This window comes from Lolium rigidum, chromosome 6, assembly GCF_022539505.1.
Source record: "Lolium rigidum isolate FL_2022 chromosome 6, APGP_CSIRO_Lrig_0.1, whole genome shotgun sequence".
Taxonomy (NCBI): domain Eukaryota; kingdom Viridiplantae; phylum Streptophyta; class Magnoliopsida; order Poales; family Poaceae; genus Lolium; species Lolium rigidum.
Window position 1 is genome coordinate 133,730,462 of NC_061513.1, and position 72,089 is coordinate 133,802,550.

Genomic DNA, 72,089 nt, shown 5'->3' on the forward strand with positions numbered 1-72,089 from the left:
CCGAGAAAGTACTGTTTGCCACCCACTATCTATCAGGACCTGCACGAGCCTGGTGGACAAGCGCCCGCGCAATGAATGCGGGACAGATGATGACTTGGGAAGACTTCAAGATGAAGTTTAGCAAGTACCATGTACCCCAAGGACTGATCAAGATGATGAGAGACGAGTTCCGCGAACTCAAGCAAGGCAGAATGCCCGTGGTAGAATACCGCGACAGATTCCTCACTCTGTCAAGGTACGCCCCGGACGAGACCGACACCAATGAGAAGAGGAAAGAGAGATTTCTGAATGGATTACATGACGAGATGCGGACTGTACTGGTCAACATTCCCTTTGCTGACCTAGAAGCCCTGGTGGACTCCGCCATCCAGATGGAGGGCAAGCTTCACCAAGCCAACGAGAACCGCAAACGCCGAATGATGAACCAGCATGGGTCCAGCAATACCCAGAAGTACCGCAACAACTCATCTGGAGGATATACTCCAAAATACAACAAGCCCCCTGCTCAGAATTACCGCCCAAACTACACCAACAACCACGGAGGACCCCCGAAGCCCGGAGGCAACAACAACAACAACAATCACACCAGCAACAACGACCCCAACAACAACAACAACGTGAACAACAACAACAACAACAACAACAACAACAACAACAACAACAACAACAACAACAACAACACTGGCCCTAGGACTGGAAGCAACACCATCCCCGTTGCCAACAAGGACAAGGCCACCATCACTTGTTATGAGTGTGGAGTGGTGGGGCATTACTCCAATGAGTGCCCCAAGAGACTCGCCAAGATTGCCGCCAACACCGCTGCACCCGCTCAGAACCAACGCCGCTTTGCTGTAAGAAAGAACCACAACAACAACGGCCGCTTCTACAACATGACTGCCACAGAAGCTCAAGAAGCACCTCAGAACATGCCAAGTATGTCTTCCTGTTAAATCATATCGCCCAATCTCTCTTAGGAACCTAACTTTTCTTAAAATCTCGGGACGAGATTTTTTTAAGGGGGAAGGGTTTGTAACACCCCAATTTTCAAAACAAAGAGAAAATGAATTTCCTTTTTCCAAAAATGAGAACCAACAAAAACTTTTCTTAAATAGAGTGCTATGCTTAGTGCTCATACCTAGTATTTGTGTTTTGCCATGATGAGTGTTATTATGCTTATGTGATAAAACCTAAAACCCTAAAGTGATAAAGTGAAGATCACAAACCAAATAAAATTAAAAGAGAAAGAAATCAAATAAGAAAAACCCTAAACCCTAACCTTCTCAAAAATCATTTGGATCTATTTTGAGAAACCAAAATAGAAGAAAAAGACATATGTGGGCCTATAGCCCTAATATGTAAATCTTGAACCCTACCTCTTTTACTTTGCTAAATGTTGGTGAACCATTTGCAGAACTTAATAAACCCTAAACCTAATCCCTCTTATCATCAATCTTTGAAAAACAAAATAAAAGGAAAAGATCTTAATTAAGAAAAAGGCATATGCAAGCCTATGGCTACTTTTTGAAAATGAGGAGCTTTGCTTTGTCTACCTTGAGTAGATGAATTGAAATACCTCAACACACTCAACACAGCACTTACCAACCAATTCAAGTAAGAAACAAAATAAAATCAAACATATGCATAGAGGCATATGTGGCACTTAGCCAAATTATCAAATCTGACCTAGGCACCCCCATTGCCTCAAAATGGTTTTAACCTTTCACCCAACTCAATCTAACACCAAATAAACCTTACTCTTGTCAAAATGAAGCAAAGAAAAATAAAATAATAAAAGTTAGAAAATCACAAAACCCTCACATATGGCTTATGCCATTTTTATAAATTTTGACCCTAAACCATTTTGGTCTTCACCATTAGTTGAATAATGTTACTAAACACTTATTACAACTTTTGAAATCAAAGAAATACAATTCAAATCAATTTCAAACCCAAATTATGAGCACATGTGATATTGGTCAAATCTGCCATTTTTAGTCTGATCACTATTTTGATCCCTTGCAATTCAAAATTTTCAAACTAAACTTTGCCAACTATTTGCACCTCATCCAAGAGCACATCAAGGTAAACACTTTTTGTAAAGACCACCATGCCAAATTCTTTTTAGATCAAATACTATGCTCATCCAAAGTTGAAACTTTTTGTTATGTGGAACAATCTCACACTTAGCAAATTTTGCAATTCTTTGATTTTCTAAATTCCACCACAACCTCTCATTCTCTCTGGTCACTTGCAACTTATCCAAATACTCTATTTTCAAAATTTTGAACCAAAGTGCACCAACCAAATTTTGACAAAAATTGCAAGTTGCAAATAGGCATAATTGGTGTTTGACCTAAACCCTAGTGCCCCATTTAACTCACTCTGGTTCCCTTGCCCCCTCTCACCCTAGCCCCTCCACAGCAACCCTAAGAGGGGGGCCAAAACACCATGGACATGGCCATGCCGGCCATGCCACACATGGCACTCCCCTCTCTCTTCTCCTTCCTCCCCAAACCTGGCCCTAGTGCCATTCTACTCCACCTAGCTCCCCTACACCTGCCTACACCAGCATTGGTCGAGGAAGAGGCCGACAGCCGCTAGAACACGCGCGCTCAGGAACAGCCACGGCATGCCGATGGCGTCGCACGTGCGCGCCATGAACACGTACTGGCCACGCGCTGCTCCAGCGCTCTGCGCAGCCCCTGGACCTCCTCTCTGCGTCGTGAGCCTCGCCACCGCAACACGATCCCGCCGGACACGCTCCCCTGCTCGCGCGAGCTCTGTCGCCGACGACCACCGCGCGCCTATCCCGCAACCCTGCTGCACGAACGTCGTCGTCGCGCTAGCTCGCCAGGCCGTCCCCCACCTCGCCCTCTAGCTCGCTAGCACCGCCTAGACGCCGCCTACCTCGCGTCTACCTCGCCGACCCCCTTCCGTCGCCGGAGTCGCCGCTCCGCTATCGACCTCGCCGCTCACCCCACGGCCACCTTGCGCGCTATAAAAGGAGAAGCTCCCGCGCCCAACTCCTCACACCAACATCGCTCCCCTCTCTCTTCTGATCCTCCTCGTCCACTCCTCTCACCCGATTACTCACCGGAGCTGCCCAATTGATCGCCGGAGCCCGCGGAGGAGCTGAGATCGCCGCCGACGAATTCGAGCACCCTCGGCGACGCCACCGGTACCAGGCGACTCCCCTTCGTCGACAACGTCGCCAAGCCCCAGCGCCGCCCCTCGCCGGAGCTCCACCTGGCCGCCGACCCCCTAACACCGCCTCTCCAGCAAGCTCCTCCCCTCGACGGAGACGACGAACCCCAGCCGTAGGATCCCCCTCTAATCCTACGGCTCGCGATCAAACTTACTGTTTCGGTAAGACTGGCTCGCTGACGGGTGGGTCCTGCTGTCAGCAGGCCCGCAGCGTTAGTTGGGCTGGCCCTTCTGGCATTTGAATTTTTCAGCCCACTCTGTTTCCCGCCAGCCCATTAAATCAAATCTGGTTTAATTCAAATCCAATTCAATACTGAACCCTACTTTGAAAATTCATAGAATATGTTTGGCTAGGCCAAATTTAACAAATTTCATATTGTTGGAAAGCTAGTTAAAAGTTCTACCATATGCCACTGGTCCCACCTCAAGATCTGTTGTAGAATTAAATTGATAAAAATAAGAAGGCAGGGACTTTTCCCTATTCAAATAATTATTAAAAATCAACCAAAATAGATATTAAGTTATTTACAACTCCAATAGCTTACATTTGACTTACACTAATTGTTTATGCAAGAAAATGGTGTGGTCACTTTGCATGATCATGCCCTAGTTTAATTAATGGACAATATGGCTAGTTTATCTAAGTGATATTGTCCAAAACTATTATGCAAATCATATGAAGTGTTTTACTTCATTTAAATCTTGTCTCAAATGAATTCATGTGATGTTTGGACCCCTGGCCAAACTCTCTTATATGAATTACTTGGAGATTTAAATCATTTGTAGCATTATTAAATGGTATGAGGTGGTCTACCTCATTTAAATCATTTTCTCAAATAATGATAATGAATGTTTGACCTAGGTCAATATAAGTTCATGTGTGATTGTTTGAGAAATTAAATCTTAAGAAGATTTCAATGAGAGGAAATTATTTCTCAAGAACCCTATGGAAACTATCATTAACATATTAATTAAAAGGAAGTTAATTCTCCTCAAGCAACACCACCAATGCACCATAATTAGATTAATTGTGTGCTTAGCATAGTTTGTGTGAATATATGTGATGTATGGAATAGCCATTGAATTAGTTGAGTGATTATACTCGTATTTAAATTTAGACGCTAGCACCGGAGAATACCCGGAAGAAGAAGGTTGCTACCAAGAGGAGGAGGAGGAGGAGGAGAACTTTGAGAACTACCAAGGCAAGCTAATATTCTTGCAAAGTGCAAAGCCCTTTGGGGCAAGTCACCATTAGTCTTACCTTTTCTTACCATAAGCCTATCCCAAGTTTCTACATTACAAGTTTTACTTGTTGTTTTCCAAGAGTTACTTTTATAGTTAACTTTGGTCAAAGTCAAGAAGTTTACTAGAGTAGAAATGTTAGTCTCAATCAAGCAAAGCAAGATAGCACCCCTCATGATTTAGAGCTAGTGCTAATGAATAAAACTTGACTACTCTAGATGGAAACAAGGTGACTTGAACTGAATTTTGAAACCTTGGAATGATGAATCATTCCATTGAATGATTTTTTTGAAGGTGAATATGACAAAGAGAAGATGGTGATTTTTGATAAAAATGATATTGATTTGAATGCGATACCTTTCCAATATTGAGTACCCCCACAATACTTGATTATGGGTAGGGCTTAACTGGAAGTTTATGCATCTTAGTATGGGTTCCCTCTGAACACACGTCATAGGGGTTACGCTTGAGGCTGCCTCCGTTGTTGAGAAATGATGTGAATTAAGGTGAATTGTACGGCCAAGCCCTGTGCAGTTCCCAGGTTGATAGTTGGTCTTCACTGGGAGGCCAAGCTCATGGGGAGAGGTGCTCATACTAGGATTTATAAGTGAAAGGTTAGGGTTGATGATCCGCGTACTGTGTTACGATGATTCGGGGTAATCCCGATGGATAAAATCAAATGTTGTGGCATAAGTGTGCAACCTCTGCAGAGTGTAAATCTATTCGAATTGCCGCGTCCACGGTTACGGACGGTTGGAAAGGCCATACAGTTTCCGATGTCAACTTCTTGAAAATGATGTTGAAATGAGATGGTGAAATGACTTGTGGTGAATTGAATTGAAATCACCACTTGAAATGTGGGAAGGACACTAATGTTCCCACTGGAGTTAGTTAGCACATGAATAAGCTTTTACTCAAATACTTGTGAACTAAAATTGGCTTTATGCAAATAAACTAGAGCTTAGCAAACCTCACTAGAATTGTCTAACACTTACTCTAGTATTAGTTTGCGAGTACTTGAAGTACTCACGGCTTTGTCCCTGGCTATTCAAATGGCCAGAGTATGAAGATGAACAAGGAGATTACCGAGCGGGACGCCTACGACAACTAGGAGTCTTCCGACGTCAAGCGTTGGCCTGTGGACTAGAGAGTCCTTGTATCTTACGCTTCCGCTATGAACTTGTGTTTGTTCGTTGATCGATAGATCAACTATTCGTGTAATATGGATCATGTGATTCCAATTTGTAAGACATTATGGTTTGTAATGAATGATGATTGTGATACTTAACTATTATGCCTCGCAACAACAATATTCCTGGGATTGCGATGTATGACATAATAGGCATCCGGACTTAAAAATCCGGGTGTTGACAGATATTCACATTGAGATCAATACCAATATCTTTGTTTAGATGTTTAGATATTTGGATTGTGGAATTGATATCCTAGTTGAATGCCAAAACCTGTTTGGATGGTAAAAGTGATGTATTGCATTTGTATGAGAGTTTGATCATAATACATGTTTGCAAACGATTTTCTTTGTAAGTTTTGAATATAGAATTATTATATGACATAACAATTAATAAAGTACAAAAAATATAAATTTATGACATCATCTTTTAACTTTAAACAAACATGGAAAATGGAGTGAACATAAATTCATAGGAGCAATACTATTCTTCAAAATATGACAATAGCAACACAATAACAAGTTCCTTGCATAATTCAAAAGGTTCACCACACGTTACGATCGCAGTACGCAATATTACAAGTTCTTAGGATAGGTCGCACATGTCATATGAATTAAGCTGCACTCCTCTAATTCAGCATCAACAACCATTCCTTCACGAAGGCCATGGGGAGCTCCATAAGTGCTTGGAATAAGCGTTCACTAAGGATCAACTTACCATATGCTCGCAGCTTGTCACTCTGAGAAAAATCTGGTATCTTATCAAGTGCGGCAAGGATATCAGCAGGAGGAGTAATCTGTGGCATGGGTAATGGCTCGAGTTGTCTTCAAAGCATCATTGAATGATGTCTTCAGCTCTCCAATCATGCACGGAATTGCGTCACACGCCCGCTGCTTCTTTGGAGCTGGTTCAACGAGATTCCGGAGAGATTTCTTTGTCTTACGGTTGCGGATCTGCAGCAATCTCAGCTCCTGTCCTAGCACCTTCACCAGTGGCATGATCTTTTGAGTATATGGTGCAGATGTCATCCCAATTGTGCACTACTTTGTTCTTGTAAATAGCTGCTTTTTCATTAGCCTACAAACATGATCAGTGAGGTCAGATTGGGAAGTTGCAAAGTGAGCATGTATTAGATTGGTAAGATAAAGGACATACCTCCACGTATATGTTCCATACATCATCACTATCAATGGACAGTACGTTCTTCTCATTGTCCCAACCAAATCCACTCAGAGCAAGAATTTTGCTAAGGATCTCATAATGCTTGTCAAAAGTTTTGCACCTGGATACAATTTTCCTATGTTGAAGCAACTGAGTTAGCTAACAAACAAATTAAGTAAAACTACGCGAAGAGAAAGAGTCGTACCATGAGGTACAACAAATGCATCTTCTCGGCTTGTTCTCATTGCATCACGCAAGACCCTCGAGTCGGATGCTGAACCCTCCCAGCCAGGTAAGACATACAGAAATTTCATATTCCAGTCAACAACGCCTAGCATGTTAGTGGTGTAGACTTGTTTTCTATTTCTGTACCGCCCTTGGTCAGCCACATCAACACAAACATCAACGTGGCAACCATCTAATGCCCCAAGTGCATCAGGAAACCACTTCCATTTGTAATCATTTGGAGCTTCAATAGATGGATCAGGAAGCTTAATAAACTCCGCATGGAGAGAGAGAATGGCTGTTAACACTTCTGAAAAGTGTGTGCTAATAGTCCATAACGACCTCTTGTACTGACCTCGCAGCAACCTCATTTTTAGACCGTGACCAACTACTAGCAAAAACATGGCAACCTTTTCTTCCACAGCAACAAACACACTACCACGGAGACCACACCTCTCACGCAATATAGTGCACAAATCATGAAAGTTCCTTTTAGTTAAACGAAGTTGATCATAGCATGCTACTTCGCTGCCATCATACATATCTTTTAGCAGGTACTTTCTTAAACTCAGTTTATGCTCATCATCATTAAAGCTTCCTAATTCCCTCGGTGCCCTTTGTGAGCTAAGGTACGCCATAGCAAGAAGAATGGAGTGGAAGTATTGTTCAGTCAATACAATCCTTCTTCTCTTTCTTCTTCTGTTTTCTTCCGTTATATAAGAAACCAATTCTAATTCTTCGCTCATTTTCCAACTACAATATACATCAACTTTATTAGCATGCCATATAATTTGCAACCTAGACAGTAAATAGCAACACCAAATTATGAGAACTTTGCAAACAATTCACATCAACATTTTAACACACAATCACACATACAAATAATTCACAGATAACTTGATTGAAAATTAAACTTCACAGAGATTTGGGGGAGAGGGGGGCAAACTCAGTAGCCAGCCATGGCAGCCAGAGGGGCGGGGAGAGGATTACCTGCGCGCGACGCCGGGTCGGGGAGATCAAGCTCGCCCCGTCCTCCTCACTGCTGCTCGCGACCTGCAGACAACATCTGTGAGGGGCGGGTCGATTCAGCGAGGGAAAAGGAAGGGCGATGTCGAGGGAGAGGGCGCGAACGCCGGCGGTCGCCGGGAGATGCCGGGGGAAGGGCGTGCGGCGGCGCGGCAGAGGTACCTGCAGGCGCCGTCGATTTGCCTGGAGCACGGCACTAGGTCGCCAGGTCGGGGGAGTCGGGGTCTGGGGCTCGACTACGATGCCAAGCAATGTCGAGGTCTGGTGCTCGACTTTCGGGAACGGGCTCTCTCCATAGCAATCGTGCCGGTCAATATTCGGGCCGAATACCTAGCCCCAATGTCTAGCACAGCCAAACAGCTTCAATTGAGGTATTCGGGCTGGGAATGCCCCAATATCCAATGCCAAGCCTCAATACATACATCCAAACATGGCCTTACAGGATTCAGAAAGAGCAGCCTGTATAAATTTAAGGTCTGTCATTTCCTGGGCAGGGCCGACCAAAAAGGCCCACTACTTTTACACCGGATGAACTATACATGGTACATAAGGCCTAATATAGGGGATCGAGGCCTGGAGACATTTCTTAGGCCGGGCCGAGAACAACTGCCCACTTTTTCCCCGTCCCCATGGGCTAAACCTACCATGGCTCAATACGGTAATTGGATATTTTTGTCAGTCTATAAGTTCCTGGGCCAGGTGATCACATTGATCTGCAAATCTTTTTTAGAAGGTACTCCCTATCTTATTAAGTAAGTGCCATATTTTTTCCTAGATAACGATGTATCTACACACTAAAATACGTCGTATCTAAACAAAGTCCCGACACTTACTTTGGAAGGAGGTAGTATGTAACTATGTAAGATTGGTGTCTAGAATAAACATGAGAGCATAAACCCTAGCATCCAGATTTTGACATTAGACAGATTCCCTCACCTCCAAAAGCCGATTTGGCACATGGATAAACATTTCACAAAGTACCTTCTTGATAAGTTTTGTGTGCCCTTCACAAGTACATTCTTGGTAAGTTTTGTGTGTACTTCGCGGGAAGCGGGTGGAAGATGTTGAAATATACTCAAAAGGTTGTCTATGAGCTCCATCTCCATCCTAGCATAACTATTGCGCTAGCTTCAAACCATGGATCTAGTTGTTTGGTAGGCTGTCTTGCAATGTATTTGTCCCCCGTCACAGTGTATTCCATGATTTCAGGTTCTCCTCATGCCATTTAGGTGGATGGTTCATGTTCCTTTTCAAAACCTTCAAGGTTAGACTTACTTGCGCATATATAGTCATATACGGTTCCACTAGCAATGACGTGGAGAGACACCAAGTTGTGATGGATGGAGCTAGAGACTTTTACTTTGAAGAACCCCGATGTAAATTTCAGTTTTATCAGTAGTATTTGTAGTTTGTGGGAAATTTAGTGTGTTTGTGCCTTCATCTTAAATTGTCGCTCCATTTTAGGGAAGTAGGTGAACCAAATTCTTTATGTGGTGTGATTATTTTCTTTGTCACTTCCAAGACATGGCTACAACTTCCTTGCGTTGATGTGGAGACCGTTGTATTCTCATGGGTCTGATCGATCATATCTCGTGGATTTGTGCACTCATGCTACCATCCTTCGGGAGCCTTCATTGCGCTACCAAGATCGGGGTTGGCCCTCGACCGATGTACGAGAAGTGAAGGCTTTGTCTCATTATTGTAGGTGTGTTTACAATGTGTCATTTAAAACCCCTTAGATGTGACTTAGGCATGTGCAGGTTTCTAGCTAGAAAATGAATGTAGCTAGGTTGTCCTATTTTTGATGCATGATTGCGTGTACTAGTTTAATACTTGTTCACATAGTCATGAATTATCCAATGTTTTAAAAAATATAAATTATTATCATAAACTGCTCATATTTTTAACAATTTCTAAACAAATGTATGTGGATATAACGGGGAAGACATTTTGATGGTTTCCCAGAAGAAGGCAGATCAACCGTAAAAAGAGATTACAACACTACGACATCTGATAGACGATATGTGTCTAAGAAAAATATCAAATGATGGAGCATAATTGTCGATCAAGCATCCGGATTTGGCCTCACCTAGTTTTTGTGGTTAGTAATCTCTTCGATGACGTGTCGTTTTATATAGTAGGAGGGAGTTTACCAAAATAATTTGATGTTAGAATCTTTCACCTAGTAATGTACAACCTTTATGTTATAATAATTTCCGCAGATTTATTTAGACATGTATATATCAAAACACTAAAACGTTGTTATACACAGACGTATTTAGACAAATGTGCGACAATTAAAACGTTGTTATACAGAGATGTATATATCTAGACTAAAACGTATTTAGACAAACGTTGTTATAATGTCTTGACCTGGCCGTTGGAACCGACCAACTCAAAGATGCCTATCGAAGGAGGATAGAAGAGTTTTTGATGCCCGCAACAAGAGCGGGAATGAACACTCGGGTCGGCGCCGAAGAGAAAGAAGATTGCAGTTATAGCGACGGCGTATGACAAGTGGCTGTGCTTCGAACGCTTTGAAGATGTTTGGATCTTGGTAGACTTTACTTGTGCATATATAGTCATATACGGTTCCACTAGGAGTATGCATCAAGATGTTTATTCTGCGTGCAATTATCGTACAGTTTAAACTATTGGAGATGCTTTAAGGGCATCTCCAGCGGCGCGACGCAAACGGTCGTTGAGCGACCGTTTTTGTCCGCCGTGATCGGAAATGCGTCTGGGGCCTGCTCCAGCGGGGCGATGCAAAGTGACCGGGCCGTCCGCGGAGACGCAAACCTGATCTCCGCGCCGAGTGTCCGCCGAAAGTTTCGGTCGCGCCGAGTGTCCGCCGAAAAAGACGTAGAACCCGCGCGTCAGTGGCTGGAGGCCGATATTATTCCCGCCACTGGCCATTCCCCCGCGCGAAATTGCAAACTAGACCAGCGCGAGGAGTCCAGAAGCGATGGACGTCCTCGCCGCTGCAGTTACCGCCATGGATGTGGAGCAAACCCTCGCACCCGCCGCGGCCCCACACTCCCATGATTGTATTAATGGCGCACAGCAAAAGGGCAAGGTCTATTGGGCCAAGATCTTGCAGCAGTACAACGAGACCAGGATGCACCTGCCCTACCATATCAGAAGCCCTCGGACGGAAGAGTCCCTCCGAAAAAGATGGAACTACATCAAACAAGAGACAAGCAAGTTCTGCTCGGCGGTCGAACATGCTATTAACAACCCCGTAAGCGGCGGCGTCATGGCAGGTGGTAAACACGATACAACCAACATCATTCTACATTATTTGCATCATTGTATGTACATCATTGGCGGCTATGATTGCGGGTATCCCGCGCCTTGGAGAAGTTCGGGCGACGCATAAGAAGGGCTACCATATGGTCCATTGCTTGGGACTGCTCAAGAACAACAACAAGTGGATGACAAGCTTTGCGGCCTACAACGAAGCTGTGAGGAATGGGACAGCGATCAACCTCGACGGCGAAGACGACGATCAAGGCCGTCCAGCCCTTCCACCTCGTCCTTGAGGCCATAAGGCTACCAAGGCCGATCTTGTCCGGGAGGCACATGCCATTGCGTTCACGCAGAGCATGGAGAAGATTATAGCCGACAATCGTGCTGCCTTGGCTGCTAGGGACGAGAAGAGGCGTCTAGAAAAAGAGGCCGCAGCTGCCATCTACCACAACCTCGCGAAAGAGGTAATTGAGGTCCGGAGAGCGGACTCAGAGGCCAAATTGCTTGACGCCGAGGCTAGGAGGATGGACGCCAAGGCCAAAATCCTTGCAGAGGACACTCGGATCATGCTAGCCGACTTGAGCAGTGTCGACGACGACACCAGGGCCTGGTTCATGAAGAGGCGAGCCGAAATCCGCGCGCGAGTCGCCAGACGCCTGATCGCCGGCGCCATGCCCAGCACCTTGGCCTGCGTTTGGACATTTTTTTTTCTTTTTCAGGCCTTGGTGTTCCCCTTTTGGACTCCATTTTGCGCCGTGACATGTGCAAAGTGTGAAGAACTTGTTTCAGCCCTCAGTTTGCGGCTGTAAAATTTCGTGCAAAGTAGTTGCAGCCCTCAATTTTGACAGCAATTTTTGAATTCTCGCATGCGCTGAATTTGCGTCGCGCCGCTGGAGCCAGCCCCAGACGCAAACGGACAAACGACAGTTTCCGCGTCTGCCAGGCGACGCAAACGGACGCCCGCGGACATTTTGGGTGTCTGAAATGCCTCGCGCCATGTGGAAATGCACTAAGTGGTAAGCGTAAGAAATCATGGAGTACCATAGTACTCTAGAGCTGTAATCATGATAGTGCCACGTACCACGCAATATGATTTTTCATAGGATTCATTGCTGCTGCCGCTGCCGCTGCCGCTGCCGCGGCCTCTGTTTTCAGCTCTCCTTGGAAGCAAGCATGGCAGAGCCGGCCTCGCTGCCGTTGCAGCCGAGAAGAGAAAGGTAGGGCCCTGACCCCTGAGCTCGAGGTACACCGTGACAGCGACGCCAGCCATTAAAGCGAGCGCCGGACGCCGGCAACGTCGACAGGGATGCCGGTGGCCAGCCGTCGTGTAGCACGGGCCACCTTACTCTGCTGCGCCCGTGTACCGCCGGGCGCCCACCGTGCGGCTGGGCTACGTCCAATCGAGTCCCAAAATTACGGTCCCGAAATAATTGTACTCCATTCGGTTGTACACCTGGCTGGACCGGTTTAAAAAGTGACGGCGTCTTGACCAAGCTTTTCCTAGTGGCTGACTGGCACGTCCCACCAAACTGCCCGAGTAACGTATGCTGTCGGGTTTACTTTGATTGCGAAAGGAGATCTTCCACGCGTTGAACCCGCCGTGCCAACAGCTGTCCGCTCTGAACGAGCTTATATAACCAAAAAAACAATCTGTTAATCCTAGTATAGATACTTAGGGCATCTCGAGCAGCCTGACGCAAAATGGACGCTAAAAATGACCGTGCGCGTTTGCATTGGGTCGTGGACATCAAAAAGATCGCCATACCACAATTGTCCGTTTGCGTCTTGAGGTGTCCTCATTGGTCCGGCGCATTTAAAAAAAAATGTTGATAGGGGGGGGGGGGGGGGGGGTAGAGATACTTAGTTGATATGGTGTCTAGTCATCGCCGATGATGTTGACGATCTCCATCATCTCCCATGGGCAGTGCAGCACTAGCGGGGGCAGACGCTATACCAGCGGCGTCGGAGGAGGACGAGGAATGGTAGCCAAGGCCGCCGGCTCAGGCCACGGATCCCATGCCATGGGAGGAGCAGCAGACGGGGCGCGTGCCTCGCGCTCCGAAGTCACCGGAGGTGTCACCTGCGTACGTTGTGCCAGCGCAGTCTCACAAAGCTGGACGGCAAGGTCATCCTACTTGGTCAGCTGGATGGCCTCGTCCTCGTTGAGATCCGGCGGCTGGTGCTCCGGATACCATGCCGCCATCCTTGTCGTCATGGTCGTCGGCCTCCTCACCGCGGCGTCGTCATCATCCGTGAGGCCGCTCACGAGTTCCCGCTTGAAGAATCCGACATTGCCGAGGTATCCCGCTCGGCGGCGTGGGCCAAACTCCCATGTCCCGAACGTGGTCCAGTTGTACGAGTTGAGGTTGAACGATGGGTCGTCTCACAGATCCTGCGGCAGGGTGAACCGGCGGAGCTGGACCTCGTCGCGCCGCTCTCATCCCGCATGAGGCACGGGAGGGACCGGCACGCGGCTGGAGTTGAGGTACCAGCCTCCACCGGGTAGGCTGGCCTCCGACCATGGCATCCATCGGTTCGCCTCCGGTAGCTGGCGCCCAAACTCCACCAAGACGTAGCGCCGCTGCCGCTGCTTCTTGTCCCCACGCGAGGTGGCGTTCTCACCGTGGTGGTTCGTCTTGCAGAAGGGCCAAGTTTTTCCCATGGTGTAGGTGGGAAGACCGACGAGAACTAGGACAATGTCAGTGGTGCGGGTGAGAAATGGCCGTTGTCTCTCATACAATGCCTTGGTGCTGAAGCCGCATCGACATCGTTAGGCATCCACGCGGAAGACGAGGCGCACCATTAGCGCAACGCAGAATGCTACGGAGCACCGCCTGCCATTAGTAGCAGATAGAAAGACGAAACAATCGCAATCACTCGCGGGTGGGCCCAAGTGCAAAGGTCGTGAATATGGCAGAGGCGGCACATATATGTCGGGTTGCTAGGTTAAGGTGTAGACACTTTTTTTTTTACCACACGGTCTTAAAGGGACACGGCATCCGTTTGCGTCGGGTTGATGCCCTTAAATAAGATATAGATTCGCAAAAGAAAAAGAAAAAGGACACTTGAATGGTTCAGGTCGGCTCAGTGGCTATCCACGGTCCTTTTGAATATTTTTATCCCCTCTAACTACCAGACGCGTTCGCAATTTAAATGCGAGGGGTATAGTATCGTCGTACAATAGAGGGAGAGCGAAGTCCTTCCTCCCACGACCTCAACTGAACCCACATCCCACGCCTCCAATTCGAACAAATCACACGCACAAAACAAAACCCAAAAGCAAAGGAAAAGGAGAGCAGACGCCGCCGAAAGGGGATGGACGCCGCCGGTGCCGCGGCTGAGGCGGACGCCGGAGCTCCGCCACGGAAGAAGGCGGCGGAGAGGAAGCGGTGGGCCGACGAGGACGCGCGTTCGACGGCGGCGCCGCGCGAGGACGGCGGGAAGGAGGCGGCGCTGGCGGAGTGCGCCGTGTCCTGCTGCCTCTTCTGCGCGTGCCTCCCCGTGGCCCTGCTCTGCTGCGTCGCGCGCGCCCCCGTCCGCGCCGCGCGGCGGTGCTGGGGGCTCAGGAGTAGGAGCCGGAGGCCCGCGCGGCGCCTCGCGCCCGGCGGGTCCTCGTCCTTCTCCGACGCCGAGCTCGGGGACTTCGTGCAGGGGCGGCGGAAAGCAATGGCGGACAAGGACGAGGACGACGGCGGCCGGACGGGCCCTCCTCCGCCGGCGCAGCAACCGCCCCCTCGCGATCGGGGGAGATCGCCGTAGATAGACAGTGAGTTAGTTAGGATTTTTCGATTTTTTCCTCCAGTTTTGCCGCAGGCTTTTGCCAAGTAAGACGAGCCGTTTCGCTGCCTCCGGCGTCTTTTTTTTTTCTCCTCTTTCTTTCTTTCTCCTTGGGTTAGTGGTGGTTAGATCACGCCGATGATGAGCCAGAGATTTCGGCAAAGAAGCCAGGTTGCTTGCTTGCTCAGTGCACGGCAGCACATTGCACTGTCATTGTTGCACCACAAATAAAGCTAGTACATTATCGCCCCGTCGTTGCAGCACACCATTGTTCTCCGCTAAATTCATTGTTTCGCGCGCTAGACGTGTTTCTGATTTTTTGTTGCTCCGCCAGAGGTGTTCTCTGATTTTTGGAGAAAAATTTATCCGTTACAACTCGTCAGTTACCAGTCAAACATACGTGCGCTCGTTAAACAACCGTTTAATTCACTACTTGAATGAGAGGTCAGTAGTGAGGAGTAGTCGAGGGTGGTCAGTTACGGCCAACAGTATTAAAATTACCTTTACTGTCGTCCTCCACCTGAACGATCAGGAGGGTCCAGTTATTAAAAAACACCATCAGCCTGCCGAAAGGTGCCTCGCGGAATCTATTGATCTACTGTCAACACAGTCCTACCTTTGGACTGTATAACGGGAGGACGTTGTCCGGTTGTCGTGATACAGGCAGGACGCGACATGGCACGCATCACGCACGCGGTGCGGTCTTTTCTTTTACTGTGTACTAAAAGCATCTTCAGTCGCGTCCTCCGACACTGAGTTGAGCATTTATGGACGTGTTTCGTTCATGCTGCGTTAGGGGGCGTCGCTCCCCAGCCACATCCCCAAACGCTATCCCCAAATATTAAAAATAATTTTAATAGATAGAAAAAAACTATTTACTAATATTCAAATCGGTGCAACATAAACAAATTACATATAAAACTTCAAAAAAATATAATTAAATTACATATAAATTATTTTAAACTACTACCACTTCTTCTTCTTTGATGATGGCCCCGCCTCATCGTCGTCATCACGGTGTGTTCATCACCTCTTCCGAAGAGGCGGTGTCGGCCGACGCATCGGAGGAACTTGTGTCTTCCTCGTCGTCGCCGGTGCTCGCTGATTGCGCCTTCGCCTTGGCCTTCGCTTTCGCGTCCGCCTCCGCCTTCGCACGGGCCGTCGCCGCCGCCTCCTCCTCTGACCCTTCCTCCTCCGCGTCCTCCTCCACATCGTGCCATTCCTCGGCGCTATCAACTGGCGGCGGGGAATCGTCGTCGATGTTGGGCGTCCCGCTGTCCCACCATGGCGTCATCCTGGAGGATTGCCCTCGCTGAAGGTGTCGGATGGAAGCTCAGAGATGTAGCTCATTGTCGTGAGGAGAAGCTTGGATGAATGGCGGCCGGTTGAAGATCTGAAAGCGTCTACGTACGGATCTTATTGAGCACGGAAGAACGGTGGCGCAGGAGTCGAAAAGAGCGGCGGTTGCTCTTCCGAGGAGTCTGCGCTCCATTCCGGCGGTTGGCGCGTCGGTCGACGCGGTTGCCAATGCGACGGTTCCGCTTCCCGACAACTGCACCGTCGCTACGTAGGCGGCGGTTGTGCGTCCAAGCCGCTGACGCGTCGGGCCCGCGCCTCCTCGCCTCTCATTTCGTTGTGTCCGGCATGCCCGGAGCGTCCCCTATGTAACAGAGACGGACTAGGGACACCGGACACCGTATTGAACCGCGCCGGACAAAAATGGCCTTTGCGACGCACGACTGGAAACGTTTTTTTTGTCCGATACGCCCCAAATCGTTTTGTGAGACGATTTGGGAGCAGAGCTCCACCCGGGTCCGTCACGTGAGAACGATCCGAGACCGCGAGCCAACAGGATGCGCCGTCCAAACGGCCAATGGAAAAAGAGCAGCGAATCGCTCGCTCCATCGGGGGGACAATAATCGGGAAGGATATGCCGACACGAAGACGGGGTCGCTTTCGGCTTGGCCAACGTGTATCCTGCCGGGTGGGCGATTGACGCGGTGCCCACCCCGCGACGCCGACGGTGCGTGCGTGCAAGTCGCGGGAGAGATGACGAGATTCCTTGTTCCTTCGGGTGAGGACGGTGACCCTGACCGGTCGCCGGTGGTGGATACCTTCCCTTCTCCCCACCATCGGAAAACCCTCGCCTTCTTCCTCTAGTGCGCGCAGCCGCGGAGGCAAATCTATCCGTTGTCGCGGCCGCGCCGGCGGGTGACGAGACCACCACAGCACTGCGTTTTACCCCGTTTTATCCAGGCGTTGGGTGACCAAAATCACCTTGCCAGCGGATAGGATTGCTCTCACCGAGTTGCGAAACTGGAACATATATAAGAAAACAGCCCATAAGAGCATATCTAACAGGCCCCGTATAACCCGTCCACCCCGTAAAATTCCGGCGGGATACGGGGCAGGCGCGATTTGGAACGTCTAGCAGGCCCCGTATTCGGGCGGCCGGTTCGGCGGAATACGGGGTCCAGGAAATCGGCTCCGTCGCTCCGTACTTATGTCGGCGCAGGTGCGAGTGAGGGGTTAACCCCTCGCTCGCAACCCTAGCTCCGCCGTGCGCCGCCGCCTCCGTGCTTAGCTCGGCGAGCAATTCCTCTCTCCCCGCGCCGCATTCCACCCCCGATCCGGCATGGACGCCCGCCGCCGCAGTACCGCCTCGCCGGCGAGCGGATCGAAGCGATCCCGCTCGCCGGATAACGTGGAGGATGCGTGGCGGCGCCAATGCAAGAGATCCGCCGCCGGGAGCCGGCGTGTGGCCTGCAGGTACGCCGGCGCCGCGTTCGTCCCACCGAAGCTCGTTGACTTCGCGGCGGGCGGGCGCTGGTACAACGAGGATCCGCCGATGAAGCCGATGAGCGGGCCCAAGTTCGACGAGTGGCGCGCCAACTGGGAGCGCCGCCGCGGGGCGAAGGAGGCTTGGATCGGCGGGAGCACCGGCGGCTGGAGGAGCTCCGCTCGCCGGCGAGGAGGAGGAGGCCCCCGACTTGTTGAAGGAGCTACGACAGTTCCTCAAGGACGACGCCAAGAGGAAGAGGGCGGAGGAGGAAGAGGTGGCGGCGGCCATCGCCGCCGCGAAGGAGGCGAAGTTGCGGGAGGTGGAGGCGGACTCGTACCTAGTCGACCTCCCCGAGTAGGATCGCGCATTCTGGATGTAGAATCGGTGATCCGTATGTATGATCCGTAGTATGATCAATGAAGATGAACTTCCCGGAGTTTTTATTTTTGAAAATACGGGGCGAAATACGGGGTCTGCTAGACGGAATGGCTCTTCCGTTAGCAATTTTTCGATACGGGACGAAAAAACGGCGAGATACGAGGCAGAAATATAAGGAGCCTGCTAGACATGCTCTAACAACTTCAGCCTCTCAGGCAAAACAAACCTCTATGGTGGTCATTCCACAGAACATATACCCTTTCTCGAGGAAAGTAAAGAGTGGTCCATCACTTGGATGTAGTAAGACAGAACATATACCCGCTCTTTTTCTCGGGGCAAAGTAGACGTATACCCATACTTGCGTACACCTCCACAAAGACACGGGTTACACAACAAGAATCTTAGCACGAGAGGTATCGTTCATACTTGCGTACCCAGTTCTGAAGGCACTTGCATAACAGGGCCAAACGTGTATTCTGTTGCAAAATGCATCTATCGTTCAGAGTAACAAGTACAGTAGATATCACAAATATCAAAAATAATACTCCATCCGTTTCTTTCTATAGTGCCTATAGATTTTTGACATTTGTTTCAGAATATAAGGTTGTAGCTTAGCTTTTTTTCAATTACCCCATCCCCGTTCAAATCCCAAATCGTTTAGCTCCCAAATTTGTTATAATAAGTTGGGAATATATGGATTTCCCAAATTTTACGTTGATCTCAAATCGTTTAGGTAGGGGTCTTGTGTAAAAAAAATACTCTTGCGCTAATTTCCGTGCAAAAAAACTATAGGCACTATAGAATGGAACAGAGGGAGTAAGAAACAGCGTCATGGAAATCGTATACCAGGACCGTAAATAGCACATCGCAAGAGCATCTCCAGCAGCGTCCCCCAAAGGAATTTGGGGCGCGCCGGACCAAAAAACCGTTCCAGGCGCATCCCCAAAAGCCCATTTTTGTCCGGCGCGTCCCGATACGGTGTCCGGCGTCCCGAGCCCGTCCCCGTCTCACAGGGGACGCACCGGGGACGCCGGACACACCAAAAAGTGAGGCGGGGAGTGGCGGGGCCGACTCGTCAGCGGCACAATAAATTTTAACCTAACCGTCGCCTACCTCGCGACGGAAGTTATTGGCGCGCGGCGACGGTACAGTTCCCGCAGAGCCGCAGCGACGCGTCCCGTCGCGCCTAGCTCTGCGTGCCGGCGTTAATGAGCGCCACCGCTCCTCCGCCTCCCTCCGGCCTATAAAAGGGCCGCCTCTCATCGTCCCTCTCACACACAAACCCTAGCGCCTCTCTCCCAAACCCTAGCCGCCACCATCTCAACAAGACTCGACGCTATGTCTGGTAGAGGCGGAGGCCGACCTCGCGGCCGTGGTCGTGGTCGTGGTCGTGGCCGCGGCAGAGCTGAACGCTCGTCGTCCCCTCCCACGCCGTCGGCTTCATCGTCGGAGATGGACGTGGAGCCGGACGTGCTGTTCGAGTTCATCCTCGTCCTCAAGGGTGACCCGCGCGGCATCCAGAGGCTGCCGGACTCCTTCGCCGACTACGTCGCCGGCGACGACCGCCCGCGCACGATGCATCTGCGGGAGGCTGCGTGCGGCTACTACCGGTGGATCGTCGACGTGATCTACGACGCGCGCGGCAAGATGTACCTCAACATCGGTCCGGGAGAAGTTCGCGCGGCACCACGGCCTCGAAGTCGGCTTCATCCTCCTGTTCTCCTACTTCGGCGACGGGGACATGAGCGTCAAGGTCTTCGACGAGACGTGCTGCCGTCGGGACTACCACGGCGACGGCACCGACCGAGGAGGACGGCCGAGTGTTGTTTCTTCGCAGCGAACACGTGCACGGAAGTTTACGGATGTTCGCCTCATCGGTAGAACCAACAAGGGCACCATCCCCACGCTGGATTTTCCGGTTTAGGTGGTCGGGTGTGCCCTCGAGTGTTCTTTCTTAGCAGCGAACACAGGAAACCTTCGATGCACGGCCTAGTTAGATTTAGTTTCTTTGCAAAATTTTATATTTGTATCCACCATGGTTCAAACTATGTATTAGTTTGTGGAAAACCATGTTCCAAACTGTGTCTTCGTGTAAACCACGTTCCCAATTATGTATTAGTTTGTGGAAATTGAAATAAAAATGTCAAAAAAAGTATTTTAAATGTTTGGAGGTGGCGTTTGGGGGACGCGGCTTGGGAGCGACGTCCCCCAAACGCGGCACGAACAAAACACGTCCCCCAAACGCTTTGGAGACGCTTTGGGGGACGCGGCTGGAGATGCTCCAATGTACCATGACCATTGCAAGTATTGTAAGTCCAGTGACCTTTCATGGATTTTTACTGGCGAATAAGCATGGTCTCTCAACGGAACCTATACCTGTTTTATTTTCCAGGGAAAGTTAAGAGTGGCACATCACAAACTTGTCCCACACAAAATATTATTTTCATTTCAAGGAGTAAGACGTCCAAGTTTTACATGCTTTTATTTGACCAAATATTATTTTAAATAGATAAAGATTATTTATATGAAATTAGCATCATTAAATAATGCTTTACAATACGAATCCAACGATACTAATTACATATAATATAATTAAAATTTAATTACTCATTTTTTATGATTAAAGTTCATCTTGAAATAAGCGTGCGTTTTATTTCTTGAAACGGAGATAGTAAAAAACAAAACTTGACAGCGTCACGGAAATCGTATACCAGGACTGTAAATAGCACATCGCAATGCACCATGACCATTGCAAGTAGAGTCAAGTCCAGTGACCTTTCATGGATTTTTACTCGCGAATAAGCATGGTCTTTCAACAGAACATATACCTGTTTTATTTTCCAGGGAAAGTTAAGAGTGGACCATCACATACTTGTCCCACAGAACATAGACCTCATCTTATTTTTCAGGGCAAGTAAACATATACCTACAGCTTTGTATACCTCTACAAAGACATGCTTTCCACAGCAAGAATCTTGGCACAAAATCAAGAAACAAATTGTCAAGGCACATATATATCAGAACAAAACGTGCTTGTTGCAAAACGAATCTATCGTTTAGGGTAACAAGTACAGTAGATAGCACACGCATCACAAACAATAAGAAACAAAACTTGACAGTGTCATCATGGAAGGAATACAGGAGCAATGATGCTCCCAAATGATCTATTGTACATGTGGTTAAAACAACAGAGAAATAAAAACGACATCAGATTGGACTATGATCTGAAACGACCTACAACAATAAACACCTGATTTTTTTCATCTTTAACTCTTACACAGAATTAAAACAGTGACTTCTAATATTGTACAGCTGAAGTCAGAGGAAATATGGGACGGCGGTCCTTGGACCACGCATCTGGTTGTTCTCCTCCGTCTCCGTGAAGAACTTAACCTCTCTTTCCTGAGAATTGAGCAGACGAAATGGTAAGATCACAATCAGCTACTCGTAACTGTATAACAAGACGCGTAACCTATGTGGTGCAACTAATGCAAATATATGTGGTTTAATTTGTTTTAGTGACCAAGCGGCTTTACTCTAATCATAACTTCTTATTGCCCAACTCAGGCAAACATACAATTGCACAACTGGCACATGCTGAGTTGCTACGAATGAACTCAAAAGGTTGACGAACTTGGTTAGGCAACTAGAGTGAATCTTTTTTGTTTCTTTGGCAGTTCCAAGTGAAGCTTTCTTCCTGTCAGTTGGCCACTTAATTTTGTAACTCGTTTAAGGAATGGCCAAAGTGACCCCGGTGACACTTAGTATATTACAGAACTCACATGCCAGTTGGGCTCATGAGTTTTTTTGACTCTTCACCTGTGCAATAAGATACTAGGATCTTCGATAAACACAAAACTAACTAGAAGTATTGACCACATGTATAATAATTAATTCAACCTAACATTGAGTTGAAATGGTAGAAACATAATAGTGACCATCCTCTCACAAGAGATGCACTAACATACCATGTTGTCACTGAAGCTTAGTATAGAAGCGACATTGCCACATCTGTAGCAATAATTAGGTGCAGACCACACCTGCAAAAATAAATGGACAAGGCACATGAGTATCTATGAGATAGCTTTATTGATTAAAAATATAACTCCCTAGAGAAAGATGCTATGGTTATCTGGACTGATAGTGTATGTGCGAACAGAAACTCACAGTAACAAGACCCTTGTCCTGAAACATGTACTTCAAGCCTTCCTGGACCAGCTGGTGAGCCCGGCAAACTAGATCAAGATTGTTGACATGGTTGAACTGCATAGGATAAAACGAAACATATGTTAAGACACTGAGAAAAGTAACCCAGGATGAAAAGATTCCATGCACACCTCTGTTGTCACTCGTGATCCGAAAAGCCAACCGGCTCCACGCGGACTAACAGCCCATGTCTCTATCTCTTCAGGGTCACTCCACATCAGATCACAGAAAGGACCTTCGTGGGGAATTTCACAATTCCGGTCAATTGTCCGTATCTGGTGACAAAATGATATTTCATATGATTATTTGCTTCCATTGTATTGCCTGGTCACACCTCTTAAATCTTACATCAGAACAAGAGTGAACACATAGGAACAAATCAACCACAAATCATGCATCTTTCAGATGATGAGCGTGACCCTGCAACTGCTATGGGCCAACTAATGTGCAATACTAATGGCAAAAGAAAGAAGGCATAACAAATACAACTGGAAAAAATGGGAGATAAAAACGGAATCACTGAAAGGACAGTACGATAAGAGTCAAAAGTTTCTGAAATGCCCCATTAAGTGCCAGTCGATCTGCCCCCTAGCGCCAAGGTGAACATTTTGATTATATGCTAACCGATCAAAGATATATCCACAGCTAACGGCATGAAACTCTTGAGCACGAATTAGGCCATAAATTGTTGAATAAATCAGGTGTAGTATGTCTATACATCCATATGAATCAGCCACTAATTATTCTATAAACCAGGTGCTATATATTTCTACATTCTACATTCGCTGCGAAAAAATACCTAAAATGTGTTGAATAAAAATTCCACAAGTAACATCTTGGCTGAGTGATGCTAAGAAAGGAAGAAACGAAGTCCAACTAACCTGGTCAATAGTACGGACATCAGGAGAAAGACCACCGTGAACACAGAGGACCTGAATTTTCACCATATCATTTAAGTATGACTGACCACAAAGTATGAAATCATAATCTACAAATTGTCTACTAGGAGGAACTTACCGTGCCATTAATGATTGCTGAAAGAGTAAGGTAATCGAAAACATCAGTGCAATACCGCCATGCATTGGCGTTCCCATACTTTCTCTGGCACTCATCATAGAAACCATATACCTACATAGTAACCTTATATTAGTATGTCTTCATGGTAAGTTACTGAATCATGCATATTGACCTAACTGTTGTGCAGTACAACACTAAAACATACAAACATAATTATATACAGAAGTTCTATACAGCCCTAATCCTAACCACACAAAAAAAGTAAAAAAAAAAAAGAGAGACTGCTCAACTGGCTAAAGAAACCATTATCATGTAAATGTAGGTTTCAATAAGATTTAAGTGCCATCTATTTTCCTATTCGCTGAAATGAAGAACATGAAACCTTAGGTAAGATCATTGGTTTAGTACCTCGATTGATTCAAGTTTAACGAAGGTGTTCTAACTTTATCCAGATTTAGAAATGTACTGCTTTTCAATGCAGGATGCATCATACAGATTTAATTTGAATGCAAAAAAATGTGTGGTGCATGCGTGAGTAGGACAGATCTGACAGTAGTTGCAGCAGCAGTATCTCAAATCCCAAATGATTAACTGGATAGCTGATATATTGTTCTCCGTACCAGCACATACCTGTGTCAGCTGCCTACTTTCATGATTCCCGCGCAGAAGGGTTATGTGGGCAGGATACCTAATATCAGTAGAAAAATACATTGTCAAGAGTTAGCCATATATGGTGACACTTGAGGAAAAAAGACAGAGGAATTTACTAGAACGAAGCAACCAACAATAACAGAGACTGGCTGTGTTCATTTTTCACTAATTAAGAGTGGCATAGTTCATCTGAAAAAAATGGTGAGAGGCAATTTTATTTTCACAATTCCAAGTAGTAAGAAACATGAAGTAGTTTGAACTTCAAATTTCAGACAGCATGGATCATGTTAGTATAGACAGGCCTGTCGCAACTCTAAGCCATAGTTAAGGGCTCCTTTGATTCATAGGGTAGGAGAAGTATAGGAATAGGAAAAGCATAGGATTGGAATGTCATGTCTGGTTGAATCCTATGGGAAGATGAGTTCTCTATGATTGTACCAAAGGAATTTTCCACGAGGTACGACCTAATGTTTTGTTCCTATAGGATTTGCACTACAAGATACCTATAGGATTAGTTCCTATAGGATATGTTCCTATGAATCAAACAACTAGTGTTGGAAAAATTCCCATAGGATCTAAATCCTACACAATTCCTATGTAAATCCTATTTATCAAAGAAGCCCTGAGTTCACAGTGCATGCTCATCCCAGTCTTACTAAGCTCAACTCTGATAGTATCAGTTAACAGGTTCACTGGGATTAGCTTCGGACTCCTGTCAATATCGATTGGCCTAGATCAGGGTTTTAACCAGATTGGTCAAAGTTTGCAGGCTGAAGCATGATCCCAAATGAACCCAAAACTGAAGTCAGCATGCAGCAGCTATCACAATGAAAAAAATTCCAATGGCTAATCTAGATCTCCCAAGGAGGTCAGGACCATCTGCATGAGAACAGCGATGTTGGGGAGGACATGGTAGAGGAAGCATCGCTTCACAAAACATCAGCCCCTCCCAGCGTGGTGCGTATGCACGAGCGCACAGCAGGCTCACATGAGCAGGACGAGGCCAGGATGAAAGCGAACTTAGAGGCGGCAGCGCCTTACAACAGAGGCCTGTAGAAAAATCTGCATATCTCCACTACAGTGTGAAGGTTGCAGCACATCGCTGTGTTTGTGTCAAGCCCAACAACAGCTACCACTCCTTCAATCTATTTTCCCATTTGTGATATGCATTAGGATCTTCCGTGCTATTTGTTCCAAGTTTGCAACATTTTGGCTATCTACACTGCAGCTACATAAAAATGATATTCAAAACTCAACACTACACATGAGCGAATCCCGCCTCCGTTTCGTGAATCCTAACCTTCGATTCATGAACCGGAGATGTATACCCCTTGGCGAATCCGATTCGCTGTGAAGTGTGATCCTAACAAATCTCGAATCTGCTAAATAGTAACCCAATCGGTCGCATGGGTTGCTCAAGGTACTATCCAGCAAAGATAAGGGGAAAGAGCATTTAAGAGGAGACACCAGGATTTGATGTATAATCAAGCAGCAGTCAAGCATTATCTTTCCAGAGCCTAATTCCATCTAAGGAATGTCTACGTATATTACGGCTACTTATGTGTTTATTATAATACGGTGATACGATAATGAAGTTTATACTCACAAAACAGTGAATAAGCTGCCGGTGCTACAAAGTTGAAAGCTTTGAAAGGAACAAAAGAGACGCTCCACGAACAGAAAACTGACCAAAATACCTTGCTTTGAGTAGCAACAGGATGGTGAAGACCTCCAGACTGTTGAAGCCGCGGTCCACGAAATCACCCTACGAGTCAAAAGCAACTCAAATTTCAGCAACAGAGGAACACCAGAGATCGGCTTAACCAATCATAGTAGGTGACAAAGCCACACCATGAAAATGTAGTTGGTGTCGGGCACGTGCCCTCCGGTGGCGAAGAGCTTCATGAGGTCGTGGAACTGGCCGTGGATGTCGCCGCACACGGTGACGGGGCTGTTCACCGGCTGCACGTTGGACTCCTCGATGAGTATCTCCTTCACCTGGATGATCAAGCGAAATACACCGCGGTTACGCTCTTGACATACAGTCGAATCCACGGATACACACACACACAGAGAGACTTCACTGCAATCCCTCAACGGGCAGTAAAACAGCTAATTTCCCCCCGACTACCTGCTACTATAAGGAACCCTAGCCCAGCAACGCCATAGCGCGGACGCGCGCGCGCGCTGACGGGGTCACAGCGCGTCACCGAACAAAAAACCCTAGCGGGAGAAACAGGGCGGGGGAAGCTCACGTATTCGCAGAGGGTCTGGAGCTCGTGCTCGGCGAGGTGCTGGCCCTCCTTGACCTTGGAGATCCACAGATCCAAATCCATCGGGAGCTAGAGAAGCGGCGGCGGCGGCGGCGGGGAGGATTCAGGGCGGAGGCTGCGGATTGTAGGAGGTCGATCCCCTCTTGGTTCCTGGTGTGGGGATGTTGGTTTCGCTTCCTCGATCGCGGCTGGGAAGGCGAGGCGAGGCAGGAGCGAAAGGGGAGAGGAAAAAAATAGAGAAGGTTGCGATTTGCGCCGTGCTTCGGGCGCTGGACTACGGAAGAAATCGAGGACGGCCTCACAGCCTCGCACGCATGGGGCGAGAGACCGGGTATGCTCAGATTGGTTGGTGCACCCGCGGCGTGCGTGTGTGTTTTCCTACCATTTGGAATTTAAATTTGGGTTGATTTTTCTTTATGGCATCCGATTTTATTTTATTATATATGAGGGGGGAAATGGTTTTCCTAATTTGCATTCGATTTCTAAACCATAGGATTGCATCGTGATTTATTCTACTGCTATAAGTTGCAACTGAGATTTTTCTAATTGCAAATGGGGTTACAACTAAGAAAAAAATCTAAGTTGTTGGATTGCATTGTGATCCTATTTAAGTTTATTGGTGGTTATCCGGTTCACCCATTACGGAATATTCCTTGCGTTTAAACCCCGATGACATAAGCATCCGCAATGGGCCTACCGAAGATGGTATCCGAGGTTTATAGATACGTCTCAAACGTATCTATAATTTCTTATCTTTCATACTACTTTTATGATGATACTCACATGTTTTATACACACTTTATGTCATTATTATGCATTTTCCAGCACTAACCTATTGACAAGATGCCGAAGAGCCAGTTGCTGTTTTCTGTTGTTTTTTGTTTCAGAAATCCTACAAAGGAAATATTCTCGGAATTGGACGAAATCAACGCCCAGGGTCTTATTTTTCCACGAAGCTTCCAGAAGACCGAAGGAGATACGAAGTGAGGCGACGAGGCGCCGCCACACTAGGGCCGCGCGGCCCAAGGGGGGCCCGCGCCGCCCTAGCGTGTGGCCCCCTCGTGTCGCCCCTAAACCTACCCTTCCGCCTACTTAAAGCCTTCGTCGAGAAAACCCCGCATACTGAGAGCCACGATACGGAAAACCTTCCAGAGATGTCGCCGCCGCCAATCCCATCTCGAGGGATTCAGGAGATCGCCTCCGGCACCCTGCCGGAGAGGGGAATCATCTCCCGGAGGACTATTCATCGCCATGATCGCCTCCGGAGTGATGTGTGAGTAGTTCACCCCTGGACTATGGGTCCATAGCAGTAGCTAGATGGTCGTCTTCTCGTCATTGTGCTATCATGTTAGATCTTGTGAGCTGCCTATCATGATCAAGATCATCTATTTGTAATGCTACATGTTGCGTTTGTTGGGATCCGATGAATATGGAATACTATGTTATGTTGATTATCAATCTATCATCTATGTGTTGTTTATGATCTTGCATGCTCTCCGTTGCTAGTAGAGGCTCTGGCCAAGTTGATACTTGTAACTCCAAGAGGAAGTATTTATGCTCGATAGTGGGTTCATGCCTCAATTTAATCTGGGACAGTGACAGAAAGTTCTAAGGTTGTGGATGTGTTGTTGCCACTAGGGATAAAACATCAATGCTTTGTCTAAGGATATTTGTGTTGATTACATTACGCACCATACTTAATGCAATTGTCTATTGTTTGCAACTTAATACTGGAAGGGGTGCGGATGCTAACCCGAAGGTGGACTTTTTAGGCATTGATGCATGCTGGATAGCGGTCTATGTACTTTGTCGTAATGCTCAATTGAATTTCACACTACTCATCATAATATGTATGTGCATTGTTATGCCCTCTTTATTTGTCAATTGCCCAACTGTAATTTGTTCACCCAACATGCTATTTCTTATTGGAGAGACACCACTAGTGAACTGTGGACCCCGGTCCATTCTTTTACATCGAATACAATCTACTGCAATACTTGTTCTTACTGTTCTTCGCAAACATCATCTTCCACACTATACATCTAATCCTTTGTTGCAGCAAGCCGGTGAGATTGACAACCTCACTGTTACGTTGGGGCAAAGTACTTTGATTGTGTTGTGCAGGTTCCACGTTGGCGCCGGAATCCCTGGTGTTGCGCCGCACTACACTCCGCCACCATCAACCTTCACGTGCTTCTTGACTCCTACTGGTTCGATAACCTTGGTTTCTTACTGAGGAAAAACTTACTGCTGTACGCATCACACCTTCCTCTTGGGGTTCCCAACGGACGTGTGCTTTACACGTATCAAGCACGTTTTCTGGCGCCGTTGCCGGGGAGATCAAGACACGCTGCAAGGGGAGTCTCCACTTCCAATCTCTTTACTTTGTTTTTGACTTGCTTTACTTTATTTTATTTACTGCTTTGTTTGCTTTATTATATCAAAATATAAAAAAAATAGTTACTTGCTTTACTTTATTTACTATCTTGTTTGCGTTCTCTATATCAAAAACACAAAAAATTAGTTACTTGCATTTATTTTATCTATTTTGCTTTATTTACTATTGCTAAAATGAGTAATCCTGAAGTTGAAGTTCGTTCGTTTAAGCAACAAGGGGGAGAATGTTTAAAAGATGCTTGGTATAGAATTAGTGATGCTCATAATAGGTGCACTAAGAAACACTCTACTATTATCCTACTTAGAAATTTTTATGTTGGTATCTCTAGCTAGAATAGGTATGTTCTTGATTGTCTCGCCGGAGGTAATTTCCTAGGCACTCCTGCTTTAGAAGCTAGTTGCATTATTGAGAGTCTATTTGGAATACCACCTGTTAATGAAGTTAAAATTGAAATCTCTCTTGAAGATGTCATGAAAAATTTGGAGACCATAGAGCAAAATCTTCCAAGTATTGAGACTAAATTGGGAAATAGCACTGATAAACTTGATAAATTTCTAGGTGGAATTAATGAGAGAATTGCCATCTTAGAAGTTTGTGCTATTCATGATAATCAAACGCATAGGATTAGTGAACTTGAGGAAGCTATGGGAACCTTGGGTTCAACTTTTTCTTCTCTTAAGTTTAAGGAGAAAGCTTATGTGGGTAAGGAGCAAAAGTTCATGTATGTCTCTAAGGTGCCTAAACCAAAAAACTATTATAGGCCTAAAATTGACAAAGCCCTTAATACCACTATAGATAATGGAGCATCTAAGATACCTATTGTGACAAGTTGTGAAAATTATAATGTTGATTCTTCATCTCTTGATAATACTTGATACACACTTTCTGCGCCTAGCTGAAAGGCGTTAAAGAAAAGCGCTTATGGGAGACAATCCATCATTTTACTACAGCACTTTTGTTTTATATTTGAGTCTTGGAAGTTGTTACTACTGTAGCAACCTCTCCTTATCTTTATTTTATTGCATTGTTGTGCCAAGTAAAGTCTTTGATAGTAAGGTTCATACTAGATTTGGATTACTGCGCAGAAACAGATTTCTTGCTGTCACGAATTTGAGTAGTATTCTCTGTAGGTAACTCAGAAAAATCTTCCAGTTTACGTGAGTAATCCTCAGATATGTACGCAACTTTCATTAAATTTGAGCATTTTCATCTGAGCAAGTTAAGTGCCCCAGAAAAATTTGTCTTTACGGACTGTTCTATTTTGACAGATTCTGCCTTTTATTTCGCATTGCCTGTTTTGCTATGTTTGATGGATTTCTTCGTTCCATTAACTTTCATTAGCTTTGTGCAATGTCCAGAAGTGTTAAGAATGATTATGTCACCTCTGAACATGTGAATTTTTGATTATGCACTAACCCTCTAATGAGTTTGTTTTGAGTTTGGTGTGGAGGAAGTTTTCAAGGATCAAGAGAGGAGGATGATACAATATGATCAAGGAGAGTGAAAACTCTAAGCTTGAGGATGCCCTCGTGGTTCATCCCTGCATATTTCAAGAAGACTCAAGCATCTAAGCTTGGGGATGCCTTGGGCATCCCCTTCTTCATCGACAACTTATCAGGTCACCTCTAGTGAAACTATATTTTTATTTCTTCACATCTTATGTGCTTTACTTGGAGCGTCTTTATGTTCTTGTTTTTGTTTTGTTTGAATAAAATTGGATCCTAGCATTCATTGTGTGGGAGAGAGACACGCTCCGCTGTTGCATATGAACACATATGTTCTTAGCTTTATTCTTAATGATTCATGGCGAAGGTTGAAACTGCTTCGTTCATTGTTATATGGTTGGAAACAGAAAATGCTACATGTGGTAATTGGTATAATGTCTTGAATAATTTGATACTTGGCAATTGTTGTGCTCAGAGTTGTATTAGGAAATATAGATGTTTGTAACTTTGCGGGTTGAACTCAGAGAGTCTCCCGGAATCTGTAATCTTGTGTAACACGGTACCCTCGGCTCCGCCTCCTATATAAGGGGGAGTCGAGGGACCATGAGAGGATCGAATCCGTTGTCAACATAACCCTAATTTCTTAATCGTCGAGTACTTTTCGGCTGAAACCCTCGAGATCTACTTGCCCTCTACTTCCAACTAAACCCTAGTCTACAATCTGTAGGCATTGATAAGTTAATCCCTTATCAATTGGCGCCGTCTGTGGGAATTAGAGGCGACAAGGAGTTGATCTCGATGGCACGTTCAAGATCGTCGACTTCGTCAGTAGCAAGCAACGCGATGGATAGAGGTAAACGGATCGAAACTGATCTAGTCGATTTTGTTCCTCACCTGCCCTCCCGTTTGGATGCATATGCGTACTTGGAGGAACCTATGGAGATGACGTTTGGAAGGTTCCACTTCCGCGTCGAAAAAGAGGGATCGTATCGTCTCGAGGTTCCGGTTTCGTCGGGATCGTCGGCGGTTGATTCCGATTTTTTGGATTCGTCATCACCGTGCGAGACGGGCGACGAGGGGATTTCGTCACCATGCTTCATCGAGTCTACGGCAAGCGAGAAGCTCGTCAAGATCTTTTGCAATATGTCCTTCGAGTCGTCTGCGGACTCCAATATAACCAGCAACTCTGACAGCATCGATAACTTCGGCTTCATCGACAGATCCACTATTGTTGGCAAGGTCTTCACCGATCTATATGACGGTGTCACCAATCCCGACCAAGGTCGAAGTTCAAGATATCATCAAATCTATGCAATAGGAGATACAAGCCGACCACAGGAGGAGACATCAGAGAACTTCGACGACGCAGGAAACCCATATGTCGACCCCGCTAATCTTACGAGAGGTTTGGGAACCAAATACGTCGGGCCTGGAACGCGAGAGATGGTGCAATTTCCGCAAGCAGTGTGGGACAGAGTTGCAAGAGCCATTGACGGTACAGATCCAATGACTGTAACTGCAACAGCTCAAGAGTTGCAAGCATATCAATATAGGCTCGCCCGTGCCAGACGGCACCTTGAAAAACAGAAAATCGAGTTGGACAAGAGACAAGCCGCGACTTCTGCGTCAAGTAGGCGAAGAGCTGAGTTGAGCCGACAATCAGGAACTTCGGGAAGCAGTCACAGAGAAGCTCGGAACAGGACAAGATCTCGACTACAAAATATACCTGAGGCTGAAAGGGAGAACCTAGTTCAAAACCTCGACATGTCCTTTATGTCAATAGATACAAGGGGAAATATTATTTCCAAAACACCGGAAGCTGGATACATGGCGACGCAAGCTTTCATCTTGGCGTCCAGACCACCTCCTGGAGACCCAAGGGAACCATTGTATAACATGGCCATGGCAGGAGTTGGAGTGATGGGAACAGCGTTTGCAAGCACTGATACGCGTACAACACGCGTCCGTTGGGAACCCCAAGAGGAAGGTGTGATGCGTACAGCAGCAAGTTTTCCCTCAGTAAGAAACCAAGGTTTATCGAACCAGTAGGAGCCAAGAAGCACATTGAAGGTTGATGGCGGCGGAGTGTAGTGCGGCGCAACACCAGGGATTCCGGCGCCAACGTGGAACCTGCACAACACAACCAAATTACTTTGCCCCAACGTGACAGTGAGGTTGTCAATCTCACCGGCTTGTCTGTAACAAAGGATTAGATGTATAGTGTGGATGATGATGTTTGCAGAGAACATGAAGAACGAGTATTGCGTGAGATTGTATTCGATGTAAAGAATGGACCGGGGTCCACGAGTTCACTAGTGGTGTCTCTCCCATAAGAAATAGCATGTTGGGTGAACAAATTACAGTTGGGCAATTGACAAATAAAGATGGCATGACAATGCACATACATGTTATGATGAGTAGTGTGAAATTCAATTGGGCATTACGACAAAGTACATAGACCGCTATCCAACATGCATCTATGCCTAAAAAGTCCACCTTCAGGTTATCATCCGAACCCCTTCCAGTATTAAGTTGCAAACAACAGACAATTGCATTAAGTATGGTGCGTAATGTAATCAACACAAATATCCTTAGACATAGCATTGATGTTTTATCCCTAGTGGCAACGAGCACATCCACAACCTTAGAACTTTACGTCACTTCGTCCCGCATTTAATGGAGGCATGAACCCACTATCGAGCATAAATACTCCCTCTTGGAGTTACAAGTAACGACTTGGCCGGAGCCTCTACTAATAACGGAGAGCATGCAAGATCATAAACAACACATAGATGATAGATTGATAATCAACATAACATAGCATTCCATATTCATCGGATCCCAACAAACGCAACATGTAGCATTACAAATAGATGATCTTGATCATGTTAGGCAGCTCACAAGATCGAACAATGATAGCACAATGAGGAGAAGACAACCATCTAGCTACTGCTATGGACCCATAGTCTAGGGGTGAATTACTCACACATCACTCCGGAGGCGACCATGGCGGTGAAGAGTCCTCCGGGAGATGATTCCCCTCTCCGGCAGGGTGCCGGAGGCGATCTCCTGAATCCCCCGAGATGGTATTGGCGGCGGCGGCGTCTCTGGAAGGTTTTCCGTATCGTGGCTCTCGGTACTGGAGTTATTATCGACGAAGGCTTCTTATAGGCGGAGAGGTAGGTTTAGGGGCGACGCGAGGGGCCCACACAACAGGGCGGCGCGGCCCCAGGCCTAGCCGCGTGGCCCTGGCGTGTCGCCACCTCGTCGCCCCACTTCGTTTCCCTTTCGGACTTCTGGAAGCTTCGTGGAAAAATAAGATCCTGGGCGTTGATTTCGTCCAATTCCGAGAATATTTTCTTACTAGGATTTCTGAAACCAAAAACAGCAGAAAACAAGCAATCGGCTCTTCGGCATCTTGTTAATAGGTTAGTGCTTGGAAAATGCATAAATATGACATAAAGTATGTATAAAATATGTGTGTATCATCATAAAACAAGCATGGAACATAAGAAATTATCGATACGTTGGAGACGTATCAGCATCCCCAAGCTTAGTTCCTACTCGTCCTCGAGTAGGTAAACGATAACAAAGATAATTTCTGAAGTGACATGCTATCATAATCTTGATCAATACTATTGTAAGCACATGTAATGAATGCAGCGATTCGAAGCAATGGTAAAGACAATGAGTAAACAATTGAATCATATAGCAAAGACTTTTCATGAATAGTGCTTTCAAGACAAGCATCAATAAGTCTTGCATAAGAGTTAACTCACAAAGCAATAAATTCATAGTAAAGGCATTGAAGCAACACAAAGGAAGATATAAGTTTCAGCGGTTGCTTTCAACTTGTCGGATGAAGCCCGGTGAACAGGGGGGTACGTGAGCACCCCCTAGCTACTCGACACGTGTCTAACGGCATCCAGTATTCCGTTAACACTCTCCAAAACGAACCACAGGCGAGCCCCTATCCCCCACCGCCGAGGAGCCCTGATTTCTTCGCTGGGTGGCGCCTGACCTATGCCCCCGCGCCGCACCCAATCTTCAGCGGATTCCATCTCCGCACCGCTGCTCCTCAAGCCGCCAGCGTGGGTCACCCAAATCGAACCAGGTCACATCAGCTATGCAGGAACAGAAGGAGATCAAGAACCAAGCGAATCCAATTCAAGCAAAATTGAGCGGCTGATAAGGACATCTCTGTTCATGTTCTTGAACAATCAACCTATTAGTTCCTGGTAATACTAACGAAACCACACATATCAACCAACAAGACCATTAGCTAGGCATCGATCATACTGTAGAACCTGGCAAAAAGCAGTAGCAATCGACAACTTGCAAGAAAAACACCCAAAATCTGGGTCAAGAACCAAGCGACGGACGGACCAGGAATTAGCGATCGATCAGAGCACGGATCATGTCACCGGAGCGCCAAACGCATCCTGGCGTGCGTGGCTGACCAGCGAGGCGCAGTCCTCCGCCATCGCCATCGCCTTCTCCAGGGCGCCGACGGCACGGAGCCGCACGCTGCCGTTGCCACCGTCGTCGGTGAAGTCGTCGTCCGCGCCAGGAACAGGGGCACGCGTCGTAGGGTCCAGCAGGAGGTCGACAAGCAGCAGGCGGTCGCATCACAGCTCCATGGCGTCGCACGCTTCCCCGGCGCGCAGCCTCGCATCCTTGCCTGTAGCGTCGCACGCTCCTCCACGAGCTGGACGATCCTGGCGCGTCGCTCCATGGATACGCTGCCGCCGATCTTCCCGGCGACCTCCGCCACCCGCTCCGGGAACACCGTCTCCCCACCCAAATCGAACAAGGTCACATCAGCTAGCTTTGGGCGCGATTGAACCATGTCCCGTGCCCTCCAACCATGCACAATCGAGCAGACTTTGGGGAAGGCGGCGTGCGGCGATCGATTTGGGGAAGGCGGGGCGGGGCCGTGAGCCCGCGACGCGGATGCCTCGGTGAAACGGGGCGGGCCGGCGAGGTGGAGGTGGGGCGGAGGATGCGGCGGTGGGGGCACAGGGATGGCCGGAGCAGGGGCAGCGCCCGACCTTGCGTCTGGGCAGGAGGAGCAGGGGCGGCGCACGGGCCTCTCATCGGTGATTGAGGACCAGGGTGGGCGCGGCGGCCTCGCGCCGGTGGAGGGCGGCGAGCAGGGGATGTGCGGTGGTCAGAGCAGAGCAGGAAAAGGAGGGTGCGCTCGCTTTCTACCAAACAACAACTGGAAAAGGCATTAACGCCGTATGGTGGCCGTGAGCCAGAAATTGAATCTCAACACTGATCTAACGGTGGCTAGGGGGTGCTCACGTATCCCCCTGATCACCAAATTCACTCTCTTCAACTTGTAACATGTATATCTCATGGATATTGTCAACATAAAGTAATATGATGAATGCAAATATGCAAGTATGTAAGAATCAATGCACTGTTAATACAAGTGTTTGCTTCTAAGATGGAAGGAAGTGGGTAAACTGACTCAACATAAAAGTAGAAGAATGGCCCTTCGAAGAGGGAAGCATTGATTGCTATATTTGTGCTAGAGCTTTTATTTTGAAAACATAAAGAGAGCATAAAAGTAAAGTTTTGAGAGGTGTTTGTTGTTGTCAACGAATGGTAGTGGGCACTCTAACCCCCTTGCCAGACAGACCTTCAAAGAGTGGCTCCCATGAAAGATTTTTATTTTTGGGTGGCACTCCTTCCAACCTTTGCTTTCACAAACCATGGCTAACCGAATCCTCGGGTGCACGCCAACAATCTCATACCATGAAGGAGTGCCTTTTTATTTTAGTTTTATTTATATGACACTCCTCCCCACCTTTGCTTTCTCAAGCCATGGCTAACCGAATCCTCGGGTGCCGTCCAACAATCACATACCATGGAGGAGTGTCTATTTTTTTCATTATGAAAGTTAATTAATTTTGGGGCTGGGAACCCCATTGCCAGCTCTTTTTGCAAAATTATTGGATAAGCGGATGAAGCCACTAGTCCATTGGTGAAAGTTGCCCAACAAGATTGAAAGATAAACACCACATACTTCCTCATGAGCTATAAAACATTGACACAAATAAGAGGTAATAACTTAAGTGTTTAAAGATAGCACTCAAGCAATTTACTTTGGAATGGCAGAGAAATACCATGTAGTAGGTAGGTATGGTGGACACAAATGGCATAGTTTTTGGCTCAAGGATTTGGATGCACGAGAAGTAATCCCTCTCAATACAAGGCTTAGGCTAGCAAGGTTATTTGAAGCAAACACAAGTACGAACCGGTACAGCAAAACTCACATAAAAACATATTGCAAGCATTATAAGACTCTACACTGTCTTCCTTGTTGTTCAAACCCTTACTAGAAAATATCTAGACCTTAGAGAGACCAATCATGCAAACAAAATTTTAGCAAGCTCTATGTATTTCTTCACTAATAGGTGCAAAGTATATGATGCAAGAGCTTAAACATGATCCATATGAGCACAACAATTGCCAAGTATACCAATTATTCAAGACATTATACCAATTACCACATGTAGCATTTCCCGTTTCCAACCATATAACAATTAACGAAGCAGTTTCAACCTTCGCCATGAACATTATGAGTAAAGCTAAGGACATATTTGTCCATATGCAACAGCGGAGCGTGTCTCTCTCCCACACAATGAATGCTAGGATCCAACTTTATTCAAACAAAACAAAAACAAAAGCATACAGACGCTCCAAATAAAGCACATAAGATGTGATGGAATAAAAATATAGTTTCACTAGAGGAACCTGATAGTGTTGTCGATGAAGAAGGGGATGCCTTGGGCATCCCCAAGCTTAGATGCTTGAGTCTTCTTGAAATATGCGAGGATGAACCACGGGGCATCCCCAAGCTTAGACCTTTCACTCTCCTTGATCATATTGTATCATCCTCCTCTCTTGATCCTTGAAAACTTCCTCCACACCAAACTCAAAACAACTCATTAGAGGGTTAGTGCATAATAAAAATTCACATGTTCAAAGGTGACATAATCATTCTTAACACTTCTGGACATTGCACAAAGCTACTGAAAGTTAATGGAATAAAGAAATCCATCAAACATAGCAAAACAGGCAATGCGAAATAAAAGGTAGAATCTATCAAAACAGAACAGTCCGTAAAGACGAATTTTTAAGGTGCACCAGACTTGCTCAAATGAAAATTCTCATATTGAATGAAAGTTGCGTACATATCTGAGGATTACTCACGTAAATTGGCAGATTTTTCTGAGTTACCTATAGAGAACACTGCTCAAATTCGTGACGTAAAGAAATCTGTTTCACGCGAAGAATCCAAATCTAGTATGAACCTTACTATCAAAGACTTTACTTGGCACAACAATGCAATAAAATAAAGATAAGGAGAGGTTGCTACAGTAGTAACAACTTCCAAGACTCAAATATAAAACAAAAGTGCAGAAGTAAAATCATGGGTTGTCTCCCATAAGCGCTTTTCTTTAACGTCTTTCGACTAGGCGCAGTAAAGTGTGTATCAAGTATTATCAAGAGATGAAGCATCAACATCATAATTTGTTCTAATGATAGAATCAAAAGGTAACTTCATTCTCTTTCTAGGGAAGTGTTCCATACCTTTCTTGAGAGGAAATTGATATTTAATATTGCCTTCCTTCATATCAATAATAGCACCAACAGTTCAAAGGAAAGATCTTCCCAATATAATGGGACAAGATGCATTGCATTCAATATCCAAGATAACAAAATCAACGGGGACATGGTTATTGTTAACCGTAATGCAAACATTATCAATCCTCCCCAAAGGTTTCTTTGTAGAGTTATCAGCAAGATTAACATCCAAATAACAATTTTTCAATGGTGGCAAGTCAAGCATATTATAAATTTTCCTAGACATAACGGAAATACTTGCACCAAGATCACATAAAGCATTACAATCAAAATCATTGACCTTCATCTTAATGATGGGCTCCCAACCATCTTCTAACTTTCTAGGAATAGAAGTTTCACGATTTAATTTCTCTTCTCTAGCTTTAATGAGAGCATTTGTAATATGTTTTGTAAAGGCCAAATTTATAGCACTAGCATTAGGACTTTTAGCAAGTTTTTGTAAGAACTTTATAACTTCAAAGATGTGTTTCAGGCAGTTTTGCACACTTTGCATTAGAAGTAGAAACATTACTAACACCAATTATTTTACCATTGATAGTAGGAGGTGTAGCAATGTGTGAAGCATTAGCATTACTAGTGGTGGTAATAGTCCAAACTTTAGCTATATTATTCTCTTTAGCATTTTCTTCTTTCTCCCACCTAGCACGCAATTTGGCCATCAATCTTATATTCTCATTGGTTCTAACTTGAATGGCGTTTGCTGTAGCAAATGACTTAATATCTTTAGTTTCATTAGGCATAACTTTCGATTTCAAAAGATCAACATCAGCAGCAAGACTATCAACTTTAGAAGCAAGTATATCGATTTTGCCAAGCTTTTCTTCAACAGTTTTGTTAAAAGCGGTTTGTGTACTAATAAATTCTTTAAGCATGGCTTCAAGACCAGGGGGTACATTCCTATTATCGTTGTAAGAATTCCCATAAGAATTACCATAACCGTTACCATTATTATAAGGATATGGCCTATAGTTGTTACTAGAATTATTCCGATAAGCATTGTTGTTGAAATTATTATTTTTAATGAAGTTCACATCAACATGCTCTTCTTGGGCAACCAATGAAGCTAACGGAACATTATTAGGATCAACATTAGTCCTATTATTCACAAGCATAGACATAATAGCATCAATTTTATCATTCAAGGAAGAGGTTTCTTCGACAGAATTTACCTTCTTACCTTGTGGAGCTCTTTCCGTGTGCCATTCAGAGTAATTAATCATCATATTATCAAGAAGCTTTGTTGCGGCGCCTAGAGTGATGGACATAAAAGTACCTCCAGTAGCTGAATCCAATAGGTTCCGCGAAGAAAAATTCAGTCCTGCATAAAAGGTTTGGATGATCATCCAAGTAGTCAGTCCATGGGTAGGGCAATTTTTAACCAAAGATTTCAATCTTTCCCATGCTTGAGCAACATGCTCATTATCCAATTGCTTAAAATTCATTATGCTACTTCTCAAAGATATAATTTTAGCAGGAGGATAATATCTACCAATGAAAGCATCCTTACATTTAGTCCATGAATCAATACTATTCTTAGGCAAAGATAGCAACCAATCTTTAGCTCTTCCTCTTAACGAGAAAGGAAACAATTTTAATTTTATAATGTCACCATCTACATCCTTATACTTTTGCATCTCACATAGTTCAACAAAATTATTAAGATGGGCAGCAGCATCATCGAACTAACACCGGAAAATTGCTCTCTCATAACAAGATTCAAGTAAAGCGAGGTTTAATTTCAAAGAATTCTGCTGTAGTAGCAGGTGGAGCAATAGGTGTGCATAAGAAATCATTATTATTTGTGTTTGTGAAGTCACACAACTTAGTATTTTCAAGAGTACCCATTTTAGCAATAGTAAATAAAGCAAACTAGATAAAGTAAATGCAAATAACTAATTTTTTTGTGTTTTTAATATGGAGAACGCAAACAAGATAGTAAATAAAATAAAGCTAGTAACTAATTTTTTTGTATTTTGATATAATGCAGCAAATATAGCAGTAAATAAAATAAAGTAAAGCAAGGCAAAAACAAAGTAAAGAGATTGGAAGTGGAGACTCCCCTTGCAGCGTGTCTTGATCTCCCCGGCAACGGCGCCAGAAAAGAGCTTGATACGCGTACAGCACGCGTCCGTTGGGAACCCCAAGAGAAAGGTGTGATGCGTACAGCAGCAAGTTTTCCCTCAGTAAGAAACCAAGGTTTATCGAACCAGTAGGAGCCAAGAAGCACGTTGAAGGTTGATGGCGGCGGAGTGTAGTGCGGCGCAACACCAGGGATTCCGGCGCCAACGTGGAACCTGCACAACACAACCAAATTACTTTGCCCCAACGTGACAGTGAGGTTGTCAATCTCACCGGCTTGCTGCAACAAAGGATTAGATGTATAGTGTGGATGATGATGTTTGCAGAGAACAGTAAGAACGAGTATTGCAGTAGATTGTATTCGATGTAAAGAATGGACCGGGGTCCACAGTTCACTAGTGGTGTCTCTCCCATAAGAAATAGCATGTTGGGTGAACAAATTACAGTTGGACAATTGACAGATAAAGATGGCATGACAATGCACATACATGTTATGATGAGTAGTGTGAAATTCAATTGGGCATTACGACAAAGTACATAGACCGCTATCCAGCATGCATCTATGCCTAAAAAGTCCACCTTCAGGTTATCATCCGAACCCCTTCCAGTATTAAGTTGTAAACAACAGACATTTGCATTAAGTATGTGATGTCTACGGGTGCTTCTATTCTTGTAGACAGTGTTGGGCCTCCAAGAGCAGAGGTTTGTAGAACAGCAGCAAGTTTTCCTTAAGTGGATCACCCAAGGTTTATCGAACTCAGGGAGGAAGAGGTCAAAGATATCTCTCTCATGCAACCCTGCAACCACAAAGCAAGAAGTTTCTTGTGTCCCCAACACACCTAATACACTTGTCAGATGTATAGGTGCACTAGTTCGGCGAAGAGATAGTGAAATACAGGTGGTATGAATATATATGAGCAGTAGTAACGGCACTAGAAAATAGCTTGATGCTACAACTTGCGTGTGGTTGATGGTGGTAATATTGCAGGCAGTACAGATGCAGTAAAACAGTAAACAAGCAGTAATTGCAGTATTTGGGAACAAGGCCTAGGGATTATACTTTCACTAGTGGACACTCTCAACATTGATCACATAACAAAATAGATAAATGCTATACTCTACACTCTGTTGTTGGATGATGAACACCACTAATTGCGTAGGATTACACGAACCCTCAATGCCGGAGTTAACAAGCTCCACAATATTCGATATTCATATTTAAATAACCTTAGAGTGCATGATAGACCAACGCAATTATACCAAGTACTAACATAGCATGCACACTGTCACCATCACACTATGAAGGAGGCATAGATCACATCAATACTATCATAGCAATAATTAACTTCATAATCTACAAGAGATTACAATCATAACCTACGCCAAGTACTACATGATGCACACACTGTCACCATTACACCGTGCAGGAGGAATAGAGTACTTTAATAACATCACTAGAGTAGCACATAGATGAATAGTGATACAAAACACATCATATGAATCTCAATCATGTAAGGCAGCTCATGAGATCATTGTATTGAAGTACATGGGAGAGAGATTAACCACATAGCTACCGGTACAGCCCTTAGCCTCGATGGAGAACTACTCCCTCCTCATGGGAGACAGCAGCGGTGATGAAGATGGCGGTGGAGATGGCAGCGGTGTCGATGGAGAAGCCTTCCGGGGGCACTTCCCCGTCCCGGCGGCGTGCTGGAACAGAGACTCCTGTCCCCCAGATCTTGGCTTCGCGATGGCGGCGGCTCTGGAAGGTTTCTCGTACCGTGGCTTTTCCGTATCGAAGTTTTAGGTCAGGGACCTTTATATAGGCGAAGAGGCGGAGTCGGAGGGTTGATGAGGCGGCGACACAGTAGGGGGCGCGGCCCACCCCCTGGCCGCGCCGGCCTGTCATCTGGGGCCCACAGGGCCCTCCTCTGGTGGCTCTCGGGTGTTCTGGAAGCTTCGTGGGATTTTAAGATCTTGGGCGTTGATTTCGTCCAATTCCGAGAATATTTCCTTACTAGGATTTCTGAAACCAAAAACAGCAAAAAACAGGAACTGGCACTTCGGCATCTCGTCAATAGGTTAGTTCCGGAAAACGCATAAAATCATCATAAAGTATGTATAAAACATGTAGGTAATGTCATAAAACAAGCATGGAACATAAGAAATTATCGATACGTCGGAGACGTATCAGCATCCCCAAGCTTAGTTCCTACTCGTCCCGAGTAGGTAAACGATAACAAAGATAATTTCTGAAGTGACATGCTACCAACATAATCTTAATCATACTATTGTAAAGCATATGAGATGAATGCAGCGATTGAAAGCAATGATAAAGATAATGATTAAACAATTGAATCATATAGCAAAGACTTTTCATGAATAGTACTTTCAAGACAAGCATCAATAAGTCTTGCATAAGAGTTAACTCATAAAGCAATAAATTCTAAGTAAAGGCATTGAAGCAACACAAAGGAAGATTAAGTTTCAGCGGTTGCTTTCAACTTGTAACATGTATATCTCATGGATATTGTCAACATAAAGTAATATAACAAGTGCAATATGCAAGTATGTAGGAATCAATGCACAATTCACACAAGTGTTTGCTTCTTGAGATGGAGAGAAATAGGTGAACTGACTCAACATAAAAGTAAAATAAAGGCCCTTCGCAGAGGGAAGCATCAATTGCTATATTTGTGCTAGATCTTTGGTTTTGAAAAGAAGAAACAATTTTGTCAACGGTAGTAATAAAGCATATGTATCATGTAAATTATATCCTACAAGTTGCAAGCCTCATGCATAGTATACTAATAGTGCCCGCACCTTGTCCTAATTAGCTCAGATTACCTGGATTATCACCGCAATACATATGTTTTACCCAAGTATCACAAAGGGGTACCTCTATGCCGCCTGTACAAAGGTCTAAGGAGAAAGCTCGCATTGGATTTCTCGCTTTTGATTATTCTCAACTTAGACATCCATACCGGGACAACATAGATAAAAGATAATGGACTCCTCTTTAATGCATAAGCATTCAACAACAATTAATTTTCTCATATGAGATTGAGGATATTTGTCCAAAACTGAAACTTCCACCATGGATCATGGCTTTAGTTAGCGGCCCAATGTTCTTCTCTAACAGTATGCATGCTCAAACCATTCAACTCATGGTAAATCGCCCTTACTTCAGACAAGACGGACATGCATAGCAACTCACATGATATTCAACAAAGAATAGTTGATGGCGTCCCCAGGAACATGGTTATCGCTCAACAAGCAACTTAATAAGAAGTAAGATACATAAGTACATATTCAATACCACAATAGTTTTTAGGCTATTTGTCCCATGAGCTATATATTGCAAAGACAAAGGATAGAAATTTAAAGGTAGCACTCAAGCAATTTACTTTGGAATGGTGGAGAAATACCATGTAGTAGGTAGGTATGGTGGACACAAATGGCATAGTTATTGGCTCAAGGATTTGGATTCACGAAAAGTAATCCCTCTCAATACAAGGCTTAGGCTAGCAAGGTTACTTGAAGCAAACACAAGTATGAACCAGTACAGCAAAATTCACATAAAAACATATTGCAAGCATTATAAGACTCTACACTGTCATCCTTGTTACTCAAATCCTTACTAGAAAATATCTAGACTTTAGAGAGACCAATCATGCAAACCAAATTTCAACAAGCTCTATGTATTTCTTCACTAATAGATGCAAAGTATATGATGCAAGAGCTTAAACATGATCCTTATGAGCACAACAATTGCCAAGTATCAAATTATTCAAGACATCATACCAATTACTACATGTAGCATTTCCCATTTCCAACCATATAACAATTACCGAAGCAGTTTCAACCTTCGCCATGAACATTAAAAGCTAAGAACACATGTGTTCATACGAACCAGCGGAGCGTGTCTCTCTCCCACAAAAGCATGAATTTATTCAAACAAAACAAAAATGAAAACAAACAGACGCTCCAAGTAAAGTACATAAGATGTGACGGAATAAAAATATAGTTTCAATAGAAGAAACCTGATAAATTGTTGATGAAGAAGGGGATGCCTTGGGCATCCCCAAGCTTAAATGCTTGAGTCTTCTTGAAATATGCAGGGATGAACCAGCGGGGCATCCCCAAGCTTTGACTTTTCACTCTTCTTAATCATATATCATCCTCCTCTCTTGACCCTTGAAAACTTTCTCCACACCAAACTCGAAACAAACTCATTAGAGGGTTAGTGCATAATCAAAAATTCACATGTTCAGAGGTGACACAATCATTCTTAACACTTCTGGACATTGATCAAAGCTACTGGAAGTTAATGGAACAAAGAAATCCATCCCACATAGCAAAAGAAGCAATACGAAATAAAAGGCAGAATCTGTCAAAACAGAACAGTCCGTAAAGACGAATTTTATTGAGGCACCAGACTTGCTCAAATTAAAATTCTCAAATTGAATGAAAGTTACGTACATATCTGAGGATCACTCACGTAAATTGGCATAATTTTCTGAGTTACCTACAGAGAATTAGGCCCAGATTCGTGAAAGCAAGAAATCTGTTTCTGCGCAGTAATCCAAATCTAGTATCAACCTTGCTATCGAAGACTTTACTTGGCACAACAATGCAACAAAATTAAGATAAGGAGAGGTTGCTACAGTAGTAAACACTTCCAAGACACAAATATAAAACAAAAGTACTGTAGTAAAATAAACACATGGGTTATCTCCCAAGAAGTTCTTTCTTTATAGCCATTAAGATGGGCTCAACAATTTCGATGATGCACTCCCAAGAAATAGTATTTGAAGCAAAAGAGAGCATCAAAAAGCAAATTAAAAACAAATTTAAGCCTAACATGCTTCCTATGAAAAGGAATCTTGTAAATAAACAAGTTCATGAAGAGCAAAGTAACAAGCATAGGAAAACTAGACAAGCTCAACTTCAAAATTTTAAGCATATAGAGAGGAGTTTTAGTAACATGAAAATTTCTACCACCATATTTTCCTCTCTCATAATAATGTCCAATAGCATCATGAGCAAACTCAACAATAAAACTATCACATAAAGCATTCTTATCATGAGTCTCATGCATAAAATTATTACTCTCCACATAAGCATAATCAATTTTATTAGTAGTAGTGGGAGCAAATTCAACAAAGTAGCTATTATTATTATTCTCATCATCAAATATTGGAGGCATATTGTAATCATATTCAAATTTATCCTCCATAACAGGCGGCACCAAAAGACTACTATCATTATAATCATCATAAATAGGAGGTAAAGTATCATCAAAGTAAATTTTCTCCTCAATTCTTGGGGGACTAAAAAGATCATGCTCATCAAAACCAGCTTCCCCAAGCTTAGAATTTTCCATATCATTAGCAACAATGTTATTCAAAGTGTTCATACTAATATGTTCCATGGGTTTTTTAATTTTCGGATCAAACCATCCATGTCTTAACTCTGGAAATAGAATAAAAAGCTCCATGTTGCTTTCCATTATGCCAAACTAGTGTAAAACAAGAAACAAAAAGATGCAATTGTAGGATCTAAAGGAAATAGCTTCGAGTACTTACAACAGCGCCGGAAAATAGCTTAGTAGCCGAGATCCGGAGTGTGAGTACCTTTTACCTTTCCTCCCCGGCAACGGCGCCAGAAAAGTGCTTGATGTCTACGGGTGCTTCTATTCTTGTAGACAGTGTTGGGCCTCCAATAGCAGAGGTTTGTAGAACGAGCAGCAAGTTTCCCTTAAGTGGATCACCCAAGGTTTATCGAACTCAGGGAGGAAGAGGTCAAAGATATCCCTCTCATGCAACCCTGCAACCACAAAGCAAGAAGTCTCTTGTGTCCCCAACATAACTAATACACTTGTCAGATGTATAGGTGCACTAGTTCAGCGAAGAGATAGTGAAATACATGTGGTATGAATATATATGAGCAGTAGTAACGGCACCAGAAAATAGCTTGATGCTACAACTTGCGTGTGGTTGATGGTGGTAATATTGCAGGCAGTACAGATGCAGTAAAACAGTAAACAAGCAGTGATTGCAGTATTTGGGAACAAGGCCTAGGGATTATACTTTCACTAGTGGACACTATCAACATTGATCACATAACAAAATAGATAAATGCTATACTCTACACTCTGTTGTTGGATGATGAACACCACTAATTGCGTAGGATTACACGAACCCTCAATGCCGGAGTTAACAAGCTCCACAATATTCGATATTCATATTTAAATAACCTTAGAGTGCATGATAGACCAACCCAATTATACCAAGTACTAACATAGCATGCACACTGTCACCATCACACTATGAAGGAGGCATAGATCACATCAATACTATCATAGCAATAATTAACTTCATAATCTATAAGAGATTACAATCATAACCTATGGAAAGTACTACACGATGCACACCCTGTCACCATTACACCGTGCAGGAGGAATAGAGTACTTTAATAACATCACTAGAGTAGCACATAGATGAATAGTGATACAAAACACATCATATGAATCTCAATCATGTAAGGCAACTCATGAGATCATTGTATTGAAGTACATGGGAGAGAGATTAACCACATAGCTACCGGTACAGCCCTTAGCCTCGATGGAGAACTACTCCCTCCTCATGGGAGACAGCAGCGGTGATGAAGATGGCGGTGGAGATGGTAGCGGTGTCGATGGAGAAGCCTTCCGGGGGCACTTCCCCGTCCCGGCGGAGTGCCGGAACAGAGACTCCTGTCCCCCAGATCTTGGCTTCGCGATGGCGGCGGCTCTGGAAGGTTTCTCGTACCGTGGCTTTTCCGTATCGAAGTTTTAGGTCGGGGACCTTTATATAGGCGAAGAGGCGGAGTCGGAGGGCTGACGAGGCGGCGACACGGTAGGGGGCGCGGCCCACCCCCGGCCGCGCCGGCTCGTCATCCGGGGCCCACAGGGCCCTCCTGCAGTGGCTCTCGGGTGTTCTGAAAGCTTCGTGGGATTTTAAGATCTTGGGCGTTGATTTCGTCCAATTCCGAGAATATTTCCTTACTAGGATTTCTGAAACCAAAAACAGCAGAAAACAGGAACTGGCACTTCGGCATCTCGTCAATAGGTTAGTTCCGGAAAACGCATAAAATCATCATAAAATATGTATAAAACATGTAGGTAATGTCATAAAACAAGCATGGAACATAAGAAATTATCTATACGTCGGAGACGTATCAGTATGGTGCGTAATGTAATCAACACAAATATCCTTAGACATAGCATAGATGTTTTATCCCTAGTGGCAACAGCACATCCACAACCTTAGAACTTTATGTCACTCGTCCCAGCATTTAATGGAGGCATGAACCCACTATCGAGCATAAATACTCCCTCTTGGAGTTACAAGTAACGACTTGGCCAGAGCCTCTACTAATAACGGAGAGCATGCAAGATCATAAACAACACATATATGATAGATTGATAATCAACATAACATAGCATTCCATATTCATCGGATCCCAACAAACGCAACATGTAGCATTACAAATAGATGATCTTGATCATGTTAGGCAGCTCACAAGATCGAACAATGATAGCACAATGAGGAGAAGACAACCATCTAGCTACTACTATGGACCCATAGTCCAGGGGTGAATTACTCACACATCACTCCGGAGGCGACCATGGCGGTGAAGAGTCCTCCGGGAGATGATTCCCCTCTCCGGCAGGGTGCCGGAGGCGATCTCCTGAATCCCCCGAGATGGGATTGGCGGCGGCGGCGTCTCTGGAAGGTTTTCCGTATCGTGGCTCTCAGTACTGGAGTTATTATCGACGAAGGCTTCTTATAGGCGGAGAGGTAGGTTTAGGGGCGACGCGAGGGGCCCACACAATAGGGCGGTGCGGCCCCAGGCCTGGCCGCGCGGCCCTGGCGTGTCGCCACCTCGTCACCCCACTTCGTTTCCCTTTCGGACTTCTGTAAGCTTCGTGGAAAAATAAGATCCTGGGCGTTGATTTCGTCCAATTCCGAGAATATTTCCTTACTAGGATTTCTGAAACCAAAAATAGCAGAAAACAACAAGCGGCTCTTCGGCATCTTGTTAATAGGTTAGTGCCGGAAAATGCATAAATATGACATAAAGTATGTATAAAACATGTGTGTATCATCATAAAACAAGCATGGAACATAAGAAATTATCGATACATTGGAGACGTATCAAGCACGCCTCCCGAAGGATCAGCAAGGCAAAATAGTCCACGACCTACTGCAGTGGTGCAAGATCCCGCAAGAACGAGTGGGGCAAGAGATGCAGCAACTCAAGCAAGAGTGGATAGAGCGCGACAAGACAGAAGGGAACGTCGGCACTCACCAGAGGTCAATGAAGAAGATATGTGTGGGCTCCCGTGCTTTACGAGACGAGTCCGTAAAACTCGAGTTCCATCAGGGTTTAAGCTACCCGATAATTACAAAAAATTCGACGGCCTGCAAGATCCTGAGGATTGGTTAGTTGATTATCTCAAAACGGTGAAGCTGATGGGTGGAACTAGAGCAACAGCCATGCAGAGCATTCAAGTACACTTGAGTGGAGCCGCACGATCATGGATAAAGAAGCTGCCTACTGGGTCTGTCGACAACTGGGGAAGTTTTGAGGACATATTCGTAAAGAATTTTTGATCCACATGCAAGAAACCTGCATCGCTGGAGCAGTTGAGGGCCTGCAGACAGAAGCACGACGAGTCAATGATAACGTATATCCAGAGATGGAACATTATAAAAAACTCGGCGGAGAATATATCTGACGAGCGAGCTATAGATGCATTTGTTGCTGGTATTCGAAGGAGGGACTCTATCGAGGATCTGGGAAGGACTAACCCAAAAACAATATCACCACTTATGGAGATAGCGAATCGGTGGGCAGATGGAGAAGATGTTGTTCACAACAAGCGGCACAGGTCGCCGGAGGAGGATCACAGTCGAAACTTTCAAAATAGGCGACGATTTCCTCGGCAGTTCTCAAACTATGATGCTCCTGGCCAAATATCGGCTGGATTTCGAGGAAACAGTGGAGGAAATAATTGAGATGATTATCAGAGGAGCGGCGAGCAGCGTAGCGATTACAAGAACGACTCCCATCCTAATAGATAAAATAGTGGGCCAAGATTTCAGAGGCCGTACGTCTCACCCGAAGACCTCCTAAACGGACCATGCCAAATGCACTTTTATCTCGATAACAATGGAAAGAGGCAGTCAGACCATCTGCAGAAGGACTGCCGAACTTTTAAAGCAATGCAGCGATATGCAGGGCATGCCAACACACAGGCAACACCTAAAAACCCTCAAGGGCCAAGAAGTGAGATCCACCTTCCACCCCCACCCGCAATTACAGATGCAAATCGACATCAGTTACAAATAGCGGCAGCTCCAAACCCACCTCCATATATCGACACCAATGGCACGGTTTCGATGATTCAGAAAGCCAGGCCATCTAATAGAGCTCAGAAAGTAATTTCGCAACAAGTGTTCATGGCAGAAAAGATGCCTCCACCAACAATTGAGTACCTGAATTGGTCGGGGCAGGACATTGGCTTCACCATAGCAGACCACCCGCAGCAAGTTCCTCGACCAGGGCAATCAGCATTGATTTTGCCAGTGGTGATCGCAGGATTCGATGTTTCACGAGTATTCATAGATGGAGGCAGCAGTCTAAATCTCGTGTACGCGGATACATTGAGGAAAATGAACATATCCTTAGCAAATCTGAAGCCAACTGACACACGCTTCCATGGAATTACATCGGACAAGCCGAGTTATCCGCTGAGGAAAATCAATCTCGACGTTCAGTTTGGAACCCGAGAGAATTACAGGATCGAAAGTTTGGAGTTTGAGGTTGTCGATTTTCCGTCACAATACCACGCCTTGTTGGGACGACCAGCTTACGCTAGGTTTATGGCGGTACCACATTACACATACTTATTGTGGAGGCTCCCTGGACCTAAGGGACTGATCACATTAAAAGGCAGTTTTGCGCTAGCTGATAAGTGCGACAAGGATTTTCATCGACTGTCGGAAACCTTCGGGATGCAAGCAGAGTATATGGAATCAAGGTTAACAACTGACTATGATGTGTTGCTAGATATAGGGAGGCCACTCAAGGAACCAACTTTTAACACTACCAAGAATTTTAAGGAGGTACAGATCCACCCGACAGATCCCAAGAAAACGACATCCATCGCAGCAAACATGGATCTCGCATAGGAAAGCGCGCTCGTCGAGTTCCTTCGTGAGCGCTGGGAATTATTCGCATGGTGTCCAGCTGACATGCCAGGAGTACCCAGGGAACTTGCCGAGCACCACCTTAACTTGGATCCAGTGGCGAGGCCAATAAAACAACCTTTGCGGCGTTTTTCAGAACCAAACCGCAAAGCTATGCTGTCAGAAATCAATCGACTCAGAGAGGCTGGCTTTATCAAAGAGTTACATACAGGGGCCACGTGGGTAGCTAACCCCGTACTGGTCCCAAAGAAAAACACGAAAGTCCTTCGCATGTGCGTCGACTTCACGTGTCTCAATAAACATTGTCCAAAGGATCACTTTCCCCTCCCAAGGATCGATCAAATTATCGATTCCACGACAGGTTGTGAACGTCTTTCCTTTCTGGACGCTTATTCTGGTTATAACCATATTAGACTAAAAGAAGATGAAGAGGTCAAAACAGCTTTCATAACACCTTATGGCGTGTTCTGTTACAGAATAATGCCCTTTGGATTGAAAAACGCGGGAGCAACATATCAGCGGATGATATAGAAGTGTCTGGCCACACAGATTGGCAAGAACGTACAAGTGTACATAGATGATGTCGTCATAACAACAAAGAGAGGGTTAACGCTGATCGAGGATCTGAAGGAAACCTTCGACAACCTTGACAAGTTCTGCCTCAAGCTGAACCCGACAAAGTGCTCTTTTGGCGTTCCTGCAGGGGAACTTCTCGGGTTCCTAGTGTCAGCAAGAGGAATTGAAGCTAATCCAGAGAAAATCCAAGCCATCGTAACAATGCGAAAGCCAACAAAGTTGAAGGAAATACAACAGCTGACTAGGCGAGTCTCAGCTCTAAGCAGATTTGTCGCCAGGCTAGGAGAAAAGGCGTTGCCATTTTACGCTTTAATCAAACAAGGCGACAAATTTCAGTGGAACGAAGAAGCAGACAAAGCTTTCGAGAACCTTAAGCCCACAATCTCGACACCACCAATCCTGGTGGCACCTAAGGAGAAGGAGCCTCTCCTATTATATATAGCAGCCACACCTCAGGTGGTCAGCATAGTCCTTGTGGTCGAAAGAGAAGAAGAAGGAAAACTCCACGGAGTGCAGCGGCCGGTATACTTCGTCAGCGAAGTTTTATCGCCTTCAAAACAGCGTGACATGGGCATGCCCTCCGGGTACCCATTATTAGTATACCTGGCTCGGCCCAATATGGAGAAGACCCAATATGGAGAAGGCCCAACAAGGCAACCCGAAGAATTAGTCGACTAGGACTCTTGTAAAACCCTAGGCTGGTTGCATATATAAAGCTAGCCAGGGTACCCGATAGAAGGAGGCCAACAGATAGAAGACAGATAGACAACATAGCTCCGCCTACGGCGGCACCCTGTAAACATACTTATGATCGTATACTGGATTGCTAGCAGCACGTAGGGATCCTCCACCGAGTGGACCCGAAGTTGGGTACGTCGTGTGCCTAATCTCGCTCCCAAAATCTCCATCGTCGCTCTCTCCCGAAACCCAAGTCTACATTACGTAGGCATTGGCGAGGTGATCCCTCGTCAATTGGCGCCGTCCGTGGGGATTGCGATGACTGGATTTTGTTATCCGGGCGAGATCCGTCGAGTTCATCATCCACATGGTCTGCAAGATCGAAGCGTCATCAAGATCAAAGGCGAGTTAAAGAAGCAGATTGGTTTTCTAATCTGTAGACGTACGGTACGAGACTATGGTGCGCGTGCGCGTGGATGCATTGTAGTCCAACGCAATTGATCCGGAAAGAATCCCCTACCCAACCGACCAAGGCAGCCACATGTAGGGATGGCAATGGGTACCCATGACCCGCGTACCCGCCGGGTAAAAACCCAATAGAAGTACGGGTATGGGAAAAAATAATACCCATGGGTTCGTAAATGGGAAAATATCATACCCACCGGGTATAGTGGGTACGGGTATGGGATCGTAGAACCCATACCCGCATACCCATTTACCCATCTAAATTTGATAAGTGGGTCGCCCTAATATTATAAACAACTCAATTTTCCCCTAATAACAACCTTCATGTTTCTAGGTTGAACCTCACGCTTTTCAATCTCACAATTGCTGGTAGGTTAGTGAGGATTAAACCTATATTTATGATTGCTTCACCTATCATATTTTTTAGATCAATTTGATGCGTTATAAGCGCGGGTATTTTTTACCCGCGGGTACCCATTTACCCTGCCGGGTGACGGGTATGGGAAAAACTTGTACCCGTTGACGGGTATGGGTACGGGTGATGGGTAAGATTGGTGGCGACGGGTACGGGATGCCTCTACCCGTACCCATACCCTGCGGGTGCCATCCCTAGCCACATGCAAGGAGGCACTCTCCTAATCAGGAGCATCACGTCGACAGCCGTGCGCTGCACAAAGCATAGACTACACGATTATAAGAAAGCGATCAGTTCGCCTAGCTTACTTCCAGGTGCTATTCTTCTAATACTTGATCTTACAAATTAATTTCTTCGTAGAATTTCATACTTCACGACTACCATGCTTTCGTAAGCACAATTCAGGTACCGCGCCGCAGTCGAATTCAATTCAATCGCCGCCTCGATTTCATCTGATACAAAGATTATCAGGTGCTATATTTTCAGTTAATTATTACTTCGTAAAATTTCTTTCGCCAACAAAATTCGTCTTGTACTGTTATTTGCGCGTAGATTTCTGCGGTCCAATACAACCTTAGATTGGAACAAGCTGCCACTACTTCCCACGTGCAGTCGCATGTTCGGGAGCTCGTCCACCGTGAATCCGACAACGCGCACTCGCCTCGCTTGGGGGCTCGCCTACCGCGAACTCGATGATTCTCTCTTCCATGCCGACTACTTCCACCTTGTCGAAAAATTTCGGCTAAACGCCGCACGGTTCCGCTGCATTGGCTGCGGCTGTTACCTCGACTCCGTATGCCGGGTGACCTACTTCCACATCGACTCCGTCGCACCCGATACAAAAAAAGCTAAGTATTCCTCTTTCGAGAGTTAATTATTATTTACTTTCGCCACACCCAAATATTCGGGGGCTGCACCATTACATCATTCGAGCAAATTCACCCAACTGTGGAATTATTTTCTCCGGCTCAGTGAAATTATTTTCTCCGGCTCAGTGGAATTATTTTCTTCGACTTAGTGGAATTATTTTCTTCGACTTAGTGGATTTATCTTCTTCGGCTAAGTGGATTTATTCTCTTTGGCTTACTGGATTGGTTTTTGATACGTCTCCAACGTATCGATAATTTCTTATGTTCCATGCTTGTTTTATGACAATACCTACATGTTTTGTTCACACTTTATGATGATTTTATGCGTTTTCCGGAACTAACCTATTGACGAGATGCCGAAGGGCTAGTTGCTGTTTTCTGCTGTTTTTGGTTTCAGAAATCCTACAAAGGAAATATTCTCGGAATCGGACGAAATCAACGCCCAATATCTTATTTTTCCCGGAACCTTCCAGAGCACCGAAGAGGGGCCAGAGGGGAGCCAGGGGCCCCCACCCCACAGGGCGGCACGGCCAAGGGGGGGCGCCCCCTAGTGTGTGGGTCCCCCGTGGCCCCTCCGACTCCGCCTCTTCGCCTATTTAAAGGTCCATGACCTAAATATTCAATACGAAAAAGCCACGGTACGAGAAACCTTCCAGAGCCGCCGCCATCGCGAAGCCAAGATCTGGGGGACAGGACTCTCTGTTCCGGCACGCCACCGGGACGGGGAAGTGCCCCCGGAAGGCATCTCCATCGACACCACCGCCATCTTCATCACCGCTCGTTGTCTCCCATGAGGAGGGAGTAGTTCTCCCTCGAGGCTAAGGGCTGTACCGGTAGCTATGTGGTTAATCTCTCTCCTATGTACTTCAATACAATGATCTCATGAGCTGCTTTACATGATTGAGATCCATATGATGAGCTTTGTAATCTAGATGTCGTTATGCTATTCAAGTGGATTTTACTTATGTGATCTCCGGAGACTCCTTGTCCCACGTGTGTAAAGGTGACGAGTGTGTGCACCGTGTGGGTCTCTTAGGCTATATTTCACAGAATACTTATTCACTGTTATGAATAGCATAGTGAAGTGCTTATTTATATCCCTTTATGATTGCAATGTGTTTTGTATCACTATTCATCTATGTAATACTCTAGTGATGTTATTAAAGTACTCTATTCCTCCTCCATGATGTAATGGTGACAGTGTGTGCATCATGTAGTACTTGGCGTAGTTATGATTATGATCTCTTGTAGATTATGAAGTTAACTATTACTATGATGGTATTGATGTGATCTATTCCTTCTTTCATAGTATGAAGGTGACAGTGTGCATGCTATGTTAGTACTTGGTATAGTTGTGTTAATCTATCATGCACTCTAAGGTTATTTAAATATGAATATCGAATATTGTGGAGCTTGTTAACTCCGGCATTGAGGGTTCTTGTAGCCCTACGCAATTAGTGGTGTTCATCATCCAACAAGAGAGTGTAGAGTATATCATTTATCTATTTATTCTGTTATGTGATCAATGTTGAGAGTGTCCACTAGTGAAAGTATAATCCCTAGGCCTTGTTTCCAAATACGCAATCATCGCTTGTTTATTGTTCTCATCGCATCCGTACCGCTCGCAATATTCCCACCATCAACCACACGCCGGTTGCGAGCATCAAGCTATTTTCGGGTGCCGTTACTCATCGCTCATATATATTCATACCACATGTATTTCACTATCTCTTCGCCGAACTAGTGCACATATACATCTGACAAGTGTATTGGGTGTGTTGGGGACACAAGAGACTTCTTGCTTTGTGGTTGCAGGGTTGCATGAGAGGGATATCTTTGACCTCTTCCTCCCTGAGTTCGATAAACCTTGGGTGATCCACTTAAGGGAAAACTTGCTGCTGTTCTACAAACATCTGCTCTTGGAGGCCCAACAATGTCTACAGGAAAAGAAGCGTGAGTAGACATCAAGCTATTTTCTGGCGCCGTTGCCGAGGAGGAAAGGTAAAAGGTACTCACACTCCGGATCTCGGCTACTAAGCTATTTTTCGGCGCCGTTGTAAGTACTCGAAGCTATTTCCTTTAGATCCTGTAATTGCATCTTTTTTTTTTCTTGTTTTACACTAGTTTGGCATAATGGAAAGCAACAATGAGCTTTTTAATCTTTTTCCTGAGTTAAGACATGGATGGTTTGATGCGAAAATTAAAAAACCCATGGAACATATTAGTATGAACGCTTTGAACACCATTGTTGCTAATGATATGGAAAATTCTAAGCTTGGGAAAGCTGGTTTTGATGAGCATGATCTTTTTAGTCCCCCAAGCGTTGAGGAGAAAATTTTCTTTGATGATACTTTGCCTCCTATTTATGATGATTATAATGATAGTGGTCTTTTGGTGCCGCCTGTTATGGAGGATAAATTTGATTATGATTACAATATGCCTCCTATATTTGATGATGAGAATAATAATGATAGCTACTTTGTTGAATTTGCTCCCACTATAACTAATAAAATTGATTATGCTTATGTGGAGAGTAATAATTTTATGCATGAGACTCATGATAAGAATGCTTTATGTGATAGTTATATTGTTGAGTTTGCTCATGATGCTACTGAAAATCTTTATGAGAGAGGAAAATATGGTGGTAGAAATATTCATGTTACTAAAACACCTCTCTATATGCTTAAAATTTTGAAGTTGAGCTTGTCTAGTTTTCCTATGCTTATTGCATTATGCCTACATAACTTGTTTATTTACAAGATTCCTATGCATAGGAAGCATGTTAGACTTAAATGTGTTTTTAATTTGCTTCTTGATGCTCTCTTTTGCTTCAACTACTATTTCTTGCGAGTGCATCATTAAAATTACTGAGCCCATCTTAATGGCTATAAAGAAAGCACTTCTTGGGAGATAACCCATGTTTTTATTTTACTACAGCACTTTTATTTTATATTTGAGTCTTGGAAGTTGTTACTACTGTAGCAACCTCTCCTTATCTTACTTTATTGCATTGTTGTGCCAAGTAAAGTCTTTGATAGTAAGGTTGATACTAGATTTGGATTACTTGCGCTAGAAACTGATTTCTTGTCTGTCACGAATCTGGGTTGAATTCTCCGTAGGTAACTTAGAAAATTCTGCCAATTTACGTGAGTGATCCTCGGATATGTACTCAACTTTCATTCAATTTGAGCATTTTCATTTGAGCAAGTCTCGGTGCCTCTTAAAAATTCATCTTTACGGATCGTTCTGTTTTTGACGGATTCTGCCTTTTATTTCGCATTGCCTCTTTTGTCGTGTTGGATGGATTTCTTTATTCCATTAACTTCCGATAGCTTTGAGAAATGTCCGAAGTGTTAAGAATGATTGTGTCACCTCTGAACATGTGAATTTTTGATTATGCACTAACCCTCTAATGAGTTTGTTTCGAGTTTGGTGTGGAGGAAGTTTTCAAGGGTCAAGAGAGGAGGATGATATACTACGATCAAGAAGAGTGAAAGCTCTAAGCTTGGGGATGCCCCCGTGGTTCATCCCTGCATATTTCAAGAAGACTCAAGCATCTAAGCTTTGGGATGCCCAAGGCATCCCCTTCTTCATCGACAAATTATCAGGTCACCTCTAGTGAAACTATATTTTTATTCCATCACATCTTATGTACTTTACTTGGAGCGTCTGTATGTTTTTTGTTTTTGTTTGAATAAATGCTTGTGTGGGAGAGAGACACGCTCCGCTGGTTCATGTGAACACATGTGTTCTTAGCTTTTAATTTTCATGGCGAAGGTTGAAACTGCTTCGTTAATTGTTATATGGTTGGAAACAGAAAATGCTACATGTGGTAAATGGTACAATGTCTTGAATAATTTGATACTTGGCAATTGTTGTGCTCATGTTTAAGCTCTTTCATCATATACTATGCACCTATTAGTGAAGAAATACATAGAGCTTGCTAAAATTTGGTTTGCATGATTGGTCTCTCTAAGGTCTAGATATTTTCTAGTAAGGGTCGAACAACAAGGAAGACGGTGTAGAGTCTTATAATACTTATAATATGTCTTTTATGTGAGTTTTGTTGTACCGGTTCATACTTGTGTTTGTTTCAAATAACCTTGCTAGCCTAAGCCTTGTATCGAGAGGGATTACTTCTCATGCATCCAAATCCTTGAGCCAATAACTATGCCATTTGTGTCCACCATACCTACCTACTACATGGTATTTCTCTGCCATTCCAAAGTAAATTGCTTGAGTGCTATCTTTAAACACTTCAAAAGTTATTACCTCTTATTTGTGTCAATGTTTTATAGCTCATGAGGAAGTATGTGGTGTTTATCTTTCAATCTTGTTGGGCAACTTTCACCAATGGACTAGTGGCTTCATCTGCTTATCCAATAATTTTTCAAAAAGAGCTGGCAATGGTGTTCCCAGCCCCAACTAATTAACTTTCATAATTTTACGAAAAAAATAGACACTCCTCCATGGTATGTGATTGTTGGACGGCACCCGAGGATTCGGTTAGCCATGGCTTGAGAAAGCAAAGGTGGGGAGGAGTGTCATCTAAATAAAACTAAAATAAAAAGGCACTCCTTCATGGTATGAGATTGTTGGCAGGCACCCGAGGATTCAGTTAGCCATGATTTGTGAAAGCAAAGGTTGGAAGGAGTGCCACCCAAAAATAAAAATGTTTCATGGGAGCCGCTCTTTGAAAGTCTGTCTGGCAAGGGAGTTAAAGTGCCCATTACCATTCGTTGACAACAACAAACACCTCTCAAAATTTTACTTTTATGCTCTCTTTATGTTTTCAAAACAAAAGCTCTAGCACAAATATAGAAATCAGTGCTTCCCTCTGCGAAGGGCCATTCTTCTACTTTCATGTTGAGTCAGTTTACCTATTTCCTTCTATCTTAGAGGCAAACACTTGTGTTAACTGTGCATTGATTCTTACATACTTGCTTATTGCACTTATTATATTACTTTATGTTGACAATATCCATGAGATATACATGTTACAAGTTGAAAGCAACCGCTGAAACTTAATCTTCCTTTGTGTTGCTTCAATGCCTTTATTTAGAATCTATTGCTTTATGAGTTAACTCTTATGCAAGACTTATCGATGCTTTTCTTGAAAGTACTATTCATGAAAAGTCTTTGCTATATGATTCAATTGTTTAATCATTGTCTTTACCATTGCTTTGAATCGCTGCATTCATCTCATATGCTTTACAATATTATGATTAAGATCATGTTGGTAGCATGTCACTTCAGAAATTATCTTTGTTATCGTTTACCTACTCGAGGACGAGTAGGAACTAAGCGTGGGGATGCTGATACGTCTCCAACGTATCGATAATTTCTTATGTTCCATGCTTGTTTTATGACAATACCTACATGTTTTGTTCACACTTTATGATGATTTTATGCATTTTCCGGAAGTAACCTATTGACGAGATGCCGAAGGGCCAGTTGCTGTTTTCTGCTGTTTTTGGTTTCAGAAATCCTACAAAGGAAATATTCTCGGAATCGGACGAAATCAACGCCCAATATCTTATTTTTCCCGGAACCTTTCAGAGCACCGAAGAGGGGCCAGAGGGGAGCCAGGGGGCCCCACCCCATAGGGTAGCGCGACCAAGGGGGGGCGGCGCGCCCCCTAGTGTGTGGGTCCCCCGTGGCCCCTCCGACTCCGCCTCTTCGCCTATTTAAAGGTCCCTGACCTAAATCTTCGATACGAAAAAGCCACGGTACGAGAAACCTTCCAGAGCCGCCGCCATCGCGAAGCCAAGATCTGGGGGACGAGACTCTCTGTTCCGGCACGCCGCGGGACGGGGAAGTGCCCCGGAAGGCATCTCCATCGACACCACCGCCATCTTCATCACCGCTGCTGTCTCCCATGAGGAGGGAGTAGTTCTCCCTCGAGGCTAAGGGCTGTACCGGTAGCTATGTCGTTAATCTCTCTCCTATGTACTTCAATACAATAATCTCATTAGCTGCTTTACATGATTGAGATCCATATGATGAGCTTTGTAATCTAGATGTCGTTATGCTGTTCAAGTGGATTTTACTTATGTGATCTCCGGAGACTCCTTGTCCCACGTGTGTAAAGGTGACAGTGTGTGCACCGTGTGGGTCTCTTAGGCTATATTTCACAGAATACTTATTCATTGTTATGAATAGCATAGTGAAGTGCTTATTTATATCCCTTTATGATTGCAATGTGTTTTGTATCACTATTCATCTATGTGCTACTCTAGTGATGTTATTAAAGTACTCTATTCCTCCTCCATGATGTAATGGTGACAGTGTGTGCATCATGTAGTACTTGGCGTAGTTTATGATTATGATCTCTTGTAGATTATGAAGTTAACTATTACTATGATGGTATTGATGTGATCTATTCCTCCTTTCATAGTATGAAGGTGACGAGTGTGCATGCTATGTTAGTACTTGGTATAGTTGTGTTAATCTATCATGCACTCTAAGGTTATTTAAATATGAATATCGAATATTGTGGAGCTTGTTAACTCCGGCATTGAGGGTTCTTGTAGCCCTACGCAATTAGTGGTGTTCATCATCCAACAAGAGAGTGTAGAGTATAGCATTTATCTATTTATTCTGTTATGTGATCAATGTTGAGAGTGTCCACTAGTGAAATTATAATCCCTAGGCCTTGTTTCCAAATACTGCAATCATCGCTTGTTTATTGTTCTACTGCATCTGTACTGCCTGCAATATTCCCACCATCAACCACACGCCAGTTGTAGCATCAAGCTATTTTCTGGTGTCGTTACTACTGCTCATATATATTCATACCACCTGTATTTCACTATCTCTTCGCCGAACTAGTGCACCTATACATCTGACAAGTGTATTGGGTGTGTTGGGGACACAAGAGACTTCTTGCTTTGTGGTTGCGGGGTTGCATGAGAGGGATATCTTTGACCTCTTCCTCCCTGAGTTCGATAAACCTTGGGTGATCCACTTAAGGGAAAACTTGCTGCTGTTCTACAAACCTCTGCTCTTGGAGGCCCAACACTGTCTACAGGAAAAGAAGCGCGAGTATACATCAGTTTTCTTCGGGTTATCATTGGTTTTCTCTAATATAATGCTACCCGACGCATCTCCGGGTTAAATGGATTTATCATCTGTAATTATTACTGGACTTATTCTCTTCAGGTCAATGGATTCATCTTCTATGATATCGGCGGATTCATATGCTTCATATTTAATGGCGTAATCTCCAATATGGATTCATCTCAAATACCTCATCTTGGCTTCATCTTCGTGGATTTATATTATATTATTGACAATGACTTCATCCTAAATGACTTTACCTTATATGACGTCGCGACTCCGTCAATCTTCTTCCGACATCACGCCTAATACTCGGGGGCTCGACAACGACTTCACCCCTGAGCATAGCTACAACATAATATTCCATGCGACCACTACTGTGGCATAACGTTTTCAGCAACGCTCGGGGGCTCGGCAACGACTTTGCCCCGAGTAACAACTGTGACACGACATCTAAGCAACAATCATGACATCACCCCAACAATGCGCGGGGGCTTGGCTATTTCTTCATCAATAATATGGCGGCATCTACTTTCGTTATTTGGTGGTTTCTACTTCGGCTCGATTTCTTCTAGGCACTCGAAGACTTCATCGTATCGACTCCGTCGTGCCCAATAAGCTAAGTGTTCCTTTGTTTTACATAAAGTTGATTATCATTTACTTTCCATACCCGACACTCGGGGGCTGCGCCATACTTCTTCACTATACATCTCAGGTTGACAAAAGAAGAACTGTGCGTACAAAAATTTCTTCAAGAGAGAACTCGAAGAAATCTTCTTCAGGGAGGACCCGACGAAATTGTCTTCAAGAGAGAACCTGAATAAATCTTTTTCAGGGAGGACCTGATGAAATCTTCTTCAAGGAGGACCCGAAGAAATTTTCTTCAAGGAGGAACTAAAAAACATACTTCAAGGAAGTCGATAAAGAAAGTTGATCCTACACCCAAGTGCAAACACTCGGTTGTAGCCTCGGGGGCTACTCCCATCAGGAGCGCTGATCGCGCACCCGAAGAAATGAAATCAATATAGCAAGTCAATAAAGAAGGAGCTTCAAGATCTTATTCGATAAAAGATAGCAACCCGGAAAAACGGTTCAACCCGAAGAAATAGAGCATTCCATTAGCCGAACAAAAGGTACTCGACAATATATTCTCAGAGCGCCTCAGTCGCGAATTAATCTCTGAATGCCGCAATACTTTGCGAAGGTAAGTCCCCAGGATCCGTCCTGCACGGCGTGGCACCGCCTCTGACGGCGCTTTGCTACTTTTTTCCGTATCAACAGATACGAAGAAAAAATCCTAACGGACGCGTTAGGTACCCGATAAAACATGACTGGAATTTGGCATCTGGTAAGACCTTAAGCGGCACATGTCGAATTATGACAGTATCCCGAATTCGTGTTCGGGGACGCGAGTTTGAAGTAGGTTTATACGGATTGACACAAATGCATTAACTGGTACCCGAGCTTTCGGATGAACCAGCCCTATTTACCAATATCCCTGTGCAATATAGAAGTCGATAAAAATATAGTGTTTCCGTGCACTCGAAATATATGAAAAAAAAGAAATGAAGTCTGGAGATTTCATCCGATTTCATCCTATTCTGTGACTCAAATAAATATAGCAAAGTTGTTTACCCAAAGTTTCTGCTTCATGAAGAAAAATGTATATCAAAATAAAACAAGATAGCAAAATAGTTTACTCGACCCGAGTTTTTGTGTTTTTGTCTTGCAGGTAAATATATAAAAGTTTGTAGATTCAACTCGACTCTACGACTCGAGTGGAGCCTACTCCCATCGGGAGCGCTGGATTTTGTTAAGTCCTCTAACAGGAGTCGATAAAAAAGGGGCGGCGCCCAGAAATATAGTCAAGTTCTTCATCGAGTAGTACAATTTGAGTCTATGCCCAAGTGCAAGCACTTACCCATAGACTCAGGGGCTACTCCCATCGGGAGCACTGCCGCGCACCCGATAGAAAAAGTAATTTCGAGAATCGTCGACATCATCTACGCTACACATGATCTACGACATGGACCTCGCCTTATATTTCTTCGACTTCGGAGATGGTTATGCTTGGAGTCTCTACGCAAGTCTTCGACTTTCCTAGACATTCGGAGGCTACTGACATGGGCATACCCTTCGGGTACCCATTATTAGTATACCTGGCTCGGCCCAATATGGAGAAGACCCAATATGGAGAAGGCCCAACAAGGCAACCCGAAGAATTAGTCGACTAGGACTCTTGTAAAACCCTAGGCTGGTTGCATATATAAAGCTAGCCAGGGTACCCGATAGAAGGAGGCCAACAGATAGAGGACAGATAGACAACATAGCTCCGCCTACGGCGGCACCCTGTAAACATACTTATGATCATATACTGGATTGCTAGCAACACGTAGGGATCCTCCACCGAGGGGACCCGAAGCTGGGTACGTCGTGTGCCTAATCTCGCTCTCGGAATCTTCATCGTCGCTCTCTCCCGAAACCCAAGTCTACAATACGTAGGCATTGGCGAGGTGATCCCTCATCACAGCGGTACCCGCAGTATTAGAAGTTGGCATATGGAGTGTTTACAACCGCAAGAAAACTGCGACACTATTTTTCGGCACACCCGATAATAGTGGTCAATGATGCGCCTTTATCCAACATACTAAACAATCCAGGAGCTACGGGTCGTATCTCCCTTTGGGGAATAGAACTTTCCCCTCGGGACATCACATACGAGAAAAGAAAAGCAATAAAGTCACAGATTTTACCAGACTTCTTCGCAGAGTGGATGGAGCTACAAAATACGGGACCTCCAGATTTGTCGAGAACCTGGACTATGAACTTCGACGGGTCCAAGAGATTAGAAGGAGCAGGAGCAGGCGTGATATTAGTATCACCTCAAGGCGACAAGTTGAAGTATGTGCTGCGGATGACGTTTCCAAACGCATCCAATAATGAAGCATAGTACGAAGCACTCATACACGGGATGAAGATGGCAAAAGCTTGTGGAGCAACCCGACTAAAAATCTTTGGCGACTCACAGTGATGAATCAATGCGACGCAGTCAATGATAGCATGATAGCATATAAAGAAGTGTATAACGAGCTCGAGAGGTTATTCGACGGGTGCGAAGTAAATCACATCAGCAGGCTCAGCAACGATGAAGCCGATGTTCTCGCAAACATCGGGTCGCAATGTCTCGCAATTCCACCTGGAGTGTTCTGGGAGGAGATAGCTGAAAGATCAAACAAGGCGAAGAAACAACAGAAGAAGGAGAAGGATGAGAAATCCTCGGGGGCTAAAATAGTACCATTGGAAGAAGAGGACAAACCAGACGTAGTAATGATGGTACAAATTTCTTGGATGCAGGCATACATAGCGTACATCTTAAGAAAGGAACTACCCGACGATCCAGTCGAGGCTAGGCGAGTTATCAGGCGTTCTAAAACCTTCACTGTGGTAAAAGGAGAGCTTTACAAACGAAGTATTTCGGGAGTGCTACAAAGGTGCGTTACACCCGAGGAAGGAAGGCTAATCTTGAGAGATGTACACGAAGGAGTGTGCGGACATCACGCAAGCAGTCGAGCTATAGCAACCAAGATTTTCAGAGCAGGGTTTTATTGGCTAACAACAATCGAGGATGCAAAGGACATAGTACGCACTTGTGACGCGTGCCAAAGGTTTGCCGCAAAACCGCACTCTCCAGCAGCAGAGTTGATGCCAATACCATTGTCGTGGCCCTTTGCTCAATGGGGTCTCGATATGGTGGGAAAATTGCACAAGGCTTGGCCAGGAGGATACGAGTACATGCTCGTAGCTGTCGACAAGTTCACAAAGTGGATAGAAGCGAAGCCGATAAATTCACCGGATGCAACATCTGCAATCAAGTTCGTGAAAAGTATCGTTTTTCGATTTGGAGTCCCTCATAGCATCGTCACAGACAACGTCAGCAATTTCACATCCAAGGAATTCAAAGCTTATTGTGCAGAAGTAGGCATCAAACTACACTTTGCATCAGTTGCGCACCCGCAGACCAATGGTCAAGTCGAGAAAGCAAACGGCATCATCTGCAACGGCATCAAGAAACGTCTGCTAACACCATTGGAAAAAGCTCGACACACATGGCCAGAAGAGTTGCCCAGCATGCTATGGAGTATTCGAACAACACCAAATACAGCGACACAGGAAACTCCATTTTTCCTGGTCCATGGAGCTAAGGCAGTGCTGCCGATAGAAATAGAACACAATTCTCCGAGAGTGGCAGAATATGACGAAGAAACTTCGAGAAAGGCATTGGAGGACGATGTCTATGCGCTCGACGAAGCTCGAGATGAAGTACTATCACGAGTCACTAAATACCAGCAAGATCTGAAAAACTACCACAGTCGACGTTTGGGCCCAAGATCTTTCCAAGTAGGCGATTTAGTTCTTCGGCTTACACAAAATAGCCACGAGAAACTTGAGTCACCATGGATTGGCCCTTACATCGTCACAGAAGTAATTGAAGGAGGAGCATACAGAATAAAGGACAAAAAGACAGGAGTCGCCGAGCCAAATCCTTGGAACGTGGCGCAACTTAGGCGTTTTTACGCCTGAAGGCGAAATATAGTCTCCTCTGTAAACATACAATGTACTGAAACGTCCGCGAGTTTTCAAACGCACACTTTTCCTTTCAGGGCACCGAGTGGGGCTGAAAGGTTTTTAATGAGGCGGGCTCGCGGTGCTGCAATATAATAAAGATATTGGTGATATACATCTTTTTTCGTCGACAAGCTCGGGGGCTACTTTTGAAAAAGGAAACTTCGAATATGGAAAAACAGAAAAGGCGAGAGCCTATGATCAAATGCAAGCATTTGTCCATAGCCTCGGGGGCTACTCCCATCGGGAGCGCAAGTCACGCACCCGAGAAAGACAAAATAATTCAAAAAAGATGACAATATAGCGACAAAAGGCGTTAAAGTGTTGAGCCTACAACCAAGTACAAGTCCTTGGTTGTAGCCTCGGGGGCTAGTCCCATCGGGAACGCTGTTCGCAAGCCCGATGAAATTATAAAAAGTATAATGAGCATATATCGAGTTATACAAATAACTCTTCATATACTCTCATCGGGAAGGCAAGATAAGTCATCCGTTGACTCGATAAAATGTGCTATTCCAACAGCCGAAAAAGCACTCGACAATATATTCTCATAGCGCATCAGTCGCGAATAATCTCTTAATGCCGCAAAACTCTGCGAAGGTAAGTCCCCGGATCCGTCCTGAGCGGCGTGGCACCGTCTGTGACGTCGGTTTGGTACTTTTTTCCGTATCAACAGATACGAAGAAAAATCCTAACGGACGCGTTAGGTACCCGATAAAACATGACTGGAACTCGACAGATGGTAAGGCCTTAAGCGGCACATGTCGAGTTACGCCGGTATCCAGGATCATGTCCAAGGACGTGATCTTGAAGTAGGTTTTTGCGGATTGCCACTAGAGCAGTTAACTAGTACCTGATCCGTCAGATGAACTAGCCCCAATTACCGTTATCCCTGTACAATATATGACTGTTTATTTAAAGATGTGTGATGAATCGAAGAAGTTATATGGTGATTATAAAATTGGAGATTTTCCCTGATTCTTCGATTCAAGCAAAATCTCGGGGGCTACTGACATAGGCATCCTCAATGGGCCTGCCGAAGATGGTACCCGGGGTTTACTGAAGGCCCACAGGTCGAAGAGTATGAAGTTCGGAAGCCCAATTAGTTGTTAAGGAAAGATAGAGTTGTATTAGGAAATATAGAGATTTGTAACTTTGCGGGTTGAACTCAGAGAGTCTCCCGAAATCTGTAATCTTGTGTAACACGTTACCCTCGGCTCCGCCTCCTATATAAGGGGGAGTCAAGGGACCAAGAGAGGATCGAATCCATTGGCAACATAACCCTAATTTCTTAATCGTTGAGTACTTTTCGGCTGAAACCCTCGAGATCTACTTGCCCTCTACTTTCAACTAAACCCTAGTCTACAATCCGTAGGCATTGATAAGTTAATCCCTTGTCACCCGAGGCATGTGCAATAGTAGACAAGATGTATTTCTCTTAGTCCTTCATATCATCTAAAGAAATCAATAGACATAGGTGATATATTATCTCCTGCTGCCATTCCTAGAAATTAATGTGAATTAATTAACTTTTTGTAAGAAACTAATTTGCTGAAGCAAGATGTATCATATATAGTCTTTTATTTTTTAAAGGGATCTTTCCTTAGCTAAAGGAAGACGACACTCTTTCTCATTTATTTCTCCTCTAACTAAGCAAAAATAATAATTTGGCAACTCTTGTGACATCACTACATTTGTACATGCCTTGAGGCGAATGGACTATCTCCTCATCCTCCTACTAGTTCTTTTGTCTCACTCTCTCAATCCTCCTCCTGTCGACTTTTATTGCGTAATCTCCCTCCTTTGTTTACAATTCAAATCCAACATTGGCTTCGATTGGAACCAAAAACTTATTCAATATTGAGAGTAAACCTTGATATCATAGTTTGTCCCGTGTGTAGACCTTTTTCTCAGTTCGCCTTGCAAAATAGTGGTCATCGTCCTTTGCCACAGCCCATATGTAACTTATAAAGAAAATCATCAAAGTGAATTAAAATTCATCCAATCCATAGCTTAGCAGGTAGCAATGGACCAGTTTAGCACTTTCTCTTCATTACGTTTTCAGATTTCTTTTCACAACAGAGGATCCCAAAGGTTTTTTTTTATAATAAGAATCTAAATCTAGGCCCCTAATGGACATAGTAACATGTAGATATAGTAAGTACTGTACAATGCTTGAGATGGATTACACAGCATTTTAGTAAAGGTCTGACCGCCGCTTGTTTTATCCTCATTTATTCATCAAGATGCAGACCTCCTGCCATGATTATGTGAGCCAACTAAGGAGACGACCCAACTTTTCAACCTAGGTAATGAAGTTTTTATATACATAAAAAGTTTACAATAACTAAAAACAAAGAGTATTGTAAAGACAGTTTCATCTGGCAATTTAAGATTATTGGTTAAGACATGCATCGAGTAACAGTCCTTGTATTTCCCGAGAAGATCACATATTGTTTAACTGACATCTGCTGGAAAATGGCAGGAAACCATATATTCATGCCGTACAAGGCTTCGCAATGTGGAATCTCAATATATATCGTATACAGGTGTTGCACCAATATTTACATGTCCATGCAAGACAAATGTCCTCATTCTCCTCATAAGCTTCAATACTCTTATATGGCATGTGGACGGATACAGAAAGCATGGCCAAAATTGGCATGCCAAACTGAAGACATTCAGAATAAGCAGCAAAAAGATAACCAAAATTGCTTCTCGCCACAAGAAACTGGAGGTAACTTCCCGGTAAGAACTCTCATAGAGTGAACAGCATGCAATCTGGCTGATGCGCTAACAGGGAGACGCACCACCATGTCCCAGCAAAGCAAATCACGCTCTACAGGTTCCTGGCCTTCAGCAGATGCGATACAACAGAACCTTCAAGTATAGCGTTTCTTGAACAGCTGATGCCTCTTGGCTGGGTCCTTCTTCTTTGATCCTTTTCCCTTCCCAGTACTGAAATAAAAGAAAGTACTCACAGGTAAGCATTCAGCAAGTAAACCACAATGAAAACACAGCATAGAGACGGAAACGAAATGGAAGTGGAGCAAGACAGCACTTGTACTCCATGTAGACCATTCCACCAGCTCCAGAAAAGTGACTCATTAGTCCAGCAGAGCGCCGAGCCTTCAGCAGAGCCTTGCCATCAGAATCCTCTTCCAAGTGCTCAACACCAATCATGTCATCCCCTGCATTCAGCACCTGTTTGAAGTAGCACAGACAGAAATTGCAGTCAGAAACAAACAGCAAGAAACTGACAAATAACGTGTACAGAAAACACCCACTTTGCCTAACAGGTCAAGCTGTTCATCAAGCGAGTGAAAGCTCAAGTTAGGTCCTTCTTCAGGTGGTGGCAAGCTCGTAATCACCTATAAAATGTATTTTTTCATCACTAAATGCAAAGGGCCAAAAACAAATCCCATATATCTACAAACAAATGCTTGAGACTAAACCTTGAAGCTGTATCCTTGGTCGATAAGGAATTGTTGCCTTTTTGTCGAATAGTACATTTCCTGCATCAGTGCAAAAGTTAGTCATGCTAAAGTTAATCAACATTCTCACTGCAGGTGGTTCTCCCAAAGGGAGATAATGCCAAATACAAAACAGACACAGTAAAAATTAGTGAGACACACCTGTGTGTCAGTTGATACAAGCGAGTAGAAAAAAGCATTGTATTCTTCTTTTCCACCTGCCATCCTATCTTGATGCTTACCCTGCAGTCACAGTAGTTGACAAGATAATTAGTGGCAATGCCATAGAAAACACTTGTTTGAATATGCTACTGTAGTTCAAGATCTAAAAAAAATATTGCAAACTGTTTGTAGATCACTTCCACCCATCTGATGGGTAACCATCATTTTCTAACCCTTGATTAGAGGGAAATCAGTGACTTGAAAAGTGTTTGTGACTCAAAATGACATAACTAGCATAGAGACTACTGAAATCCCTTACACGACCACCTCAATAGCAAGCTGGAACAGTGTTAAACAAAATTCTAGGTTCTTCACACCAAATCAATTTGGGCATTTCATATACATATTATCACTATAACAGGAACATAAAAATCCACGCAAAATTTTGAATATCGAAAGAAGCAATACAGCAATTGCAACCGTGTTGGTCTATGCAACAACCACAAGCTTCAATCCACATTACCTTTGCCCTGAGAATACGTCCCAACCGTTGAGCTTCTTGACGCCGGGAACCAGCATGAGATGATATTTGTATGATAACATTTGCTTCTGGAATATCAATTGAGTTATCACCCACCTAACAATTAACAGCACAGATGTCGTTAAGATTGCCAACGTTGGTGGCTTTGAAATAAATAAGTAGGACGTCAAAATTAATAATAAGCCCACCTTAGAGAGGAAAACAGTGTTGACTTCTGGGCTGTTCTTAAATTGGTACAGAATTCTTGTCCTCTCAGCATGGCTGAAGATACAAAGCTAACATAAGTATAACTTATGGCCCATAAGTAAAGTCACAAAAGATGAGAGGTTACCTTGTGGCACCATAAATCATTGGTTTACGGAGCTTCATTGCATATGCAGTTAGTGCAAATAAATTATCAGCAAATACAATTATCTTATCCCCGCGTTGTTGCTCATGGAATCGAATTAGAAACTCGCAAGCCCTGAATTTGTTTGGATTCATCACATAGAGTACCTGGTAGATAAGAGCCAATATAATGCTGTCGTCAATATGAATGAAACAATCTGAGGACTACAAAGGGAGTACAGAAGAAGAGCATGCCAATTAAACAAAATATTTACAAGTTCAATATGACTTTAAGAAGAATATTTCCCTGGACAATTCCAATTGTATCGAATTTCACCGAAGGGCCAAAGAAGAATACTATATTGTTAGGAATTAAGACCCAAAACTAAACAAAAAGTCAACACGTTCATAAATCGAATTGATCACTGAATAAAAATAAAAATAAATAAGGTAGCACCCAAAGTAACAATGGAAGTTTGAACATGCATATTTCAAAAAGTAAGATTCGGAAGTTGGATATAAACTCTGCACAGATAGATGAGAAACCTCAAAATAGATTCACCTGTTTCTTTTTTGAATTTTCCTTTTTCAAATACTCAGCAAAGAACTCTTTGGTCATGGGACACCATACTTCTGCACATTGCACATTTGCAATAAATCCACCTTTCACTAAATCCAACCAATTTGCTTCATACAGCTTTGGTCCAATTAGAAAATTTAGATCTGTAATGCGTTCATCCTCTCTCACAAGTGTAGCTGCAATTATATCAATTTGAAGTTATTTAGTATGTATAATATGAAAAGTGTAAAGAAATCATATAGGAATATATGATGAAAACAGACCAGTAAGACCAAGCTTGCAGTGAGACTTGGTAATGCTGATGACCTTTCTGAACATATGTGCAGGGACAACATGAACCTGTGAAAACAAATAAGTTAAGAAAAGCATCTAGGATTTGTCATGTGCAAATAAAACTTGCAAGCCTAAATTATCAGAGAATGAAGATCCCACCTCATCCATAAGGAGCAAACCCCACTCCCTGCTCCGGATTTCTTCGATAATCTTCTCTGAGTCTTCGGATCGTTTGCCCCCAAATGCCACCATGTTATAAGTGGTCACAACAACACTGGCCATCCCTCGAAATTTCTCCTTGTTATCTGACGTAAAACGACTGATATGTTCATCTCTTATAGTTGACCAGAGCTTGAACTGGAAAGCCCATTGATCAACAGAGACAGCATTTGTGGCCAAACATAGACAGCTCTTCTTAATACGACATGCCGCAGATACACCAACCAACGACTTTCCAGCACCACAAGGTAGCACGATAATGCCTGACCTTGCTCTGCCTGTAAATAATGGCAAAAATTATTCTGCGAATGAGAAGAAGCACTTTCTCTGCGGATATCCCGAGTTCCATAAGTGTGAACTGAATATTAATGATCAATTTAATGAATCCAGGGAATAAATTTTCTACCTAACAACCAGAAGGAGACTGTGTCTAATATTCCTAGTTTCCTTCCTTACTTCTTAGTAACATGGGTGTCCCAAACATTCCTAGTTTCATTCCTTAGTAAACACAGGCTTCCATTAAGTTCTGATGCTTTAAATGCATCTTCTCAGAAAACAAAAAGAATTATTAAAACAAGATCGAATTGACCAACGCAGGCTGCGCTGCCCATGAACAGGTCTACTTTATTAAACAGATTATGTGACACATTGGGCAAATTATATATCTGTTCACAAATCTGGAAGACAAATCAGCATAAGGGTCATCTGCTAAGCATCAATATACTTGATTTGAAGAACCATGTCCAAACTCCTAAATATAAGTTAAGAACTTTGCACAAAGGAGAGGACCTCCAATTATTCCTTACTGGTTGATGTCATCAGCCACAATAGCAGGGCTGCATATAGGACTGACTCAACTTTTGCCATAAGACTGTCTTTACAATAATCCACACCAAGTACTAGAGCTCTCCTCGCTCCCACCGCTCCTAGCCTAGCCTAGCCTCCCACCACCACCACCGGAGCCCCGCCGCCGTCGCTGCTCTCCGTCGACCGCCCCTCCCCGTCATGGCCTCCCCCGCGTCCGCCTCCGACGCGTCCTGCTCCGCGGACGGCCTCCGCTGGCGGAGATCTGGCAGCGAGTCCTCCAGCGCGCGCAGCTACTCCGATGTCGCGCGCGCCACCGCGGCGCCGCCAAGCCCCGCCGCCGCACCGACCCCTGTCGCTGCTCCCTCCGGCGCCGCCACCGCCCGGAGGGCTCCCGCCGCTACCCGCCTCAGCCCCCGCTCGGAGGTGCACCGGGTCAGCCGCGAGCCCACCGTCGACGCCGAGGGCTTCCAACAGCCGCGCCGCAGGTACCACAACCGCCGCCCCCGTCGCCCTGAGGCGCGTCGCTCTCCGCCTCGGCCCCGCCGTAGCCCCTCGCCTGTGGAGGACGCCGGCCTCTGTTTCCGGTGCCTTGAGCCCGGGCACATCGTGCGCGACTGCACCAACAAGGTGCGATGCCGCAAGTGCCTCTTCCCCGGCCATGAGTCCTGGGAGTGCGGGCCCCGGCAGCGCCAGGCCCGGCGCGAGGTCGAGCGCGCGGCGCCTCCTGCTCCGACGCGCCGCACCACCCCTCCGCCGCCGCCCCCACCTCCGGCCACTGCGCACGCGACGCCCACCGCCCTC

General features: G+C 44.7%; 2 protein-coding genes across 2 annotated transcripts in view; both read right to left on the reverse strand.

Moving 5' to 3' along the window:
• Nucleotides 1–21,333: 21,333 nt before the first annotated feature.
• On the reverse strand, nt 21,334–26,477 carry LOC124661891 (phytochrome-associated serine/threonine-protein phosphatase 3). The gene is made up of 10 exons (XM_047199780.1): nt 26,364–26,477; nt 25,960–26,106; nt 25,806–25,873; nt 24,088–24,145; nt 23,458–23,568; nt 23,322–23,372; nt 22,572–22,715; nt 22,402–22,497; nt 22,203–22,274; nt 21,334–21,636 (listed from the first exon to the last, which is right to left on the reverse strand). Exons 1-10 carry the CDS (start codon nt 26,442–26,444, stop codon nt 21,553–21,555), a joined length of 912 nt encoding a protein of 303 aa, XP_047055736.1. The 5' UTR covers nt 26,445–26,477; the 3' UTR covers nt 21,334–21,552.
• A 40,908-nt stretch (nt 26,478–67,385) lies between these two features.
• The window catches only part of LOC124660880 (general transcription and DNA repair factor IIH helicase subunit XPB1-like), a 13,767-nt gene continuing 9,063 nt past the window's right edge, over nt 67,386–72,089 (reverse strand). Inside the window, exons 9-19 of the mRNA XM_047198720.1 lie at nt 70,422–70,759; nt 70,253–70,328; nt 69,972–70,165; nt 69,414–69,577; nt 69,271–69,343; nt 69,065–69,178; nt 68,542–68,622; nt 68,362–68,421; nt 68,194–68,277; nt 67,968–68,110; nt 67,386–67,864 (exon numbers count right to left, since the gene is read on the reverse strand). Of these exons, the coding sequence (XP_047054676.1) occupies nt 67,789–67,864; nt 67,968–68,110; nt 68,194–68,277; nt 68,362–68,421; nt 68,542–68,622; nt 69,065–69,178; nt 69,271–69,343; nt 69,414–69,577; nt 69,972–70,165; nt 70,253–70,328; nt 70,422–70,759 (1,403 nt within the window). The 3' untranslated portion in view covers nt 67,386–67,788. The remainder of the gene's footprint in view (nt 67,865–67,967; nt 68,111–68,193; nt 68,278–68,361; nt 68,422–68,541; nt 68,623–69,064; nt 69,179–69,270; nt 69,344–69,413; nt 69,578–69,971; nt 70,166–70,252; nt 70,329–70,421; nt 70,760–72,089) is intronic.

What these genes read in the sequence shown, in the direction of transcription:
- LOC124661891 (XM_047199780.1), bottom strand. Translation starts at nt 26,444, where the DNA reads ATGGATTTGGATCTGTGGATCTCCAAGGTCAAGGAGGGCCAGCACCTC. An exon ending in TCCAGACCCTCTGCGAATAC is followed by an intron (nt 26,107 to 26,363) that starts GTGAGCTTCCCC and finishes TTGATCATCCAG; the next exon opens with GTGAAGGAGATACTCATCGA. An exon ending in TAAGCTTCAGTGACAACATG is followed by an intron (nt 21,637 to 22,202) that starts GTATGTTAGTGC and finishes CTCAATTCTCAG; the next exon opens with GAAAGAGAGGTTAAGTTCTT.